Source organism: Musca vetustissima, unplaced genomic scaffold (genome assembly GCF_032173495.1).
Source record: "Musca vetustissima isolate MV318-11 ecotype Yass unplaced genomic scaffold, APGP_CSIRO_Mvet_v1 utg101835, whole genome shotgun sequence".
NCBI classification, from domain to species: Eukaryota; Metazoa; Arthropoda; class Insecta; order Diptera; family Muscidae; genus Musca; species Musca vetustissima.
The window spans coordinates 1-66,482 of NW_026885650.1; the positions used below are offsets into that span (position 1 = coordinate 1).

Here is a 66,482-nt window from a genome sequence, read left to right on the forward strand (position 1 = left end):
AAGTCGTCTTTTGTCTGCAGTCAGGTCAAGTTCGAAGATGGGCTTTATCGGTTCACGTTTAGGCATAGCTCCCATATAAGGTTACCCTCAAATTTTCGGTATTTGCTGCATTGAGTTCTTATTGGATACTAAATGTCTCCACAAAAAATTATAAATATAAATCCACTTTTTCTGGTAGCCTCCTTATAACGGAACCTCCTAATTTTTAGTATTTTGGGAGTTTTGATTGTAATTGTCCGCCGAATTAGCTGTAATTTAGTATTTTGAGTTCTTGATAGGCACCAAATCTCTCCACAAAAAATTATGAATATAGGTCCATATATAGGTATAGGTATATTGGGGTACCCCCAATTTTCGGTATTTTAGGGTTATTGAGCTCGTTTTTCAACCGAATTTGCTGCAATTTTGTATTATGTAGTTGTATAGAGTAACAAATCTCCCTACCAAAAATTAGTAATATTCGCCCCCTTTTTTGGGGTAGTCCCCATATAACCCCCTTTTTTATATTTAAACAGTTATCTGATTTGTTCCGTGTTTTGAGTTTGGTTCTAAGACTCTGTTGTAATCATTTCACCAGCGGAGGATATCGAGATAAAAAATTAGAGCGTAAGATTCGATAATGAATTATAGCCGCATTTAGACCTAGCCCCCGTGTGGAGGTTCCAGAAGGAGTGGACCGATATTCCCCCATCTTCAAAGTTGAACTAAGTTTGAAAGAAATAATAAGATGCGCAAAGTTTGAATGAAATTATAATTTTCTGAAACGGATATGGTCCAAAGAAACATTGGGGCCTAGAACCAATATTTCGATGAGGCACATTTTCACCGTGTTACAGTGTATAGACCCTCATTAGCCATAAGACTGCGGGTATAATTATCCATTAAAAATTTCTGAAATTTGTATTATGGTTTACATAATCCGTATTCTTAGAAATGTCGATATAGGTCCACTTTTTGGTATGTTCCCAATATTTTCATTTCTAGTACCTGTCAGCGTATCTATGGTATCCAAAGCTCGGCCCGGCCGATCTTAACGCTTTTTCACTTGTTAGTCATATAACGGTGTCCCTAAAGGAGAATATACTGGTAGGAGGAAATAGGAGTCTATAGTAGATTTTTATCGCTTCGAATGCATTTATGTATAGGATCTTATAAGGATTATACAAAGAAGACTTTATATGAACCTATAAAGAACTCTTTTTTAATAAAGTTATCAGGGACCCTTTATTGTAGTCTTTTATATAAGTCAAAATCCACCCTAAAGGAATCTGTTTATTGGAATCTATGAAGGAATATTACAAATTATAAATGGTATTAAAATCTAAGATTGGATCCATTATTCCATGGTTTGTATTTCAAGCAAAACTTCTATTAGCTTGTGTTGTTGGTGTTATTGTATTTTTTTGGGGGGTATGATAACAACATGTGTGTAATAATGAATTGCTAAACCTTAAACCCGTCCCGCTCTCACCCTTAAAATCCGAAAAGGAAAAGTTTACTCGCTCTCGCTCATTGAGAGTTGAAACGAGAGACAAAATCACTCTCATTTGTTTGTGTACGTAGCTTTGTTACAAAGCACAGCACAGCACAGCTGAGCTGAAATGAAACGAAACACAGTGACAGAACCCAGGAGCAGCATCCAGCCAGCCAAACAGCTAGACAGCATCCATTATCCTGTGCCAGAAAGAGTAGCAGCAAACATTTAACGAATTTCATAGACGACGGTTGTGTGCAGTGTTGTAAGATAATCGACTTCTTTGGATAACACCAAAAATAATAAAAAAAAACATCTAGAAAAAATTGTATATTCCCCATTTTTGAGTGTGTGTGGAGAAAATAAATCAAATCATTAACAAAAAAAAAAAACAAGGAAACGAATTCAATTTTTAATAAAAATTCAAAACGTGACACGGTAGCAAATTTAAAAAAATCCCATTTCAAGGAAAATCATCATTAAATTTTTGAAGAAATAATTTATTTGAAAAAAGAAAACGAAACGAAAAAAGAAGAAAACTGCTACGAAAACCGAACCGAACGACCGATATCCTAGCAAAAATTCAGCGAGTTGAAAGGTGAAAGGAAAACAATTTTTGTGTTTTTTTCGTCGTCGTCGTCGTCTTTTGTGTGTGCAGTGGAGAAAAAGTGTATCTAGTTTTGTGAAGAAAATTCTGAAAAGAATTCAAGTTTTTAAGTTACCAAAGAAATTGAAATAGCACGAAGATTAAAAGAAATTAAAAATGTTTTGCAATGCCAGTAAAGATTTTCAACAAAAAGAAACAGCTGAAAAGTGAAAAACTTCATTAAAAATTAAGGCGTGGTTTTGTGTTTTTCTTTTCGTCACTTTAAGAAAATTAAAATTAAAAAAAATGAAAGAGGCTCTACACAGAAGAAACAATAAACTGCATGAAAATATATTACAAAAATAACAAAAATATATTTTTTAGAAAATTATTAAAGTCCTTAAATTTGAGGAAAAATAAAACATCCTCAAGTTTGGTATCAAAAAAGAAAACGGGAGAAACATATCTAAAAAGAAAATCCTTAATATATATTTTTCCATGTACATACATACATACATACCCACCATCCATCGGAATACAGACGTACTCACACACAGAGACACACAAATGCTGAAACACACATAAATGCATACAAAGCATCTTCTTTTAACTCGAAAGTTATAAATGTGCCATTGTCGGTGTGTGTGTGTGTGTGTCTGTGTATTTGTTCGTCTGTATTCATAAACATTATTTTATGCACAAGTGTATACATTAGTGTGTCGGTGCGTGTGTGTGTGCCACCATCTCTTGTAAAATTTGAGAGTTTGTGTTAAACAAGCCAACACAAAAATAACAGTTATCATTACGAATTCGTTATGGGGTATTTCTTCTTAGGCAACATTTTTCTTTTGTCACATCTTCAAAGATGGAATACGATGCTCTCATACTCTCGCTCTTTCTCTCTATGTGTTTGTGTACGAGTTTTTTTTTTCATTAACCACCTACACAAAGGTGGTTTATTAAGTCAGCTAAGGCGAATGAAAGTGAGAGAGCGAGCGAGCAGCATATTTTTTGACAGCAAATTGACGCAAATGCCACAAAAAACGGACAGACAGACAAAACACTAGAAATTATGAATGAATTCTTAATCCTTTGATTAATTTCAAAATAAATTTAATTTCTTAAAAAAATGCTTTCTTTTTAAGGATTTTGTTCTTCAATAATAAACTCAATTTCGTAGAATTCTCTCAGATGTCGTTGAAATATTAAACTAAGAGTTCGTAACATTTCTGAGCAACAACAACAATAACAAGGATAACAATAGCGGTAATATTGTCAGTGTTTGCATTGACATGTTATTGGGGGATATTCACACAAATACATAAAGGAATGTACTATTTCACAAAAAAAGTAGTGCATACTTTAAGGCGTTGCACAAGAATTAAGGTAAATTTATTAAGGGAAAGTGATGACGAGTTAAACGAAAGAAAAAAGGAAACTAATAATGAAGTACGTCCAGCACCATAAATCTCATTACTTTAAAAATACCGAAATTTGGTTATAAAACTCGGATAGGTGATCGAAAGGGGTAGGACTTTCATTATTCAAAACATCGAAACAAAAAGCCAAATCAGTTGAAAAATGATTCTTGGACCATAAAAATGTCTAAAACTTTCGCGATTTTACATCAAATTTTGGAATATACATCATTTTTAAATTCTATGAACCTGTTATGCGAAATAACAACCACTTCGGATGGAACATTTGACTGAAATTTTAAGAATTTGTATATGAAATGAATATGGGGCTATACATTATTATTGGGGCTACACCACAATGTGGACCGATATACCACATTTTTAATATTAAATATCGCATCTATCATAAATATTTCTTTTTTAAAACAAAAGCGGATACCTAAAAACATATTAGGGATATAATAAAGCTATATATAATTTGTTAGAACATGTGAAACATGATTATAGACAATTTTCGAAGCCAATATTATAGAAGTTTTCAACGAGATTTTTATAGACCACTTTTAAAGAATCCGACCAAAAGTTAATAAAGTATGTAAGAACATCTTAAAAACCCAAAATAGTCTTAGTACTTTACAATGAGATCCGCTTTCAAGTATCATAACCGATAATGATTTTTTAGGGACATCTATAGCCTTTTTTATTTGAACCAATGAAATAAGTGTTATTATGAGTTCCCGTATATACACCAATGTATGAGTCCATTAAAACACCTAAAATGATAATTTTATAATGCTATAAAGGCTATGAAACAAGAAATACTAGTTTATGGTAGTCTATAATCTCTCACTTGTGGGAATCCATACAGGTTATTCTTTAATAGTCTAGAGACCCCGTCATAAATTATTATTTCTTGGACCCTTTTGTGGAAGTCTGGGAAGACATGTTTATGGTATTTTAAACACAGGATCCAATAAGAGGTTTATTATAGAGGTTCATTGTTGGTAAACATAATAATTTTATTTTAGAAAAAAATATTGAAAGACTCTCTACATCCCACGTTGGAAACCATGGAAACAAATATTTCAGCTCTTAAATATATTTTATAGGAGCTTAAAGGGGATTATTTCAACAGGTTCTATGTATCCTATGATTCTATAACAACATTTTAAAGAGATATTTAAAGACTCCTTTAAAGATGTATTCCAGGTACCTATGTGTAATTTCCTTTTTTAAAAACCATAAAATATCTCCTCTAAAAAAGACTCGCTAATAGGGAACTCTGACAATTTCTATCTGCGGCCATATTGGATTTTGTACAGAAGACTCTACAGGTTACACTAAAACGGCATATAGGATCTGTTCTAAAGCAGCCCATAAGGACTTTTTACCCCTTTATTGAGAATTAAGAAGATTTAAAAGAGACGAAACATTATTTACAAAATGGTTTTGTTGTTTTTTGTGATAAAAGAAATCTTCTAATTTTTTGATGGCGGACATGATGTCTGGTTCTGGTATGAATTATTGACTTCACATAAAAATTAACAAAATGATGGACATTTGACAATATTTTTCTTTTGGAAAATCGCCTATTTTCGACCGCAAACTACGTTAAAAAATAAGGAGGAACTTCGCGGATTTAAATCGGCTACGTCTTCAAGAGTTGTTGAGATTTTTATTCGAAATTTTAAAGTGGCATTCTTGAAAATTATGGGTTCAAATTAAGGGAACCCATTCTCGATTTTAAATTTTCAAGATTTTCAATGGGCTGGTTAAGGTTTGTATCTTTGCATATATATATTTGAAGATTTAAAGGAAAAGAAAAATAATTTAGAAAATGTTTTGTTATTGGTTTGTTGTTGTTTTATGGTATTAAAGAACGGGCATGATAACTCCTCACTGGTACATCGGAATCCAAAAATTCCAACGGTGTTAGAATGGTTGCATGTCTGGCTCTCGTATGAACTAGGATTATTGACTTCGTTCAAAAATTTAAAAAAATGGCGGACCTTTAAAAAATTTTTTGGAAAATCTTCTATTTTTTTACCACAAACAATGTTAAAAAATGAGGAAGATATTGACCGATATAGACTCACCTATACACCTATATCTATACACTCACAGAGAAACGTCCCAAATTTGGAATAGATCGGATTATTAGTTTTTGAGTTATCGTGCCCGCCATTCGCAATAAAGCTGTTTGTAGAAAAATGCGTTTATAGTTTATAGCACAATAAATCGGCCATATCTTCAAGAGTTGTTGAGATTTTCACTTGAAATTTCATAGGGACATTCTTGAATCAGTGTAGATTCGAATTAAATCAAAACAAAAAAATTAATTTTTTGAAACCGAGAATGGGGGTTCCTCTTAAATTAAATTAATATTTTTTTTCAAACCGAGAAAGGGGTATCCCCTTAAATAATGAACCAGGCCTTGTTGGTTCTTTAAAAAAGCATTCAACGATTTGTTGGGTCAAAAAATTATTAATAACAAACTATTCTCAAAAATATCCAATCTTTAAAGAATATTTTAGAGATTTCGCGAAGATTCTCTAATAATATATATCTATATAAAATTATTTATTTAAATGTAAAAATATATTGTAGATAAATTACAAAGATATCTTAAATATGACTTCTAGAGGCTTTCGAATGTTTTGTTAAAAAAATACGTTCCTTTTTAAAACGAAAAAATATATATTAAACCATATCCGACTTGCTATTACACGTTCCTTGAAACTATGTATGTCCTAAGTCGAAGTCGAGATTCCAAATATAGCAAAAATACTCCATATTGATTGATAGACCCCGCTTGTCTTGATGTTGTTCATATTATTCTATTGTATCGTTTAAAATTTGTTTTTGTGGTAATCGTGCCCTCAGCATTCTTGTTAACGGCTTTCGACATAAGATTGTACCTTTTGTACCCTACATATAATACATAGAATAGAGCTTTAGCAACATTGTCAGACCCTAATTGTGTCTGAAACAAATTGGTTCCAGATCAGTCCGATTCAGGATCAGTTTGAGTTTCTGGGAATTTGATTTATATATTAAATTTAGATTAAATTCAAAGTTAAAAAATATTGGGAAAATATTGGTTTCTTGTGGTTGATATCGAATACTCCTACACTAACGGCAACATTTAAACTCTTTTGTACAAACTAGTGCTTCACAAAATAATATTGTAAGACCATAATTATGTCCGAACCATATTCCTTTCATATCAATTCGATCTAGGATCAATCTGAGTTTCTGGGAATTTTATCGAAATACCAAATTTAGATTAAATCAAATGTTAAAAAAATATTGGTCGATTTATTTTGGTCGACAATGTTCCACTACGAACAATATTAGACTACTGCCAAAACCTATACCCAGTCTTTAGAAAAAACTGGAAATATTATATAAATAATAAATTGAACTACGGGCAATACAAATCCATCAGTCTGGCAACCAATTCACTAAAAGTCAACATTTAGAAAAATTCCGTAATAATAGATAAATCGTAGGGAGTGCCAGATTTTGTCAATTATATAGGGTATATTTATGTCCACTCACATGTTCCACCTGTTGGCCATCATACTCAATTGTAAATCTTAAACCAATTAAAGATTTTTATAAACAATTGCCGAAATTCAATTTTCTAAAAATTTTAAAATGTCAGTATTCTCTCACAGATGTTACACCTGGACTTATTTTCAATATTTCGATAAAAGTTTGTTTTTCCTACAATATGCCTTTGTCTAAGATTTGACATTTTAGAGTATTGTTAATATTGGTCAATCTTCAAATAAAACAAGTATACGACACGTAGATTTCTTTATTTTCCAGTGAAACCCAGTTTTCCTTAATTTGGCACAGCGAACGAATTTACAACAACATCTTATTCCAATACCAAATGAAATATAAACACCAAATTTTAACGAAGAGAGAAAATAACACCGCAAATATGGGGGAAGAGAGAGAAAAAGTTCAAAACAACAATAAAAGTTTACACCAGGCATGCTATTTTACTACATACATAAATGTGTATGCGTGTGTGTGTGTAGGGGAGAGAGAGGGCTGGCATGAGTTCGCAAATAACAACGAGTAGTAGGGACTAAACCAGGTAACGAGTAAATTGTAATAACAACAACTACTCGTTGCATAAAATATTACAAGAGAGACAGGAAAAATCTCTCTCATTTTCTGTCACAGCATCTTTGTAACAAAAGATGTTATAATATTGTTGTTTTTCTCATCAGATGGAAAATGAACAAAATGAAATAGAAGAAGAAACCCCTGTAAAGCGAATTAATAAACAGCGAAGAAAATCAACAACAAAAAGTAAAAAGAAACATTGGAATAACAACAAAAAATGCCATAAGCAACTGTCACTTTTACCTTACCTCAAAAGAAAAGGGATCACTCACACACACATACGTGTACTTTCAAAAGCAACACAAATACAATGTTAGTGGTTCACTAATTCGTTGTAATACGATAATTTGAAACACATTTTATGGGCCAAATTTAAAGAAAAAAATTAAATAACAAAGAAAAAACTTTAAAGGAAATTTTTAAAGATAAATTACATTTGTTAACAAAAAGTGAACGAACATTTAATAAAGTCTTTAATATCTGTGATAATTATTTATTAGAATTAGAAACCTGATTATTTTGTAACCCATACCACACCCTGCAATGAAGTTTGTTTTTCATATCCTAAGAATTCGTGAGACCTTTTGTGCATTTTTAATGTGAGAAAATATAACCAGCTTTGTGGTTTCAGACAATTACGATTCAGATCAAAATAACGTTTTCGAGCTGAGAATATTTGGTGTGTCTTTCACCTTGTGTACATTTTTTTGAAGTCGAAGTCTGATTACAACATATACAGAGCTTCGATTCCAATCAACAAATATTATTTCAATGCAACTTACAGTTCAGGGATAAAGGAGATGGGGAAATCCATAATAAATTTTAAATCGAGTTTTAAATCCAGTGAACGGAACATTATAGTCGGACGGGGCCGACCCTACACAACTTTCACGAAAATCTAACTTTGTGTTGTTCTATATTCTGAGCTTCGGCAATATTTCGCGATATTTGAACCCTCTTGTCCGACTAGAGGTCAACAAATATTACTAATATTGAGTACAGCCCTTGTCCAGATTCCCTTCCCTTATCTGATCATAACCAAAGATTATAGGCGTTGCCCTTGACCATACCTGGATCCTCATGGAAAATTTCAAATCAATCAGCGCTATTATTTCACCCTCTAGTATGGTATTAGGTTACTAAATAATATATTAATCTGAGTACATACGACAATGCAATTGGTACCAATTTAAAGTTCAACCACTCCTCTTGGATATACTACCAACTTCTCGGGCCTATGTCCTTTAGGAGTAAATATATACGCCATAGAATACAAATTTTGTAATTTTTCACACAAAATTCAGGCTAAATATTGACCGATCTCTATCAAAACAGGCGATGTTTGGTCCCTAATTGCGACCTCTGGAGCGACCAGAAAATCAGACAAAAATAAAGTTTTTGGTTCATTTCATCCCCTAAATATGAACCAATCTTGACCAAAAACAATATGGGTCTTCATAGTCCAGACCCCATTCTACATGCAAAATTTCGTGAAGATTGGTCCATAACTGTGGCCTCTATCGTTTTTACAAATTATAATGGACAGACTCAGCTAGTCGAGATATGACGATCGGTATATTAAAAGGTGGTTGTAGGACCAATCTCTTGGGGCTGCACAAAGCTATAATACCCTGACAACATAGTTGTGTAGGGTATAATGATTGTCGTGGATGTGCTAATATTTGGTATCGAAAATTTTTCGCAAAGAACCGTATTTCCCTTTGATTGGAAAATGTTGCTAGAACAAGAATTATATGCTTTGCGATCGAATATATTATTAAAAAACATATCAATATATAGACTTAAAAGAATTAGGACTTGAATATCTGCAGAATAATTGTTTTTTCCAATATCTGGTTTTCGGTGACGATATTAAAGTTGGCCCAAATCTGAATATACTAAAAATAGGTTCGTCCGTCCCAAGTCTGAATATACTAAAAATAGGTTCGTCCGTCCGTCTCACAATAGAGATAGACCTTTGAAATTGTGTACATACTCTCCTAAGATGTTTGGTATTGAAAATGGTAAATATCGGTCCACATTTTAGGACAGACCTCATATTTGGGTACCCAACAAAATTCTATTTTTTGAAGCTTTTGGGTACTGATTAGAAAATCTTCCTACTAAAAACGTTCAAAATTTGTCCATTTCTTAGAATAGTCTTCATAAGAGGATACCTTCCAAATTTCGTAATTTAGAAGTGGCTAGAAATACTTCCTACCAAAAATTATTAATATTGAACCATTTTTCGGTGCATAATCTACAGAGCGATTTTGGGAAATGTTCGCATTCTATTGAAGATTTATTTGAAGTCTTCACGAATAAGAAAATTAATTGACATAATTATATTATTGTTGTTTTGTATTTATACCCTTCACCACACCGTCCGTCTGTAGATGTTAATTTGTAAACAAAGTACAGGTCGCATTTATAATCCGATTTGAATGAAGTTTGGCACATCTCATTTTTTGGCCCAAGGCCGAACCCTAGTCCCTATATATTTTTCGATTTGCACGAAATTTGGTATAGCCTACTGAATTAAGTCAAGAACGATGTGTGTTAAGTTTCGAGAAAATCGGTTCAGATTTAGATATAGTTCCCATATATAGTTTTGCCCGATTTTAGGTCAATGGTGTACCAATGTCCCTATATATTTTTTGATTTGGACGAAATTTGTTATAACGTGAATTAAGTCTAGAACGATATGTGTTAAGTTTCGAGAAAATCGGTTCAGATTTAGTATAGCTCCCATATATAGTTTTGCCCGATTTTAGGTAAATGGTGCCCAAAGTCCCTGAAAATCATTCGATTTCCACGAATTTTGGCATAGCGTATTGAATTAAGTCTAGAATGACGTGTGCTAAGTTTTCTGAAAATCGGTTCAGATTTATATATAGCTCCTATATATATTTCGTCCGATTTAAGGTAAATGTTGCACCAAAGTCCCTATATATTTTTCGATTTGCACGAAATTTGGTATAGCCTACTGAATTAAGTCTAGAAAGATGTGTGTTAAGTTTCGTAAAAATCGGTTCAGATTTAGACATAGCTCCCATATATAGTTTTGACCGATTTTAGGAAAATGGTGCACCAAAGTCCCTGAAGATCATTCGATTTTGGTATAGCGTATTGAATTAAATCTAGAATGACGTGTGCAATGTTTCGTGAAAATCGGATCCGATTTAGATATAGCTCCCATATATATTTTCGTCCGATTTTATGTAAATATTGCACTAAAATTCCTATATATCTTTCGATTTGCACGAAATTTGGCACCAAAGTTCACGAATTTTGGTATAGCATATTGAATGTGTGCTAAGTTTCATGAATATCGATTCAGATATACATATATGTCCCATATATATTTTCGTCCGATTTAAGGTAATTGGTGCACCAAATGTCAAACATTTCAATAACAATGTCAGGCAACACTAAGTCCAATGATTTATTATAGCTTTTTTGTTAAGATATGTATGTAGTATTCGTATTAGAGCTTGTAAATCGGACCTACATTTTTTTAAATAAATCGGATAATTCCTCTCACAGCTTTTTTAATTAACACAGATTTCAGTGAAAAATATTTCATTCCGTTCATTCTGCCCCTCGCAAACATACGAGATATGTTCCTCCCGTTTCTAATTCAAATAAATACCAAACTATTAATATAAATTTCTTAAACCTTAACTTAAAAATAATCAAAAAATCAACTTCAATAACAAAAAAATTAAAACTTTATAAATTCTCCCGCAAAACTACGAAAGTGGAACTACTTTTATAAAAACTAAATTTTCTTCTATCCACCAAAAAAATATTAATTTAATTTCATCTTGAAAACACCCAAAAGGTAGATAAAATATTGCATTTCGTATCGTGGCTTAGAAAGAATAACCACTAAACAAAATAAAACAACAACAAGCGAAAAAAAAATCACTGAAAACTAAAACTTCGAAGAAGCGAAAACTAAATCCTACACTCACTCATCACTAATTAAAACGGAAAACCTTACCTTACGCCCCAACAAAAAATACAAAAAAACAAAAAAAAAAAAAAAATACAACAATAACAAATTAAGAAAACTAAACGAACAACAAGAAACCCCGCTAAACTAAATTATCCAAAGTTCTAAAGTGTTTCGTTTTAAATATACCTCAAGTCATCCCAAACAACTGATATTTACTAATATTCACCAACTTGCGATAACAGAGTAACACGAGAAGAATAAGAAGAACAACCACAACAAATAAGTAAAAAAGAAGAAAATAATACAACAACGACAAGAGAAACTTCTTTCCTTCCCCAAAAGAAAGAAACCCGTCACCACCAACAACCCTAAATCGAAACTTTTACTACAAGAAAACCGACAGCAGTAAGCGACACAAGGACAAGAACTACAACAACAACTAAAAAACAACCACAACGCATCATGGGTAACAAAGAAAGTGTCGATGCTGCTGCCAAATTGAATGCTGAAGCCTGGGCTCATGAGGTATGTAATGTGATGAAGAATGGGGAGAGAGGGAAATGTGAGGGTTGTTTCATTATACGAAAGTGCAGTGAAGTAAAAAGGAAATTGATTTAACAAAATTTATAACCTCCCATAAGTCTTCTGTAGATAAGAAATCTCTAAGAATACATGGGAGAGGTATTATAGTGATGGAAGTCTTCTAGGCGGGTTTTTAGATAGAAATCCTCTAAGTAGTTTTCCATGGGCAAAATCTGACTTGTGAGAACTCCGATACACCAATAACCCTCAAAAGGTCTGCTATGGACATAAACCCTGTAGGAGGACCTATTTTGACAGCAATCTTCTAATATGTGTGTAGGACTACTTTTCAATATATCATATGGATGAAGGAAGTCTTCAAGGCGGATTTTTAGTTAGAAGTCCCCTAAGTGATATTTTATGGACAAAAGCGAACCTTTGAGAACTCCGATAGACCAAAAACCCTCAAAAGGTCTGCTAAGGACATAAACCCTCCAAGAGGACTTATATTGACAGCAATCTGCTAATAGATCTTTTGTGCCTAGGAATACTTTTCAATATCTCATATGGATGAAGGAACTCTAGGAGGTTCCTAAGAGTACTTCAAGTAGCATAAATGCCTTTAAGAAATCTTCTATTGACAGAGGATTTATATTGACAGAAATCTCCTAAGAGGTCTTCTGTGCGTAGCACTGCTTTCAAATATCTCCTATGTATGGAAAACCCCTAGGAGGTCTTTGAGAGTACTTCAACTGGTATAAACGCCTTTAAGAAGTCTTCTATTGACAGAAAGAAGTATTTTAATGAAAAAATCCCTCTAAGAGCTCTTTAATTGACAGAAGACCTCTAACAGGTCTTCTATTGACAAATGCTCTCTACGTGGTCATATATGGACAGAAGCTCCTAGGTCTTCAGTGTATAGCAAAGTATTTCTATTAGCGAAAAGGACTCAAAGCGGTAGTATATTGACAGAAGTCATCTAAAAGGTTTTTTTATAAAGAAGAAAAATGGTTCAGAAGTCTTCAAAATCCTCTATTGACAGTAACTCTCTAAATGGTATACTATGGGCTAAATCTCTTCAAGGGGTCTTTATGCCTGTTCATAAGAGGTATCTTACGGACAAAAGCCCTTGAAGTTGTCTTCTATAGATATACGACCTCCAAGAGGTTGATATGACCATAAAACCCATAGAAGAAGTCCTTTATAGATTATCTAATAGGTCCTCTATATGTCGGAATCCTTAAAAATATTTCACATGTATAGAAGATCCCCAATGACAAAAATGCATCGAAGAATGTTATATTGACAGAAATCAGAAGATCTCAACGATGTCTCTTATTGACAGAAGCCTCTAAGAAGTATTCCATTGGTAAAGTACCTTTCAGAGTTCTTCTATGTATAGATATCATTTAGGAGGCTTCTATTGGCAAAAACTCTCTCTATATATAGAGATGTCTATAGATAGAAACCCTCTAAGAAGACTTCCATGGACAAAGGTATTCTTATAGGAGGTTTTCTGTGAACGATGGCCTTCTAGGATGTTTTCTGTGGATAAGACACCTATAAGTATTCCATTGACAAAGTACCTCTCAGTGATCTTCTATGTATAGATGTCATTTAGGAAACTCTATATATATAGAGATGTCTATAGACAGAAACCCTCTAAGAAGACTTCCATGGACAAAGGTATTCTTATTGGAGGTTTTCTGTGAACAATGGCCTTCTAGGAGGTCTTCTGTGGATAAGACACCTATAAGCTGGGCAGAAGCTATATAGTAGTTTTTTTTTCTGTAAATTGGAGTCATCTAGAAGGTCTTTTAAAGCCCTCTTAGTGGTCTTCTGTAAACAGAAAGCCTTGAAAGAAGCCCTCTAAGAGATGTTGAAATCCTTTAGGAGGCCTTCCTTGGAAAGGGGTTTTCTGTGAGTTATTCGGTGGATAGGAATATACCAGGAGGTCTTATGTAGAATGTATATACTGTGGACAAAAGCCTCTCTAAGTGTCATCTGTCTTCTGAAGATTTTTCAAAAGAAGTTCTATATAGGTCATATATTGTAGGAAGCCTTTGGGGGTTTTCTGCGAAATCTGCTGTGGATATGGTAATTCCAAATGGTCTTCTTCGGTGGAGTTCTCTAAGTGTCATCAATCTTCTGAAAATATTTTTCAAAGATGTTATATATAGGCCATATATTGTCGATAGCCTTTTAGGAGATCTTCTGTAAGATATTATTGGAGAACTTCCGTGAATATGATTATTCCAAGAGGTCTTATATGACCACAAGCATTGTAGAGGTGTTAAATAGTCTGAAACCCTTAAGGAGATTTTCAGTGGACAGAAGCCCTGAAGATGTTATCCTGTCTTAGATGATATTTTTCGAGGATGTTCTTCATAGGTCTTATATTGACGGCTCTGTAGAATGTCTTCTGTGAACCTTCTAAAAGGTCTTTTGTGAAAAGATGCATTCTAAGAAGCCTATGAATAGGAATCCTCTAAGAAATCTTCTGTGGATAGAAGTATTCAAAAAGTTATTCTATAAAGACAAGCATATGTTAGTGGTGTTATATAAGATCTGAAGCTCTTAAGGCGATATTCTGTAAATAGTAGCGTTTATGAGTCATTTGTGAATAGGATTTGTCTAAGGGATTATCTGTCTATAGAAGGTATTTTTCAAAGAAATTCTATAAAGGGTTTATGTTAACGCAAGCCCTTTAGAGGACATCCTAAAGAACTGAAGTCTTCTAGGTGTTCTGTGAATATGAGTCCTTTAAGAGAACATCTGTGCATAGGAGTCCTTCAAAAGGTTTTCTATGGTCATAAGCCTCGTCTTGTATTGATTGAATACCTTAGTAGTGGGTCTTCTGTGGACAGGAGTACCTTAAAGTATATTCTGTGGCTTGAAGATTTGTTTCTCATACAAGTTTTATATAGGGATGGAATTGCTTCTGTGGCTTGAAGTCCTCTTAGAAGCTTTTTAGAAGTCTTATATTGTCCAATGCCCTGAATTTCAATTTTTTCATAGAAGTTCTATAAGGGATTCAGTTTTATCTCTCATATTTATATATCCACGAACTATAATCTATATATTACAGCTCTCAATTTCCTTCCCAATCCCAGGTGGTAATTTGTCCATAATAGTCCTCCAAAAGGTTTTCTATGGCCATATGGCCACAGGTTCTATATTGACTGAATCCCTTAAGAAAATATTCTGTGAACAGAAGACTTTTTGGAGATTTTCTGTGGATAGGATAAAGGGTATTCTGTTTAAAAAATATATTATTTCATAGAAATATAATCATAGAAATACCGCAAAAGAGTCCTCTATGAGTTCTTATATAAATACAAGTCTACTAGAGGTCGTATATTTCCCGATGTAATGAAGGACAGAATCTCTGACAGATGATCTATTTTTTGTATCATATAAGTTCTATAAAAAGTTTCCTTTCACTGGAGGACCTATGGAGGATATAGTCTCACATTTCTATATAGACGAACCATAATCCCTCGTTAGCTGTTCTCACATTTCCTTTTCCTATTAATTTTTTGATATCTACCATCCATTTATGCTGGCTAATAACTTAATCAGCTATGTAGTTTGTAAATTATTTATTTGAATTGGCTGCGGTTTTTGTTGTTGCCGCTGCTGTTTTTGTGATATGCTATTCATGTACAAAATTCATCTGTAGAATTTGTATATAAGTATATCTGCCAGTGTTTGTGTGTGTGTGTCTATTTTGTTTGTAATTCTCATAGCGCCTTAAGGCTCTAACCAATGTCCGACTTATTAGCCACTGTCTTTGTAACAACATTCACATATCAACATTAGAGAATGCATATATGTACATGTATGTGTGGATGTGTCTGTGTAAATATATTGCACAAACATACTCACACACACACACACACATGTATGCGGTTGATGACAATCCTTTGTCAGTGATTGCTTGTTACCTCTTTGCATTATTCATTCTCACAAGTAATTAGGTCAATTTAGTGGCCGAGGGCAATAAATGAGAATGGCACACATACACAACAAACACACTCACATAGTCATTCATATGGTGTTGTTTTAGAAAAAAAGAAGAACGTATCACACACACATACACTGAAGAAGCAAAAAAAAAGACTTCACAGAAATTGCACTAGAGTACATACACATGTATGTGTATATGTCTGTATATATGTGGGGAAATTTAATTTCATGCAACTCAATGTTGCAGAGTGTTGCCATATGGCTTTGATTTTTTAAATGAGATATTGTTCGAAATCCAAAGAAATATTGCGGTGGTAATGGAAACATATATGAGGTGTTCTATTAATAAATGCCGACCTTGTTTGGAATGAAAACATGTCAGAGAGATTCTTGCGAAGGAACTGTGAAATATTTTTGGGTATAAATAGAAACCCTTCGATTTTAGTCAAAGAAGAGCTTCTACAAGTCCCCATAGAATGAATACCTTATACCTTAAACGATTCTCTATCTATAGAAGATTTTTAATACTCCTAACTACAGGAGCATTTCCGTAAGAGCTATAAAACTTAATCCATAGAAAAGGTATATCTGTGGAGAACTTACAAAGGTTTTTCTGTCCTGGAGGCATGTAAGGCTTAGTTTATGCAGAAGACCTATAGATGATATTCTATAAAAGGGAATATTCTTGCAAATGGATTCTCTGTCCTGGAGACCTGTAAGGTTCTTTTATGCAGAAGACCTATAGATGACATTCTATAAAAGGGAAATATTCTGGTTGCTGCATTTCTATTGATAGAAAATCCTGTTCGCCTGTTTAAAGACTATATCGTTATTCAGTTTTATATTTATAAACTATCAAGACCTTAAGATCTTTAGTTCATTTATAAAGACTGATGCTGTCTTGACAATATCCATAAGTACTCCTTGGTATTTCAGCCAAAATGGCTCCTCTCTGCCATTAGGATTTCTATAAAGAACTTGAAAGTGTTATTGACACTACAGCTCGTTTATAAATAGTTCCGCTTTCAGTTCGTGTAAAAATACTTCTAGACCGATCATCTTATCTAATATAAATTAAAACCAGTGAGCGGAGCAGTATAGTCGGGCGGGGCTGACCATATGATACCCTACACAACTTCCACGAAAGTCTAACTTTCCGTGATTTTATGTTCTAAGCTTGAGCAATATTTCGCGATATTTGCACCCTTGACGGACTAGCCTTTCTAATTACTTGTCCAGATTCCCTTCCCTCTTTTGTTTTGTGAAGTTCGGTTATCAATTGTGGCCTATAGATCGACTCCAAATTACTCAAAAAATTAAGTTTTCGATCCACGTTATCCCAAAACTATTATTTGATCATCACCGAAAATTATAAGCGTTGTCCTTGACCATAACTGGGACCTCATGAAACATTTCAAAGCGAACAGCGCTACATTTCCGCCATCCAGTGTGGGTTACTAAATATTGTCTGAATATGTAAGCACCTGTAAATATTTATGTGTAACTCCCACATCCGGGTACATACGACCATATAATTGGTGTCGATTCAAAGGTCAACCACTCCTCTGCGATATATTATCAACATTTTGGGTCTATGTCCTTCAGGAGTAAATATATACGGTATAGAATACAAATTTTGTCATTTTCCACACAAATATTGATCGATCTTTATCAAAACAGGCATGCTTATTCTTTGGCCCTATCCCCTTCTCCATGTAAAAATTCACGATGTTTGGGCCATAATTGCGGCCTCTGGAGCGACCAGAAAAACGGACAAAAATTTAGTATTTGGTCCATTTCATCCCCTAAATATTAACCGATCTTTTCCAAAAACAATAGGGGCCTTCATTGGCCAGAACCCATCCTACATGCAAAATTTCCTGAAGATTGGTCCATAACTGTGGCCTGTGTCGTGTTTACAAATTATAATGGACAGACGGACGGACACACATGTCCAGATCGACTCAGCTAGTCGAGATATGACGATTGGTATACTTAAAAGTGGGTCTAGGACCAATATTTCGCGGGTTTACAAACTTTTGGGGCTGCACAAAGCTATAATACCCTGACAACATAGTTGTGTATGGTATACAAATGTTATGCTATCCCCTTAGCCCATCTACAAATATTTATTGTTTCAGATCGTCTATAAAGAGTATAGGTGGACAAACTCGTTTCTCAAGTGGTTCGATCATTTTCGATTTGCTCCTCAAATTGAATTAGGGTATTCATTTTGATTCCATATTTCCTTTTGGTTGAAACTCTCATTGGTGCACGTTCAACTAGGTGAACGAGAGTAAAAAAGAAACGATTAGAGCAAAAGGAACTAGATAAGTGAAAGATCCAGATCTAGTTAGTTGCGGAGCGACCAAACTCTAACAAAGACTGCCTTCAACTCGTCTATTAAAGACTCCCATAGATACTCCCTTCTCCCGCCTATGGAGGCTCATTCAGCTGGTCTAGAGAGACTCCTGTAAGCTCTTCTGTAAAGAAAGCCGTTCAGTTCATCTAGAAAGACTCCCTAAACACGTTGGGCGCCAGTCTCTGGGCACCGACAGCGAACTTTCCGGCATTGGTCCTTGGGGAACGGCAGGTTTATGAAGATTCCGTCATCTGTCTGTGAAAACATCTCATCTATGAAAAAGTCTCTTATGCTCATCTATTAAGACTACCTTCAGCTGATCTACAAAATCTCTATGCAGCTCGTCTATAGAGACTTTCAGCTCGCCAATAAAGACACTTTTCAACTCGTCTATAAAAAACTCCCTTCTATTCATCTATTAAGACTCCCTTCAGCTGGTCTATAAATACTCATCTATAAAGTCTCTCTACAGCTCCTCTATAGCGACTTCTTTTACCTCACCTATAAATACACCTTTCAACTCGTCTACAAAAACTTCCTTCAGCTTGTCGATAGGGTCTCGCGTCAAGTCGCCTAGAGAAGACTCGCTTCAGCTCCATAGACAAGCTCCCTCCAACTCGATTAAAACTTTTTTCAGTTCGTCTATAGAGACTCCTTTCAGCTCATATATAACTACTCTCTTCAGCTCGTCTATGACAACAACCTCAAGGTGGTCAATAGACTCCCTTCAGCTAGTATATAATGATTCCTTTCAGCTATTCTAAAAATAAATCCATCAGGTCGTCAATAAACACCACCTTCAGCTTGTCTGTAAATACTCTTATCAACCCACGTAAAATTCGATTCAACCGCCTAGTAAAACTTATTTTAGCCCGCTTTACAAACACCCTTCAGGACCCCATCAACTTTTCAGATCACTGATAAAAAAAACTCCCTTCTGCTCGTCTATAAAAACTTCCTGCCGTCTAGTGAGGTTCTCTTAACATTTTGGTCATTTTAGTTTGGTATGTTTTAAGTGGCAACCCCAATCTAGTTGTGAATTGCATATTGTGTTCGTTGTTGGCTTGTCTTCATTTTCATTTCACTTGAGCTGTCATACAACAGTACCTATACAACACATAGCACTTATATGCCACACATATGACACTCTGCTAAAATTCACTCACTCATTCTGTCTCTTCGTCCGTCCGTCCGTCTATTTGTCATTCGTTCACTCATATTCAACTACTCATATTCTCCAGTTGTGATCTGATGTTTTGCCGCCAACAGCGTTGTTCACTTGAGTTTTTGAAATGAGATTTTGTTGCTGTTGTGGTTGTTGTTGCATTGTGTATGATGGGGCACCAGGTCGTATTAGCTATTCGTCTAAGTAAATGCTGTTATGTGAGTGTGTGGGGGGCTTTGATGTTTGTGTGGGCGGAAAAAACATGAAATTTGTAAAACATTCACAATTTGTGGCAACATACAATTTGTGAGAGAGAGAGAGAGCAAGAGAAAATGTGAATGATCCCAAACAACTACTTGTGAATGCCGCCAGAGCTTCATCATATTTCGAAAATTGTATTGTGAGATATTACTTCGCATTACTTGATGTGTCCGCACCTTAAAGATGCTGCCGCCGATGATGATGATGATGATCGAAACACAAACACACCTCTCTTGGTGCACATCGGACACCCCATCTCAGCCATGTTGTGTCAGTTCAGTTGATCGTGGCCGCCTGCACAATCGTTGTGTTTGTTAATGCCGGGTATCGTCGGCGGGTAATGAACGAAAAAAAAAACATAAATTTGATGAATTTGTCGAGAAATTGTATTTCATTCAAATCAGTTTTTTTGTTGCCTCTATTTTTTTAAAAATAGTATTTTCTTGCGCACCGTCTGTGTAAACAAAATAAAAAATAGAAATTTGTGTGTACGGTTTGTTTATTCGCTCATCGTTATAAAGTGAACGCGCACAGTGATTTTTTGTTTGTATTCCAAATAATTTTGCCGGTATGAAATTTAATTATCCCAATAATGCTAAAAAATTACGAAGAAAATACAAAATAAAAAATGTCGTGAAAAAAGTGACTATTAACCCTAGTACGAATCATCATTGGATACTAAAAATTTTATAAAAGAAGAGGACTAATGAAAGATGTGGCCTACCAGAGGGCTACTAAATAGGACTGCATTTTTAAAGAGTGAAGTGGTCTTCTATATAGTTGGAAAAGACTTGTTAATATTAGATGTAGACATCGGTTACCTATAAATAACAGAAACCATGTATACATAGAATATGACTTTTGTGGACTGAAGAGCTCTTTAATGGATAGACAATAAAATTTACTGACGATGGCCTTTATTCTATATAAAGGCCCAGTTCCATTCCCAGTTCATCTTAAGACGTATATATTATACCTCAATGTTTACGATTGGTCTCAGTTAGTCTCAGCTAGACTTCTGATCTGACCATGGTATTTTATCTCGTGTATTTGGAGTATTCATATTACCTCCTTTTTACTCTCTACCTTACAATTAATTCCTAATACCGTTAAGACGAAATGTTTCACTAATAATGTCACTAAAGGCTCCCTTCAGCTCGTCTATTTAAACTTACTTCCGTTTGCCTATAAAGTCTGTCTTCAGCGCTTATATATTATCTTCAGCTCCTCCATCTCGTCTAAAAAGACTACCTTCAGCTTGTCCAATAATACTCCCTTCAGCTCGTCAATAAAGACTTCCCTTCAGCTCGTCTATAAAGACTCCCTTCATTTAAACTTAAACTTACTTCCGTTTCCCTACAAAGACTTTATTTAGCCCTCTTATAAAGTCTGTCTTCAGCGCGTATATATATTATCTTCAGCTCCTCCATCTCGTCTATAAAGACTCGCTTCAGCTCGTCTATAGTGACTCCCTTTCAGCTCGTCTATAGTGACTCCCTTTCAGCTCGTCTATAGTGACTCCCTTTCAGCTCGTCTATAGTGACTCCCTTTCAGCTCGTCTATAGTGACTCCCTTTCAGCTCGTCTATAGAGACTCCCTTTCAGCTCGTCTATAAAGACTCCCTTCAGCTCGTCTATAAAGACTCCCTTCAGCTCGTCTATAAAGACTCCCTTCAGCTCGTCTAAAGATATTCCCTTCAGCTCTTCTATAAAGACTCCCTTCAGCTCGTCTAGAAAGACTCCCATTCAGCTCGTCTATAAAGACTCCCATTCAGCTCGTCTATAAAGACTCCCTAATTCAGCTCGTCTATAAAGACTCCCTGATTCAGCTCGTCTATAAAGACTCCCTGATTCAACTCGTCTATAAAGACTCCCTAATTCAGCTCGTCTATGAAGACTCCCTTCAGCTCGTCTATAAAGACTCCCTTCAGCTCGTCTATAAAGACTCCCTTCAGCTCGTCTATAAAGACTCCCTTCAGCTCGTCTATAAAGACTCCCTTCAGCTCGTCTATAAAGACTCCCTTCAGCTCGTCTATAAAGACTCCCTTCAGCTCGTCTATAAAGACTCCGTTCAGCTCGTCTATAAGACTCCGATCAGCTCGTCTATAAAGACTCCCTTTCAGCTCGTCTATAAAGACTCCCTTCAGCTCGTCTATAAAGACTCCCTTCAGCTCGTCTATAAAGACTCCCTTCAGCTCGTCTATAAAGACTCCCTTCAGCTCGTCTATAAAGACTCCCTTCAGCTCGTCTATAAAGACTCCCTTCAGCTCGTCTATAAAGACTCCCTTCAGCTCGTCTATAGAGACTCCCTTCAGCTCGTCTATAGAGACTCCCTTCAGCTCGTCTATAAAGACTCCCTTCAGCTCGTCTATAAAGACTCCCTTCAGCTCGTCTATAAAGACTCCCTTCAGCTCGTCTATAGAGAGTCCCTTCAGCTCGTCTATAGAGAGTCCCTTCAGCTCGTCTATAGAGACTCCCCTTTCAGCTCGTCTATAGAGACTCCCCTTTCAGCTCGTCTATAGATACTCCCTTTCAGCTCGTCTATAGAGACTCCCTTTCATCTCGTCTATAGAGACTCCCTTTCAGCTCGTCTATAGAGACCCCTTTCAGCTCGTCTATAGAGACTCCCTTTCAGCTCGTCTATAGAGACTCCCTTTCAGCTCGTCTATAGAGACTCCCTTTCAGCTCGTCTATAGAGACTCCCTTTCAGCTCGTCTATAGAGACTCCCTTTCAGCTCGTCTATAGAGACTCCCTTTCAGCTCGTCTATAGAGACTCCCTTTCAGCTCGTCTATAGAGACTCCCTTTCAGCTCGTCTATAGAGACTCCCTTTCAGCTCGTCTATAGAGACTCCCTTTCAGCTCGTCTATAGAGACTCCCTTTCAGCTCGTCTATAGAGACTCCCTTTCAGCTCGTCTATAGAGACTCCCTTTCAGCTCGTCTATAGAGACTCCCTTTCAGCTCGTCTATAGAGACTCCCTTTCAGCTCGTCTATAGAGACTCCCTTTCAGCTCGTCTATAGAGACTCCCTTTCAGCTCGTCTATAGAGATTCCCTTTCAGCTCGTCTATAGAGACTCCCTTTCAGCTCGTCTATAGAGACTCCCTTTCAGCTCGTCTATAGAGACTCCCTTTCAGCTCGTCTATAGAGACTACTTTCAGCTCGTCTATAGAGACTCCCTTCAGCTCGTCTAAAAATACTGAAAAAAACCTTCAAACCTTCGCCTTCAACTTCTCTATGTGGATCACTTCATCAAGACTCCCTGTAGCTTCTTTATACCAACAATTTTCTTCGACTTCTTTATAAAGACTCTGTACAGCTCATCTACGAAGACCCCGTTCAATACGTCTTAAAGGACTTTATCTCATCTATAAGGAGTCCCTCAGCTTCTCAATAGAAATTTCCCTGGTTTTTCATATCGTTTATAAAAACAGCCAATTATTTCTTTGTCTAATGTTTGTCTACGAACCACTGTGCCACATCAACATGTGGCCAAAATTGTATTAGGAACAAAAATTAAAAAAAAAACAATTGGTGTCCGTTATTGAAAATCTGGCTAATTTATTGCCAAACAGACTAGAAACTAAACTAAGTCAAAGCGAATGAACTAAAATCGATGACATCAACGAAAAATGTAATCTAAATCTAAAAACAGAATTTTTTGCGGGAAGCTACAATAAAAAGAAAATTTTATGTCCCATATTACTAATCCAAACAAATCGGAAAACCCCTCAAAAATTGACAGCATCTGTTCGTTGAGATCGGTGTGTAGCACGTGCATTGTCTAGCCGTCTATGAAACGATTCATCAGTTTGTGTTAAGGTCCACACGGGAATAGAAGGAATTTTCGCAGTGACTAACTAGGTGGTTGTTGTTTCGTATAATATAAGTCGATTTGTTGTTTTTGTATTTTCTCTGGCTGTTGCATCGTCAAAATCCAACAACAACATCAAATTGTAAGTATTTTTGTTTTGATTTTATTTTCTGTGTCTGGTTCACTTTCTTCAAGTGACTACAGGCCGCCATAAATGTAACACACTTGAAGACACCTGCAAGATATGTTGTTGTGCCCCCAACGTTGAACAGTGGGGGAATTCTCAAACAAGAAATATGTAATTAAAAGAGAGAGGGAGAGAGAAGTAAAAAATATAGAGAAAGTGGGATACTGCCTCTATATGCAATATTAAGGGAGTTTTCATGATTAGAGAACTAAAGGAAATTCTTTTGAACTGAATGGAGTTTTTACAGGCGAGCTGAAGTGAGTCTTTGTAGGTGAGTTGAAGTCTTTGAAGACTAGCTGAAGGGGGTCTTAACAGATTGGATGAAGGGAGTCTTTATAGGCGAGCTGAAAGGGGTTTTTATAAATGATCTGGAGATATCTGAAGAGAGTCGTTATGAACCAGGGGAGTTTTTGTACTCTAGCTAAAGGGTGTCTTTAGTGAACGGTATATTTATATGGAAACTGCATCTAAAGAATTGGGATGGGAACCTTTACATTTCTAAGTTGTTTTTTTAATATTTATTTCTTCCTGAATTATATCTTTGCAAATTCGCAACATTTTCCCCCACTGTAAGTGAATACCATCTTTAACACAAATAAATCAACGAGAAAAAAAAACTTAGGTATGGCTATATGAACGTCGGTGTAAACATCAATTAGCGCTTAACTTAAGTAATTAAACGATCAGACGCTGGCCAAAAAGGCAAAACTACTTTATTTTTTCTATTCCATAGAAATGTAAATAATTTTTATTTTTTTCTTTCTCTCTTTACAGAGGAGCAGCCGCTATCACAACTATCGTCACAATCAACGCTCTCAGTCGCTAAATCGCGGCCAAACTCTATCACAGGCGGACGTTAGCGGGATGTGGTGACATCGGGGTGCAACAGGTATGTGTCCACGGCACTTTGCCTTTGATTTCATGGTGGCATGGTGTTAATTCGTTTATTTTTTTGTTACAAACGTTTTAATTGCAAATTTGTTGTTTTCTTTTTTGCCAATATTTCCAGCAGCTCAATCTAGTGGCTGTGCCAGCTGTGCCATGGGCAACAAGTTGAGCTGTTCATGTGCGCCCCTTATGCGCAAAGGAGGCTATCGTTATGAAGATTCACCATGGCAAAGTACACGACGACGAGATGGTCATCTATTGAGGTAAGTTTTAGGTTTGAATCGGAAAGGGCTATGGGAAGAATAAAGCATAGATAAATAATTGCTTTGGTTTTGGGCGCCAACATTTTTATTTTACAACAAATTTCAAACTTTAAATGAACGGAAAGTTGAAATGTATTTATGGCGAGCGTGGAGATTCAAATATGTAAGCTGAGGAATAAGAGAAATCTACAAGCGGTTATGTTAGTTGAAAGCTTCACGACCTATAGATTACCTAACATTTTTGTGGAAAAGCTTCAGAAGGTCATATACGTATAGTAGAGCTTTAGAAGGTCCCCTTTTTATAAAAGAACTTTTGAATGTATATTTATAAAGGAGCTTTATAGAAGATCTTCATTCTGTATGGAAGATATTCTGCATGGAAGATATTCAAAAGGTATTCTTTGCGTAGAAAAGCTTCAGAAGGTATTCTGCAATCTAATGGAAGTTATTATATGGGCACAGTATCTTCGGAAGCTTGTCTATGGATATAAGACGACCTTCTGAAGCTCTTGTATGAATGGAAGATATTCCAAAAATTGTTCTATACACATATTGCAGCTCTTTAATAGATAATAGACCTCCTAAACCCCTTCTTGAGGTTGGCACACTTCTGAAGCTTTTATATATATTGAACACAATTTAAGCTCTTTACTGTTTTCTATGTATACAAGAGCTTAAGAATGTTCATTATACATACAAGAGCCTTAGGATATAATATTTGTATTGAAGATCTAATATGTGTAGAGAATAGTCTAAGAAGGTCTTATTTTTGTGGAAAAGCTTCAGAAGGTCATATACGTATAGCAAAGCTTTAGAAGGTCCCCTATTTATAAAAGAAGCTTTTCTACGCAAAGAATACCTTTTGAATATCTTCAATGCAGAATATCTTCCATACAGAATGAAGATCTTCTATAAAGCTCTTTTATAAATATACATTCTAAAATATTTATAAAAGAGCTTTATAGAAGATCTTCATTCTGTATGGAAGATATTCTGCATAGAAGATATTCAAAATGTATTCTTTGCGTAGAAAAGCTTCCGAAGGCCTTCTGTATACAAAACAGCTTTTGTGTGTTTTACAATGACTTCGATGTACAGAAGAGCTTTAACAGGGTTTATATGAATAGAAGAATTTCGTTAGATCTTTCTTTTTAAGTTCTTATGTCCATATGTCTAGTTTCAAAAAGTCTTATACTGGATATACTATCTACAAAAAAGATTTGTGCAATTTAATGAAGAGTTTTACATGAAATTCTATACAGAGAACATATTCTAAAGTTCTTCTATTAAAGAGAGCTTATATATATATATATATATATATATATATCAGACTGCATACAAAAATAACTTTTGAGCATTTTCTATTGACAGAAAGCTTTCTAGGCTCTTTTAAGGTTATACAATCTTAAGGAGTTGTTCTTTTGAGCACCTCTTGAAACCTTTCTAAAAGTTTAAGAATTTTTAAAGCTTTAACCGATATTCTATATAGAGATCTATGAAGCTTTTTTTATTAATAAAACTCACTTTTAAGTTATTTGTACTCTCGAAGACTCTCTGAAACTCTAAAGATATAATGTCTAAAGATATAATGGCTCTTCATTTGCCAAGGGAAGCTATTCTATGGATCTAAAGCAATCCAAAGCTTTTCGACATATAAAATATTTATTGAAGTTTTAAAACTACTAAAAGATCGTTAGAATATTTTACAATTACATAAAAGTTATAGAAAAGCTTTGGAGGGTGTCCTGTAAATAATAAATAATGTTCCTGAATGTCTTACATCTCTAAAAGACCCTTTGAGCTTCCTCTATACTTGTGACATCATATAGAGCATTTCCATTTATATAGGCTCAACTATGGTATGCGATCTTCTCAAGACGAGCTTCAGACATGCAGTAGCTTACAAAAATACATGCAGTAGCATACGAAAATCGTCCATCTATAAAAACCAAAATCTCTTACTTGAAAAGCTAGTAAAAGACTTGCATCCATACCTATCAAAAATATATATCTGCAATCTACACAAGGCCTATAGGATATTTTTCGTTGTTGTTGTTGTGTGACATTTAAATTAACCATTTTTTTATTTTTCGCTATTTTTCACTTTACAGTTCATTCCGTTTATGGGCAGAAGTATTTCATGTATCGGCCAGTGGTGCTGGAACAGTTAAATGGCAGCAAGTATCTGAAGATTTGGTTCCTGTTAATATTTCATGCATACAAGATACGCCCGAATGTGTTTTTCACATTACGGCCTACAACAGTCAAGTGGATAAGATATTGGATGTGAGACTCGTGCAACCAGGTGGGTAACACTCTAAAATATGAAAATGTTTGAATATAATCTAAAAACTAAAATTATTTGTAGGTACACGTATTGGTCAGGCATCAGAATGTTTTGTTTATTGGAAAGATCCAATGACCAATGATACGTGGGGTCTGAATTTCACCTCACCCATTGATGCTAAACAATTTCGCGAATGCTGTGTAAGTATTAACCTAAACGGTAAAGCAAAGCCAACTTGGAATCAAACAGACAACAATAAAGCATATCAACAAGAACATCATGAACATCTACAACAACAATGTTGTACAACAAATAATAAATACTATTTCTACAACAACTACTACCAACACCTTTTTTTCTATTGCCTATCACCATCTTTACAATAACAATTTCAAATCCTATTTTTTTAACAACAACAACTACAACACCTCCCAATCAAAACCACAATAATAAATAAATTTTAAATAAACAAATATTTAAACTCCAACGAAAAGCCACCAACCAACCAACAAAAACAAAAAATACCCCACTCAACGCAATGGAATGCCTGTCATATCACCTGCCACCTGTCCAGTCTCCAGGATATTACAGCCCGAGTGTCGCCCAACTGTCTTATCTTTCTCTAAATCCCCATTCTACGCTTTCTTTCCTGCTTCTACTTCCTCCATGTTTGCTTTGCTTTAACCGAGTATTGGCAAGGTTCTGAGTGCAAAATTTAGTCACCTTTAAAAAAATCTAAATTTTAAAAAAATCGAAACAAAATCCTGAAAAAACATTCGATCATGAAAAATCAAATTTGCTAATATATCGGTTAAGATTTTCAATCATGCACACATAGATTTCTAATTCTTTCACCATAAATATCACATTTCAATTTTTATTTTAATGCACTATTTAAAAAAAAATAATTTTAAATTTAATTTATTTTTTTAATTAATTTTTATATATTTTTTAAATTTAGAAAGGTAGAAAAGCTCGAAAAGAATTTTATATATATCAATCCTTCCCAATTGAAGTTTCTACCGCTTATGTCATTCTATTGATAGAAGACCATATCAATAGATACACACAGAAGGTCTATAAAAGCTTTAGAAGTTCTGGAAGTACTGAATGTATATAAGAGCTTTCGATGTTCTAAAGCTTCTTCAAAACTTCGGAGGGTATGTTTTTCTATAAAATTACTTCAGAATTAAGGATTGATTTTCTTCTGACTGAATATCTCCTGTATAGGTAGATGAGTATCGAATGCTCGCCTATACGAAAAAGGTCTTATGTGGATAGAAGACCTTGATAGAATATTTTAAATACAAAGAAGGTTTTCTAAAGCTTTTCCTGTACACGGAAAAACTTCTGAAGCTCTTCTGTTGAGAAAATCACCTAAGCTTATATATTGATAAAAATACATTCTAAAGCTTTTCGCAATATGTAACGTCTTCTAAAGCTTTTAGATATATAGAAGGCCTTCGGAAGATCTAATATATACATAAAAGATCTCTAAAGTTCTTCCATACATAGAAGGTTTTTTGAACCTGATTGAAGACTTGCTGGAGATGGAAGACCTTTTAATGTTATTTTATAGTAGACACCTTCTGAAGATTTTGGATAGAAGCGTATTGAATTTCTTTTGAAGGTCTTCTGATGATCTTCAATATTTTTCTAAAGCTCTTCAGTATACTGAGGACGACATTTTATAGCTATATGAATAGAAGGCATTCTGAAACTCTTCTCCACATAGATGACCTTTTGGTGCTATTACATTAATGGAACATTTTTTGAAGCTCTTCTATATATTGTAGAACTCCTAAAGCTTTTCTAGAGGTAGACAAACTTTGGATATAAGAATATTGAAGTTCTAAACGATTTGCAGTTGATAGAAGACCTTGTAAAGCATTTTATTGATAGATGACCTTCTAGAACATAATATCTATGGAAGCTATTCTATGGATATATACCCTTCTGAAGCTCGGATATGAATTATTTTCCAACTCTTCTAGAGGTAAATAAACTTCTGAAGCTTTTATATATTTTGAACCAATTTTAGCTTTTCTATTGTGGAAGACCTTTTCAAAATCTTCAATATATATTCTCCTGAGGCTCATCTACATATAGGGGTCCTCCTCAAGCTCTTCTATAAATTGAGGGCCTTATAAAATTCGTGTATACACCTTTAGAAGCTATTGTTTAGACAAAAGTTTCTCAAAAGCTTTTTTTGTACATTGAAAGTAGTTTAAAACTTTTATAAATATAACGGAACTTCGAAAGTTCTCACGTAAATAAAATATTTCAAAAGTTCTAAAAGATCACCTGGAGCTTTTTTATAATCAGAAACGCCTTCAAAGCTCTTCTAAACATCTGTAAATAGAAAACCGTTTAAGGCTCTTCTAGACTTAAAACACTTACTAAAGTTTTTCCGTATACAGAAAACTCGAAGTTTAATGGATAGGTGATCTCCTGAAGCTTTAATATAAATAGATATCGCTTAAAGCTCTTTAAGACGAAAAATATATTTGAAAGCTCTTCTATATAGGAGGCGTTACAAAACGTTTCTTTATGCTCTGTTATATGTACTATAGCTTCTAAAATTCTTTGTGTGTGGAAGACCTAAAAGCTCAAAGCTCTTCTACACATATGTAAATAGAAAACCGTTTAAAGCTCTTCTAGACTTAAAACACTTATTAAAGTTGTTTCGTATACCGAAAATTCGATGTTTTATGGATAGGTGATCTCCTGAAGCTTTAATATAAATAGATAGCTCTTTAAGACGAAAATATATTTCAAAGCTCTTCTATATAGAAGGCGTTACAAAACGTTTCCATTATGCTCTGTTATATGGACAATAGCTTCTAAAACTCTTTGTGTGTGGAAGACCTAAATCGGTGAAAATAGAAAAACTTTTAAATATTTTTATTTTTTTTTTAATGAACTTTAACATTTTTTTAAATTATTTTGCACAAATTTCAAAATCTATATGCACAAGCATTTCAACTAAATCCCAAAATTTTAAAATAACCCTCACAGTTATTCTCGGTTTGTGGAAGCGCCAATTCAAACCAAACTAACCCTATCTTGAGTTGAGGTTTTCAGCAAATCAGCTAACTGTGTAACACATCGATATGATTTGAGTAAGGATTTTGTGGTTAAATTCCTTTTCCACAAATAAAAACAAAAAATATGCACCACAAAAAATTCAATTGGTAAATGGTTAAAAAAAAAATCCAAAATCAAAAATACTACCAAAAACCCAAACGAAGTAAATCCAAGAATATTAAAATGAAAACTAAATAAAAATGAAATGAAACGAAAACGGTATACAGTATACAAAAACGCACACACCGAACCTTGTTAATCCCATACAACTAACCTAATGATAGTGCGACGTTTTACAGTCGCCTTCTTTCAAATTTTCACGAAAGGCCTCCTCGAGTTATTCGCTGAAATTGGATCCGCCGGGCAAGAGTAAAGTCAAAGCCAAACGAAAGCCATTGAGTACACCGGCCTCGCCATCTCGTGTCCGTAGTGAGCCGCAATGTACATGCATGACAGCCGAACAGTATGCACGCTTGCGAAATGATCCGAGGGTTAGGGGTAAGTGGCTGCACGCACACATACTATGCCATAACTAAACCTAACGTTCATTTTTATCTATACTTACCACCCATCCAGGTTCATCTACATTGCCACGTAATGTCGGCTCCAAGGTAGCCTCCGAAGCTGATGGCCAAACACATCAAAGGGTGACAAATGCCACAAGTAGCACTTCACTGTATGACAATGTTGCCAGTGGTGGTACTGGCGGTCAAACACTTAGCACAGGTGGTGGTAAGTTGACAAATTGAATAAACAACAATAACAACAAACATTTTGATTTTATTAATTTTTTTTCCAGATACCTTGGGTCGTCAAATTAAGCCTCAAGATCCAGCCACCACAGCCAATGGTAGCGTTTGTGCTGGTACAGCCGCACCCGGAGGTGCCGGTGCTAGTACCGGTGATATTTGTAGTCAAAATCATGTGGGCTCACAGGCCGGCCCCGAAGATGGCATGACCAGTCAAAGTGATGTTGATATGCCGAAGAGTGAAGGTACCCAGGCCGGTGGGCCAATGCATCAATCTGTGGGCACATCCACAAAATCAACTGGTACCAGGACCAAAGAATATAATGAAGATATGGTGAGTAATCCCATTGAGGAATGTAGGAATTTTTTGGTGTATTTGAAATGTGCCTACATTGCGTGTCCTGTATCTGTAGATCTAGTAAGAAGTAGGGTAACTCTCAAATGCAACCTGCAGACAAATGGTCTCTTCCAAGGCATTTAGAAAAAGAGGAACAACTCAGATCCTCTGTAGTAAAAAAATTTCCACATAAATTTCGATGCTTTCATAGATGGAAAATTGGAAAAGCTTCTATATGTATTTAATAGAAAAAGCCCCTATCATAGTCCTCCATAGGTCTCATATGTATGTTCGACTAAATGTAGCCCTTCAATGAATAGAACACCTGATAAAGGTCTCCTGTGAATATACGATTCTTATAAAAAGAAGATTGTGTCCTATAGGTCTTTCATAGCCATACGACTTAATATAGAACACCACAAGTAAGTGTTTTATAGATTGAAGACATCGTCCAGGGTATTCTATATATATTTTCTATGAATAAAATACCTTCTATAGGTATTTTTGGGATAAAATACCTCCTATAGGGTTTCTATGGATGGAAGTCCCCTATTTATACGTAGGCACCTCATATTGGTCTGCATGTCCATGGAAAATATTCTATAAAAATCTACGATTTTTGCTCCGATTATTCACGATTATTATAGCTCGAAATGATTTGAAACCAAGCCAAGCCCATACCTAGCAACAAATCATAAAAAAACTAGTTTTTTTTCAAGGATAGCTCTTAAGCATATATTCTTTAAAAACAGTCCTTTCTTGAATAGTTCTTCATTAAAAATCGATAATAGACTTTGGGAAATAAAATCTGGGATATACCATAAAAAAATTCATTAAAATCTCATAGTTAAAGTTCGGATATCACTTAAAAAATATTCTTGAAAAAAATCCAAACTTATAGCTCGGTAAGGTCTACAAATATTCTTTAAAAAAAATCCAAGCTTATAGTTCGGTAAGGCCTTGAAAAATATTGTTTAATAAAAAATCCAAGCTTATAGCTCGGTAAGGCCTTGAAAAATATTTAAAAAAAAAATCTACCCTTAAAGCTCGGTAAGGCCTTGAAAAATATTTAAAAAAATCTACCCTTAAAGCTCGGTAAGGCCTTGTAAAAAATATTCTTAAAAAAATTCACACTTAAAGCTCGGTAAGGCCTTGAAAAATATTCTTAAAAAATCCACGCTTAAAGTTCGGTAAGGCCTTGAAAAATATTATTTACAAATTCACGCTTAAAATTCGGTAAGACCTAGAAAACATTCTTTAAAAATCCACCCGTAAAGCTCGACAAGGCATTGAAAAATATTCTCTAAAAAAACGCACTTAAAGCTCGACAAGGCATTGAAAAATATTCTCTAAAAAACCACGCTTAAAGCTCGGAAAGGAATTGAAAAATATTCTCTAAAAAACCACGCTTAAAGCTCGGAAAGGAATTGAAAAATATTCTCTAAAAAAACCACGCTTAAAGCTCGACAAGGCATTAAAAAATATTCTCTAAAAAACCACGCTTAAAGCTCGGCAAGGAATTGAAAAATATTCTTTAAAAAAATCACGCTTAAAGCTCGACAAGGCATTGAAAAATATTCTTTAAAAAATCACGCTTAAAGCTCGACAAGGCATTGAAAAATGTTCTTCAAAAAATCCACGCTTAAAGTTCGACAAAACATTGAAAAATATTCTTTAAAAAATCCACGCTTAAAGTTCGGTAATTCCTTGAGAAAAGTTCTTTGTAAAAACACGCTTAAAGCTCGGCAATGCATTAAAAAATATTCCTTAAAAAATCCTCGATTAAAGCTCGCCAAATCATTGAAAAATATTCCTTAAAAAATCCACGCCAAATCATTAAAAAAAAATATTTAAAAATCCACGATTAAAGCTCGGCAAGGCATTGAAAAATATTCTTTGAAAAATCGACGTTTAAATTTAGGCTAGTCATTAAAAAAAATTCTTTAAAAATCCACGCTTAAAGTTCGGTAAGCCCTTGAGAAAAATCCTTTACAAAACGCGTGGGATTAAAGCTCGGAAAGGCATTAACCCTTTCAGTGTTTTTGTCGAATATATTCGACATATAAAATTCGACATTTACCGTTACAATTGATGTTTTTGTTTTTGCTGAAAGATAGACAAAACTGTCCGAGGGTTAAAATAAAAATTGCTTTTTTCTAAACACCGTGGCTTCATATGATTTTAAATACAAAATTTTAGATTTATATTCCGACAAAAAATTTTTTGACACTGAAAGGGTTAAAATAATACTTTACAAAAATCCATGCTAAATGTTTGATAAGGCCTTGAAAAATATTCTTAAAGCTTATTCTTAAAATATTTTTTGAAATTTGGAGAACTTCTGAAAAATATTATTTAAAAAATCCACGCTCGGATTGCCCCCAGACAAATTTTTTAAGGTATCCATGGTTATATCTCAGATTTCTTTAAAATTTCACATAAAAATCTCGGTAGTTATGTAAAAACTATTCCTAAATAATGCCTTGCACTACTAGCCGTTTAATAATCCATAAAAATCTTCGCTTAGAGCACAGACAGGTCTAGATAAAAATTGTGCCATTCCTTGAAAAAAATAAAAAAAATGGCTCCTGTAGACCACAGACCAATAATACTTTGCAAACCTCTTCAATATCAATGCAACATCCAAAAGTTCTTCTATAGACATAAGGTATTCTAAATTAAAAAATACTTCCTGAAAGCCCCGATAGGCCGTGATGTAATATTGCACACCATTTAATTCTCCATTGGTCATTTAACTGTGATTGGTCAGTAAACTCTTAATTGTTGGGCTATAATTGTAACGGTATTTTGCATGCAACAGATTGCTTATGTGGCAAATGTTATCTTGACATTTTCATGTGTATGCAACAGGGGACATTCTTCATACACGACAATTCCTCCAGAATAGAAGCAAAAAAAAAACTCAGTCATAACTATTGCGACACTAATATCACTATGTATGTATGTATTTCTTTTTTGGTATAATTCCTCAGGCACGCGATCCACATGGGCACGATATGCATCAGCACCAGCACCCGCACCAACATCAGCACCAACACCAGCACAACATAATTAACAACAACACCAGACGCAAAACTAAAAGCACCGAGGACATGAATGTCGATACCAGCACTTTGAAACGTATGCTGAAGCCCATGACCAGCACCGAGAGCCCGGTGACCTCGCCAGAGATGGGCCGACGTCGCTACAATTACTACAATGCCAATGCAACGAACACATTTGGACCGCAACACATGCATCAACATGCTGCCGCCATGGCTGCGGGCATGGGTGGACCACCACCCGGTGGTGCTGGTGGCGGTGGCATGGCTGGCATGCATCACCTTATGAACAACAACAACACGTTGGGATTAGTTGGCGGTCGCAATGCGAATCAATCGTCACGATTTTCGGGATCAAGGTAAGGGAATGAAATTCGCTAAGAGAACGATTGGAAAAATAAAAAAATAAAATAAAACGTAAACGCCGTTTGTTTGCATTAGACCGCGTGACACTAGGGGCCAGTAACTATTTACAAGTCAAGCAGTCAACAATACGAGCACAACGGCGTCGGCTAGCATTCGTAAAACGTGTTACTATATTTTTAATTTGTTCTCTTCTTTTCGTTTGATTTGTTGCAATTCGATTGCAACGTGCCACAGATCTTCACATGAAATCGGTCGTGGCTATACACCACGTAATCTGTACTTGGAATTGGAACGGGAACGTAGCTGTATTGAGGGTTCACCGCCGTCGGATAACGTTATGTTCGACAATCAATGCTATGCGACCACACCGAGCTCAAGTAATGGCAACTCCGATCAGGATCAGTCATCGTATGGACAACGTGGTCCAATGGGTGGGCCTGGTGGTGGTCAGCGACATCCACATCGTCATCAGGGTCCTAATGTCACACCGACACCGGGTAGTCCCACATCACGTCTCTTGTTGGAATATGAAATGCATTTGCGCAACACCTTGGCCAAGGGTATGGATGCCGAGTCATATAGCTTGCATACATTTGAGGCATTGCTGTCACAGAGTATGGAGAATTTGGGTAAGTAGAAGGAGGAGTGTTTCGTTGATTTGTATCATATAGAGATTGTATTTTTTTAAACTTTGGTTTAGATATAGAAAGGAATTTGTTATGGTTTACGTTTTGTTTTGTAATCGGGAATTTTGAATTGTTTGATATTACTTATGGAGCGTTCTGCGCAATTAATTTTGTTCTAGTCTAGTTTTGTGTGTTGTTTAACTAACTTTTTTCTAAAAAAACAAATATTTTCTACAACGTTTTTATTATTAGCTAGTTTTTAATTATTTCAAATTTGTGGTAACACAGCCATTGAAGTTGTTCTGTAACTATCCCATTGAGACCGCATAATGTACACACCCATATCTTCCAATTTGGCTAATAAAAATGTCGTTATCATCTCACTGTCCTCAATTCGTAAAGAATACGACCGCTTCAACAGTTTTTTTTTTTGGCTATGAAATTCGTGGTTCAAATACCTCTTTCTAAATGTGAGAGAAGTTATTGGCCAGGACGGTACGGTAGATGACCGAAACATGGGAGCATTTGTTTCGAAGTGATTCTACAATGATCAAGTTTGGAATGTTTTTCAAGGCCTATTATCAGGAAGCGTATACTTTTCTTGATTAATATTTTTTCAAGGCCTATAATCAAGAGGCGTATATTAAAACAAAATCCAGGCCCATCATCAGGAGACGGGGATTTTTTAAATTTTTCCAGGCCAATAATAAATTTAACAAATAAAAATCAATAAGGAAAGTTCAAATTCGGACGGCACCGAATATATAATACCCTTCACCACTACAATATCCTGTAGATAGAACGGTCATAGAATCTTTAAAGGATCATTGAGATGTAGTCGGGCGAAATTAAATGTGCTATCTAGATAGATATTTGAACCAACTGAAAAATCCCATACACATACCATTCTGAAATCAATGTGCAGAATTTTGCTCCAATCGGACAAATATAGGGAGTTTGTTCCATCATTCATATAAAATCGGACGAAACTATATATGGGAGCTATATCTAAATCTGAACCAATTTTAACCAATCTTCGCAGACATCAGTCTGAACCTAATTCAGAACTCTGTGCAAAATTTTGAGTAACCGTTAAAATTTAATACCCTCTGCCAAATTTCGTGTAACCACCATTTACATAAAATCGAACCAAAATATGTATAAGACCTATATCAAAATCTGAACCGATTTCAACAAATCTTATCACGCAAAATTTTTTCTCAATAGCATTCGCTATACAAAATGTTGTCCCAATCGGACAAATATTGGGAGTTTGGTGTATCATTCACAAAAAATCGGACGAAACTATATATAGGAGTTATATCTAAATCTGAACCAATTTTAACCAATCTTCAGACATCAGTCTGAACCTAATTCAGAACTCTGTGCAAAATTTTGAGTAACCGTTAAAATTTAATACCCTCTGCCAAATTTCGTGTAACCACCATTTACATAAAATCGAACCAAAATATGTATAAGACCTATATCAAAATTTTTTCTCAATAGCATTCGCTATACAAAATGTTGTCCCAATCGGACAAATATTGGGAGTTTGGTGTATCATTCACAAAAAATCGGACGAAACTATATATAGGAGTTATATCTAAATTTGAACCGAAATTTGAACAGACATCAGTCTGAACCTAACTCAGAACTCTGTGCAAAATTTTGTGCCAATTGGACATATATTGGGAGTTTGGTGCATCATTCACATAAAATCGGACGACTCTATATATGGGAGCTATATCAAAATCTGAACCAATTCCAACAAGTACAAAATTTTGTCCCAATCGGACAAATATTTGGAGTTTGGTGCATCGTTCACATAAAATCGGACGAAACGAAAATACATGGACGGACAGACGAACATGCGTAAATCGACTCAGAAAGTGATTCCATGCATATTCTCAAAAGGAACCCTGGGTCTATCTCAATTCCTTTTGCCTGTTACAAGCACATGCACAAGGACATAATACCCTGTACCAGAGTGTGGTAAAGGGTATAAAAACCCAACCCATAATCAGGAAACGGGGATTTTGTTAAGTCATTTTATTAAGTCGTGTATTTTTTAGGATTTTTCAAGGCCTTTAATCAGGAGGCGTGGATTGTTTTAAAGACTATTCTTTAATGGACGTAATCGGGAGTCGTGGATTGTTTTAAATACTATTTTTTCAAGGCCCATAATCAGTAGGCGTGAATTGTTTAAAGAATATTTTTTAAAGGCCTCCAAATTGAGAGGCTTGGGTTTTTTAAAGAATATTTTTTTAAAGGCCTCCAAATTGGGAGGCTTGGATTTTTTAAATAATATTTTTTGCAAGGCCCCCAAATTGAGAGGCTTGGATTTTTTATAGAATATTTTTGCAAGGCCCTAAATTGAGAGGCTTGGATTTTTTAAATAATATTTTTTCAAGGTCCATAAATAGTAGGCGTGGATTTTTTAAAGAATATTTTTTTCAAGACCCCCAAATTGAGAGGCTTGGATTTTTTAAAGAATATTTTTTTCAAAGCCCATAATCACGAGGTGTGGATTTTTTTAAAAAACATTTTTCAAGGACCCCAAATTGAGATGCTTGGATTTTTTAAAGAATATTTTGTTCAAGGCCCCCAAATTGAGATGCTTGGATTTTTTGAAGAATATTTTGTTCAAGGCCCCCAAATTGAGATGCTTGGATTTTTTAAAGAATATTTTGTTCAAGGCCCCCAAATCGAGAGGCTTGCAATTTTTCAAAGCAACTAAATCTCGGGGCTTTGATTTTTGCAAAGAAGTCTAGATAAAGACAAGTTAATATTTTTAAAGAATATTCTTTTCAAGACCCCCAAATTGAAAGGCTTGGATTTTTTAAAGAATATTTTTTCAAAGCCCATGATCAGGAGGTGTGGGTTTTAAAAAAATATATATATTTTTCAAAGCCCCCTAAATTGGAATGCTTGGATTTATTAAAGCATATTTTTTTCAAGGCCCCCAAATCGAGAGGCTTGCAATTTTTCAAAGCACCTAAATCTCGAGGCTTTGATTTTTTTTTAAAGATTTTTAAGGCCCCCAAATCGAGAGGCTTGGGTTTTTAAATAATATTTTCCAAGGCTCCCAAATCTGGAGGCTTGATTTTTGTAAGGATATTTTTTCAAGGCCCCCCCAATCTAGAGGCTAGCATTTTTTAAAGGAGGCTAACATTTTAAAGAAAATCCAAGGCTCAATCTGGGGACCTTGATTGAGCCTTGGATTTTTTTAAGAAATTGTTTTCAAGGCCCCCAAACGAGGATATGTGGATTTTTAAGGAAATTTTTTTAAGGCTCGAAGTTCTTACGTTACCAGCGATACGACCCCAATGAGAAGTTCGTTTCGTTGGCGCCTGACTTCGTGGTCAACAAGGCATTTACAGACAATTACAATACATTTTCCACTGCTATGTGTCGTCACTTTGACCACGAAGTCAGGCGCCAACGAAACGAACTTCTCATTGGGGTCGTATCGCTGGTAACGTAAGAACTTCGAATTGTCACAAGAGACATTTGGGTTTGAAAGGTTTTTTGTAATGAAGCTATTAATAGCTTCTGGGGAGAATATCCCAACAAATTACTAACGGAACTGATGAGGATCAGTGGCGAGATCCGAAACTATAGTCTTCCCTGCCTTACCCCTCGGCGGACAATGCCATACATTCCCCACTAATAAATAGTTTTTTTTTATAAAAACAACAAACTGGGATTAAGCCTGACTATTTTGCAAAAACATTATTTTAAATATTAAAAACTTTTTTCCAAGAGTTTTTTTTTTGTAGCCAATTTTATTTAATTTCGAATTTGTATGCTTTGTGTGGTAGCTTTTTCTTGTTTTTTGTTTATTTTCTTTCATTGCTGTTCTAGATTTTTATATAAAATAAATTTGTTAAGAAAAAAATTAAACCATAATCATTAACGTCATACATTGTATTTTCATGTCACACGTCCACCGACAACTACAAATATCACTAAATGACATTCATTTATGAAAACATCGAAATCGTCATTTCAAATACCACACACACAAAAACATACAACCGATCCACTACTGCTTTCATCGCCAATCAAACTCATCATCAATATCAGAATTTGCCGAGAGTTTGCCCGGATCCATGCAACGTAGTCCATTTCCCATGCGCAGGCGTAAGTATAACAATACCTATTTATATTTTACAAAACCAACAACAACAACAACAAAAATATTGAAATCACAAGCAATGCCAATACGACGATACGAAATCTAGTCAGTTCATTTTGCCATTTTGTTGAGTTCATCCGGAATCAAGTTGTGTTTGCACGCGACTTGTTTGAGAGAAAATTTTTGATTTAGTGTTTGTCATAGTTTATTTTGTTTTATTTTTCTGGATTGAATTAAAAATAGTAAACAAAAATGCTGCACTGATTTCGTTTTTCTTATCTTGAATGCACTAAACATAGATACACAAAATTTAAAAACAAAAATCTAACCTAACCTCAAAATAGTTCTGAGAGATTCAATTCAATTGACAATTCCCACATACAACACCGATTTTCTGTTTTGTTCTCCTTTCCTTATTTTCTTTGGTTTTGTTCTTTTGCAAAATGAAACTGTCTCTCTAAAAACCCAACCATAAACTGCTTCCAATGTCTTTCGAATTCTGTAGCCACAAGTGCTAAATCTTCTACTCTACCTTTGCCTCCACATCGTCCTATGTCCACAGTGCGCGAAAAAGAGCGTGATCGTGAACGTGATGGCTACTACAGTGATCGCAATGAATTGGTGCGTGAACGTGAGCGTGAGAGAGAACGTGAAAGGGGCTATTTATCGGATCACAATACAAGGTAAGTACAGAAGAGAGGAAGCAAGAGAGAGCGGGAGAGAGAGAAACGATATCTATTTATTTGTTTCTTTCGTTGCAGCTTTTCCAATTCCCGTTGTGCTTCTTGTATTGGTGAATCGGCACGTGCTCAGTGGTTCCGCCACTCTGATGGCTGGCGTTCGGGCAGCTCAACCATAGGCTCCGGTTCGGGCCAGGGCCTGATGTCACAACAAACCAATAGTTCCGGAACTAAACGTTCTCCCTGGGATTCATTGCCCTCTTTGCGTCAGGATAGCAGTTTAAATGATTCGGGTTATAAGAGTGCCCGTGCTGATTCTTTGGAACAACGGTGAGTTTGAAAAAAACAAAATTTCCAACATTGAATTAAGGGTTAGGATAGTATTAAGATATATGACAAGTTATTGTTACAAAGGATTATTGTAGGGGTGTTTTTTAACATTTTTCCAATTATTATTAAAGGGCTGGATTTTTTTACACCCTTCACCACACTGTGGTACAGGGTATTATGTCTTTGTGCATATGTTTGTAAGAGGCAAAAGGAAACGAGATAGACACATGGTTCCTTTTGAGAATATGCATAGAATCACTTTCTAAGTCGATTTATGCATGTTCGTCCGTCTGTCTATCCATGTTAAATTATAAACAAAGTACAGGTCGCATTTGTGATCCGACTTGGATGAAATTGGGCACAGTTCACTTATTTGGCCCAAGGACGATCCCTATTGAAATTGGAAAATCGGTTCAGATTTAGATATAGCTCCATCTATAATTTATAGCTTCCATATATATTTTCGTCCGATTTAAGGTAAATTGGGCACCAAAGTCCCTATATATCTTTCGATATGCATGAAATTTAGCACAGAGTTATGCATTGAGTCCAGAATGATGTTTGCTAAGTTTCGTGAAAATCGGTTGAGATTTAGATATAGCTCCCTTATATAGTTTCGTCCGATTTAAGGTAAATGGTGCACCAAAGTCCCTATATATCTTTCGATTTGCACGAAATTTAGCATAACGTACTGAACTGAGCCTAGAGTAATGTATGCCAAGTTTCGTGAAAATCGGTCCAGATTTAGCTATAGCTCCCATATATAGTTTCGTCCGATTTAAGGTAAATGGTGCGCCAAAGTCCCTAAATATCTTTCGATTTGCACGAAATTTGGCATAACGTACTGAACTGAGCCTAGAGTAATGTCTGCCAAGTTTCGTGAAAATCGGTTCAGATTCAGATATAGCTCCTATATATATTTTAGTCCGATTTAAGGTAAATGGTGCGCCAAAGTCCCTATATATCTTTCGATTTGCACGAAATTTGGCATAGCGTACTGTAGTGTGGCTGTAATAATGTGTGCGAAGTTTTATGAGAATTGGTTCAGATTTAGATATAGCTCCCATATATAGTTTCGTCCGATTATAAGTAAATGGTGCACCAAAGTCCCAGAAAATCATTCGATTTGCACGAATTTTGGTATAGCGTACTAATTTAAGTCTAGAATGACGTGTGCTTAGTTTCGTGAAGATCGATTCAGATTTAGATATAGCTCCCATATATAGTTTCGCCCGATTTTATGTAAGTGGTGCACTAAAGTCCCTATATATCTTTCGATTTGCACGAAATTTGGCATAACGTACTGAACTGATCCTAGAGTAATGTGTGCCAAGTTTCGTGAAAATCGGTTCAGATTTAGATATAGCTCCCATATATAGTTTCGCCCGATTTTAAGTAAATGGTGTACCAAAGTTCCTATATATCTTTCGATTTGCACGAATTTTGGCATAGCGTACTGAATTATGTCTACAATGACGTGTGCTAAGTTTCGTGAAAATCGGTTCAGATTTAGATATAGCTCCCATATATAGTTTCGCCCGATTTTAGTTAAATGGTGCACCAAACTCTCTAAAAATCATTCGATTTGCACGAATTTTGGCATAGCGTACTAAATTAAGTCTAGAATAATGTGTGCAAAGTTTCGTGAAGATCTTTTCAGATTTATATATAGCTCCCATGTATAGTTTCGCCCGATTTAAGGTAAATGGTGCACCAAAGTCCCAGAAAATCATTCGATTTGCACGAATTTTGGCATAGCGTATTGATTTAAGTCTAGAATGACGTGTGCTTAGTTTCGTGAAGATCGATTCAGATTTAGATATAGCCCCATATATAGTTTCGCCCGATTCTATGTAAGTGGTGCACTAAAGTCCCTATATATCTTTCGATTTGCACGAAATTTGGCATAGCGTACTGTAGTGTGGTTGTAATAATGTGTGCGAAGTTTCAGATTTAGATATAGCTCCCATATATAGTTTAGATATAGCTCCCATATAGTCGGCCCAGTCCGACTTTACTACTTCCCTTACTGCTTTGTCTTAGTTACGTTAATTACGTTAATTTTCAAGTTTTTCAATTTTAATTACAACATTAAATTTTATTCTTTCCCCAAAGCAGAGCCGAGTTTATACGTCAAGATAGCTTGAGATCTGACTATTTGAGTGATCGTGATTCACGTTATGGCATTGTACAGCAAGCATCGATCGAGAGCACCGATTCAAGAATGTGCTATTTAACATCGTCTGAGGTAAGTGAAAAAATAGATATTTATTGTAAAATTGAAACCATCTGATACATCCGAATGCAAACTCAAATATGAATAGAAAGGAAAATAAGACTTAAAAATGGAAAACATATTTAGGCACTACATCAAAAATTCGAAATGGAATTAATATTCATATTTTTTATGATTATTTTATAAAGAAAAATTTGGTTTTAAATAAACTGTATAAGCAGCTGAAAAACTCTTAACAGATTACAAAAGGTAAGTTTAATGTATTCGCTTATTAAAAAATATTTATAACCAAACCTTAACCCTTAAAAATTAAAAAAAAAATCGCCTCCGAAGATTTTAAATTACTGGGTGTTTAATAAAAAAAAATAATTGGTTTAGTGTGAAAATATTACTAAGTATTACTTTCAATTTCTTAAATATTTCGAAAATGTCCTATTATTGCTGTACAAACAAAAAAAAAAAAATAATAATTAAGAAAAGTCTTTCTAAATGTCTTTATACGAAAATTTTCTAAACTATGTTGTTTTCTGATAATCTTGCGAAATGTTACTCACCACTCTCCCCCTCTCTCCTTCTCTCACTTTCTCTTGGGAAAATAAATAGTGAAATCCTTGTAAGATTCATTACAGTTTAAGGCAGTGTTGAACAGAATTAAATTAAGAGTAAGTGCGTGAGAGCGTAACAAAAAGGGATGACGCAAAGAGAGACAAAGAGAAAACGTGTTAAGCAATCACCGTTATCGTACTATTTTGTGCATTAGTGGTTTAAGGCAATAACAGATTTCTTAACTGCAAATCGGAAAATATGCAAATTAATTACTGCCTTCCGCATATCCATACTACGAGGGCTACTGCATATATTTCTGACCTAATAATGAAAATATTAATTTTTATCAACAAATATTGTTTTATTGATGAAACACTTGTCCCACGCCAATTGAGGCACTTTCAAAACGTCTTTGACGATTCAACAGCATCTGCTCGCAATGAACTTGTTGAATAGATGTTTTTTCTTTAAGTGAGAAAATAGAAAGAAGTCGATGTGTGCCGTACAGTGCAAGACTCGTAGATTCCACATTTGGTCCAGTTAAAAGGCGCTGGATGAAGTCGAAGTATGAGAGAACGGATTGCCATGTTGCAGAATTATTCGATTCCTTTGTTGGCCTACCAAGTTGATCAGTCACCCAATCACCAATTCTGCCGAAAAGATATGCGACCATTTACTACGAAGTGTTTCGTCTAGGAAAAATTTTCTATAGATTTGGATTTCGGTCTCATACGCAATATATTATAAACGTCTTGTGGAGCACCGCCATCCGAACTTTTTAAAATATCTTTGCACCAATTGATACAAGCCATTTTTTTGTGTCATTAACAAACCTTTAATATTGAGAGCTCCGTCGTACATTGTGATTTCAATGGACAGATGGGGTTCTTCTTCCGCAGGTCTTCTATATTCCGAAGTTCTCCTTCCGGTTGTCTATTGTCAGCAAACTTGTTGCCGAGTTTCTATATAGAGGTGAAATCTCGTCTAGGTCCCTTCTCAAGGTATTCTAAAGATATATGGGGTCATTTAGTTGTCCTGAAGTTACAGGATATTAACTTGTTATTCAATGGACATCGTCTAGTTGTTCAACAGATATAAAACCTTGTAATGGTCTTTTATAGGTACACAGAAGATAGGTTTCTTCACCCACAGGCCTTCTATACTCCAGTTGCCGATATTCTATATCACGAAGACATCGATGTGGTGTCTTATAGAGATGAAATCTCATCTAGGTCCCTTCTCAAGGTATCGTAAAGGTATATGGTGCCATTTAGCTGTCCTGAAGTCACAAGATATTAACATGTTCTTCAATGGGCATCGTCTAGTTGGTCAACAGATATAAAACCTCGGGTTGGTCTTCTATAGGTACACAGAAGATAGGTTTCTTCACCAGCAGGTCTTCTATACTCTGAAGATCTCCTTCCGGGTGTCTATTGTCAGCAGACCAATAGCCGATTTTCTATATCACGAAGATATCGTTGCGGTGTCTTATAGAGATGAAATCTCGTATAGATCCCTTCTCAAAGTATTCCAAAGATATATGGTGTCATGTAGCTGTTCTGAAGTCACATGATATTAAGATGTTCCTCAATGAACATCGTCTAGTTGTTCAACAGAAATAAAACATTCCATAGCTATTCTGTAGAGAGACTTAGACTTCGTGTTGGTCTGCTATAGATACAATATCTCCTGTGAGTAATTTATGGACGTATGTTTCCAGGTGTAAGGACGCCTTCTATTGTAGAAATCATGTCTTATAACTCTCGTCGAAGACCTTTCTATATATAGAAGACATCCTGAATGTATTATTCGAAAAGATAATATCCCAAATGTCTTTTATATACAGAACATCGCCCTATATTGAAGACCTCATGTAGCTCTTCTGTTGATAGCAGACTTTTTGTATGTCTCCTGTAACATTTCTTTCGGTAGAAGACAGATATTAAATACTTAAGGTATTGTAGATACAGAGGCCTTCTCTATGGATTGAAGACCTCCTGTAGCTCTTATGTTGATGGAAGTCTTCATGTATATCTTCTGTAGGTAAAATACCTCCCGTAGCTCTTTAATAGGTAGAAGGCATGATGCAGCTCTTCTGGAGATACAAAAAACTCCTGTGTGTCACCTATAAGCAGAAAACATCATGTAGGAAACATATTTTATGTAGCTCTCCTACAAATCGATGACGTATATATAGAACATATTATGACCTATATATAGAACATATATATAGAACATATCATTTAGTTCTTATACCAAAATATGGAATCCTGAAGGTCTTTTATGTACAGACCACTTTTTAATGGATAAAATAACTCCTGTCCTGTTGATAGAAGTTTTCCTGTATGAATTTTGTAGATAAAAGATCTCCTGTAGCTCTTTTATATGGAGAAGACCTGACGCCCTTTCGTAGGACGATAACATTCTGAAGATCTTCCTTAGACAAGCAGAAGAAAGACCGTCTGTACTCTTTAATATGTAGAAGATCTCCTGTAAATTTTCCAAAGATGGCATATTTTTTATGAAGACCTCCTATTGCTGACTTCAATATCATGCCTGTAGCTCTTTTCTAGATTTAAGGTTTACTGTAGTTCTCCTCTAGAAAAAAATCCTCTGGAAATTCTTCTATTTTTTCTATAGCCAGACAACTTCTAAAATCTCTTATTTAAATAGAACAGCATATATATTGCTTTTCCATAGAGAAATTTTATGTTCTTTCTTGACCCGTTGAACCACTGTTCGTTCAGCTTGGAAAATCTCTACACAATTTCGTTTCAGACGAAACAAATTTTCCATGCGATTTCATTAAATTGCATCGAGTTAACCCATTTTCATCATTTCATGTGATTGTTTGTTGTTGCTGTTGTTGATATTATTGTTTTTGTTCTTGTTGAATTGTTCTGGCTTAATTCGTAAAAAATCTGCCGCCGATGATAGCAACAGAGAAGTTGAGCAGTCACTGCTTGGCTGAAAGCATTAACTGAAAAAACACAATGTTCGATATCACAAAAAGAACAAATCCTCAGTCGATGCCTTATTTATTTGGGTGGTATGTCGTCTTTCAGTTTTTTTCCTTTTTTTCGCTAGATTTTAAATCAAATCCAATTAATCGGTTTTAACCCTTCTCGTAAGGTGATACGATTACAATAAAATAATAAAAGAAAAAAAAAACAGATATAGAGAGACACGTGAATTTTTTTAGCTGATAATTATACAAACGAAAGTAGACACAGAAAAACGGTTTGGATTGGATGTGGGTATGTGTGTCGAAGTGACATAAGTGCAAGCCAAGCAGTAGCAGCAATAAGTAAACGGTATGAGCTATGCACTTTGACGACACAAAGGCCACAATATATTGGAATCCATCATACAAATGAGTATCAATGTTTGTTGTCTCTATGTTTGTGGTTGACGTGTACGTGTGTGAGGGTGTGCGTGTGTGTCCTGGTATTACTGCTGCATTTCGTATACAATGCAAATTTTATTAAAATGCATTGTATTCCACTGTTACAGTGACATACAAACCAAATGAAACTATCACCGCCACCACCACCATCATCATCGCCATCAGTACAAATAAGATATCGAATGCTGACACACTCACTGAAACACGTACATACATTCATTCTAGGAGAGAAATGGCAACATATTTGCATAGCAATTTTTTTGCTTTGCTTTGTTGTAGTTCGAAAAAGAGCGAGAGGGAGAGTTGGGTAGAGAGACATATATTTTGTATGAGTGAGAGTGTCAGAAAAATAACAATACATCTCCAGGTATTTCCAGTCCATGGCTGCTGGCCATAAAGCTTTAGAAAGGCATTAGAGCTTTTTGAGAGAGTTAACACAATAGGGTTGCCATGTACAAAAACGACCAAATAATAAATGGAAAATAATAATAGATAATTTTTTAAAAAAATTTTCACGAAGAAAAGAAAGAATATCAGGGATGGAAAGGAAGTTAAAATTAACCTTTTTACAAAAAATATGGATACTTTATTGATTCATTTTAATAATGCCACTTTTTGGTATGAGTAACATTGTTTGCAATATCCCCGGGAAATCTTAAAACATTTTCGTGAGAATTCCAAAAGTTCTGAAGTGCAAACTTATATTTTTATTCTGATATATAAAATCATATAAAAACCTGACTATATTTCTTGATTACCAATCACATGGAATGGTACTTTCAAAGCGTTATTCATAGAGAAAACGTTGGGTGCCACTTTACCAATTGCAGTTTACTTTAGAATTTGTCAATTGGAGCATGTTAAGGTGGACTTTGATTCTGTTCTTCAGCTACTAAAATTTTAAAGTTAAAGTTGCAACGTTGTTTGGTTGTGTTCAAAGTAAACGACAAGTGTGTAGGATAAGTGAGTAGGTTTAGAAAAATCATAGAAACGGAATGATATAATTGAAAACAGCTGAACATGAAAATTAAGTAAATTAAATTAAAACAGACCTGGCTCTGTTTAAAGTATAACTGGACACAATGGAACATTTAAATCTATTAAATTCTGTATATATATGTTGGGCGCCATTTTACATGTTGTTTTTATCAGTTTTTGAATGAAATGTTGATAAAAGACCTGGCTCTGTTTAAAGTATAACTAGACACAATGGAACATTAAAATCTATTAAATTCTGTATATATATGTTGGGCGCCATTTTACATGTTTTTTATCAGTTTTTGATTTTTATATATTTGAAGTCAGAAATGAACTACTAAATCGTTTTACATTCCGTTTTATTTTATGCATTTGTTTAACTGCTATATAGCGAGCGATTGAAGAAGATATGATATGGTGGTAAAGGCCTATATTTCCATATAATTCTGTATTGAAGAAGTCCTCACCACCGCTTGCCGATTGGTACCGTTTAACTAAATTGCAAAATGTTTTAGATGCTTGGGATAGGCCAGTGTCATCGCTGGGAATTTTAAAAAAGTTGTACAAAAAGTCGTTTCCTTGAAAAAAGTCGATGAGAAATGTAAATTAGCCAACAAAACTGTTCCGAGAATATGTCAGATACCCTTGGGCGAATCAACATTAGTTTGATTTTGCACATTAAAAGGACAATATAACTTAACAAAAACAGGGAAGAATAGTCCCACAAAGCTTAACAAAGTGGCAAACAGAATCACAGGATGGTTGCAAATTGTGACTTTGGTCGCCTGGGATAGGTTGGGACATGTACTAGACAATTTCTTACTTACTTAGCTGGCTTGTGACAGATAAGCCGAGCTTAGAAAAGATTTCCAGGCGCGTCGGTCTTGTGCGCATCTCCTCCAATTTGAAAGACCACGTTCCAAGATGTTGTTTTCTACATGGTCTTTCCATCTGAATCGTGGCCTTCGCCTTATACGGGAACCATCAGTAGGCTCGATTTAATAGTTGGGGTGTTATCATTTATTCGCACAATATGTCCTAGCCATCGTAGTCGCTGCAGCTCAATACGACTGAATATGTCGATTTCTGCGTAGAAATTGTAATGCTCGTGGTTCATTCGAAGTAGATCGGCCATAGATCTTCCGGAGAATTTCTCTCTCAAACACTCCAAGAGCTGCCTCATCTGCGTGCGCAAGTACCCATGCTTCAGATCCATATAACAGCACGAGTCCTATCAGAGTCTTGTAAAGTGTGAGTTTGGTATTTCGGAAGGTGGCCTTGTTTTTGAGTTGTTTGCTCAGACCATAGTTGGCCATCACAATCCTTCTCCGAATTTCAAAACTGATGTCATTCGTTTTATTTATGGCGTACCAAGGTATATAAAATCTTTAACTACCTCGAAGCTGTAGCTCTCAAATTCCACAGTTGGCCCGAGTCTACTGAACGTCTTGCTCGTTGTTACCATCAGCTTGGCCTTCACGCCGTTTACTGCCAGACCCACTTTGGCAGACTCCTTTTCAATTTGTTCAAAGGTGGTTGTTACCGCTAGCAATGTTCGACCCATTACATCGATGTCATCGGCGACTAACATGTGTTGTTTGGTGTACAGAGTGCCATTTCTATTGAAGGGCTCCTTTAGGTATTTTCCGACTTTAACAGCTGACCTTGTACCACTTAAAGTTTTCCTGCATAGCCGTATTAATTTTGCAAGAATGCCGAACGTAGACATGGCTTTAAACGTCTCTGAACGGATAGGGCTGTGGAATGCGGCTTTATAGTCGAATATTAGGTGGTATGTTTCGATGTGTTTTTCGTGGGTCTTTTCCAGGATTTGGTGGATTTGCCAGGTCTGAAGCCGCATTGGTATGGTCCAATAATGTCATTGACCATTGGCTTCAGTCGTTCACACAACACACTGGATAGCACTTTATATGCGATGGGAAGAAGGCTAATTTCTCTATAGTTGGCACATAGGGTCTTGTTTCCTTTTTTGTGCACGGGACACAGGATGCTGAGGTTCCAATCATTGGGCATGCATTCCTCTAGTCAAATTGTACTAATCAGCTGGAGCATGCTCCTGACCAGCATTTGACCACCAGTCTTGAATAGTTCGGCTGGTAACCCGTCGGCTCCTGCTGCTTTATTGTTCTTGAGCCGATTAATTGCTTTTAAGAACTCATCTTGGCTAGGTGGTATAGACAATTGTATCTCACCGAAATTAGACCATTTTGGTTATTCCGAACCATTATCCATGATATTACATTAAAACATTATCGGACAGGAGGTTTTTATCCTTTATCCTGAATTACCAAATACTGACACTTAATAGGAAAAATGAAGCTATCATATTCGTAATAATTACAACGACCGCGATCTTTGAAAATATTCTACCATGTGGTAGTTTCTAAAATCTCTAATTTATAGTCACATCGGATGGAAAATCATCAACCATCAACTCGCCTAAAACATTAACCTATATTAGAATTTATATGCTATGATGTTCTTTATCCTCCGAAAATCCGCGATAAATTTTAACCACTTCGCTTGTGAAATGTGGTAAAATATGAAATACTGAATATTACCCTTAATATGGATGCCAAATCAAAATTTGGACCGATATATAATATTTTCATTACCAAACATCCTAGAAGTAAGAACAATGTTAGGGACCATATTCCAAAAATATATTTTAGATTTTGTGTGTTCTATACCGAAGAATATTTCAATAATAATGAATGATTCAAAACATGTGATTTTAATATTATAAATATTCGAATTTTATTTCGACCAAATTCCTATTTTGTCACATTTCCTCCTGAGAAAAAAAAACCCCAACTCTACAACATTGTTTTCACAATGAAAAGGGGCGCATGAGTGCGGAGAGTATCTGGGAGAGAGAGAGAAAAAAGAGCTAAGTTTGACTCTTGTTCTTGATGTCATAAATCACTGCATTATTTTGACTTACCACAACAGCAACAAAAACTGTTGGTATAACATGCAAACCTTTTGTTGTTCTTCATGTCTTCATATGGAAAAAACAACAATTGTGAATGAAAAACCCATCAAATTGCAAAAGAATGAGAGCACAGAGAGAGTTATGCTTAAAAAAGCTCGACTGCTGTACTAAACTGCAACTCTGCAATTTTGAGTTTGTGAGTGGTAGGCATGAAAACGAAACCCAAAAAAAGCTGTCATTAACTCTCCGGTTACGCAGTATCGGATGCTGTCCTTAGACAACTGCCTAGTGTTGTGCCAACCAGCACTCATGCGGTCAATTCGCAGCATTTTATTGTCGTCGTCCTCGTTCTTGTCGTCGTCGCCATCGTTGTCCTCTTCGTCGTTTTAGGCGAAAGTTGTTTTTTGTTGTGTTTGCTGCTGCTACTGCTGCATGTTGTTTTTATTGTTATTTGCCTTACACTCGGAGGGACCACAACTCCACAACTAAAGCAGTCAAAGTGAGACCATCGTGTGCCAAAAAAATAAGAAGAAAAAAGAATAAATGATTTAAAGCTTATTTCACTGCACAGGATTCCATCCTTATTGTAATAATGATGGCATGCTGACCCACCTCCCTTCGTGTATGGCAGTGTAAGATAAAATTGTGAAGCTATAAGCAGAAAAGAAAACAAAGAAAGTACCGCTAAAATAGAGGCGGGAGTGGCATAAACAAAAAAAAAAAAAAAAAGAAAATAGAAACCCAAACGAATGAAAATGAAAACCTAAAAGAAAACAAGGCAAATAAAAAAAAAAGAAGAAATGAAAGGATAGTTAAATAAAAAAGAAGAGGTAGCAGCAAAAAGGGCAACGAAAACAGGAACCAATAAATGTGCAACCCATATTAAATGTGAAGAACAAAATCAAACGACCGACTTAACTACCAACAAACCAAGCAACCGACCAACCGACAGACAGACAGACAAATTTACAAGCATTGTTAAATATAGATACAATACAAGTGCTATAGTGAGTGAGTGTGGTGGTAGTAGTGGTAATGCTTGTGCTGCTGTCGCTGTAAAAATGAGATTTTTTTCAATTATTACACAAACACATACACACACACATTTCAGCTGCTGTCATAATAATGATGTGCTTCCATAAAACAAAATGTTTGAAAAATAAATAAAAAAACCAAAAACAGAATAATCAGCAAAAAAAAGATGATTGCAAAAAGTTGCCAATCGATAAACAAACATCGCCAGCAGCTGCAGCGATGATAGCCTTCAATGAATCAATCATCTACTCGAGTACAGTGACTTTTGTGTGAGAGTGTGTGACAAAAGTGAAACTAAACAATAAAAATAGTAGGAAAAGAAGAGTGAGTGAGTGACAAAATACAGTAAATTTGTGAATGCCAACATTGATGAATGAATTGTGGAAAAATATTAATGAAATACCACTAACCTGCCAAAGCTAAAATTGCAAGAAACCAACCAACTGCCATTAAAATTAGAAACAACACCAACAACAATAATTTAGAGTACCTGCCTCAACATTATACAGACAATAATAATAATAACAAGAATAAGAAAAAACACACAAGGAGCAATATAAGAAGCAGAAAAAGAAGAAGAATAATACCAAGAAGTGCAAGACAAACGCCTGGTTCCAGTAAGCATCTCATCAGCCTTGAGTTGAGTATGAGTAGGTGTCCTCCCCAATTATATTCTTAGATTTACTAGCATAAGAAAAACAAATACAAAAAACAACTATGCTAATTTTGTAATAATATTTTTAAAAATATGGGGTTTTTTCCATTTCATTTCAAATCTTCAACATCACCACTCTCAATTTGTTTTTTTTTTTTTGCTTCGTTTGTGTTTGCTCTGCACACACTTCCTTTTCTTCTTTAGTATTTATTATTTGCTTTGGCTTTGTCATTTATTTTAGTTTTATTTTGGGTACTGTGTCAAGGTATTCCTTCATCTTCATCTTTTACTGTGTCACATTTGTTGTTGTTTTTGTGTGTTCTTTGTGCAAACTAAGTGACATGCAGGCATTCAACCCAGGTTATTTGCTTCATGGACTTCATCGCTCAGTGCTAGCAAGGAGATGAAGATTTTCCATTTAATGGCATAACTGCAGCGGCAAGAAGGACTGAAGCTTCCCCAATCTTCTTGTGTTACGTTACCTTGCCTTTGTGCTACTGGGTGACGAAAATGGTGGCGATGGTGATGATGATGACATCAAGTCTCATAAGTGTCACAGTATCTGCATTAGTAGATTTGTTTTGTGTAAACTCCATTGTGACACCCTACACCGAGAGAGGCCGTAACAATATGCAGAAGTATGATTCAGAACTTCACACTAAAGATTTTGGAGTATGGTTTCAAAATTTGGATACAAATTATGAGACCTGGAATGATGAAGGTCAATTTTGATTTTTTTTTCGCAAATACAGGACGCATATAGATAAAAAATAGAGATCATATTCTCATAAAAAATTATTTATAAGCACAGGAGATATTTGAGGGTCTTCTACCTTGTCTTCTATAGAAATAAACATTTTCAGAGGTCCTCTGTACTTCTAGATGTCTTCAATTAAATTAGAATTAGTAAAAACGTCATTAAGTTCGACCCGGCGAAACTAAAATCGAATGAAACTGCATTGTAAGTTGTATGGCAAGATTGATTATATTCTAAAACCAGTATAGTATAGTCGGACGGGGCCGACCTACACAACTCCCACGAAAATCTAACTTTCTGTGATATTTGTACCTTTTATCGCGATATTTGTACCCTCTTGACCGACTTAAAGTTCAACAAATATTACTAATATTCAGTACAGCCCTTCTAATTACTTGTCCAGATTCTCTTCACCGTGGGTTGTGTTTGATGCTCGGCTTTCAATTTTGGTCTATCGATCGACTCGAAAAAAACACAAAAAATTATGTTTTCGGCCCATTTCATCCCAATATTATTATCTGATCATCACCGAAAATTATAGGCATTGTCCTTGTCATTAACTGAGACCTCGCAGATCCTTTAAAAGCGATCAAATATTATGATCTGATCATCACCGAAAATTATAGGCATTGTCCTTGACAATAACTGAGACCTCGCGGAACGTTTCAAAGCGATCAGATCTATATTTCCGCCCTCAATTGTGGTAATGGGTTACTAATATTATACGTAATACGTAAGCACCTGTAAATATTTAAGTGTAACTCCCACATCCGAGTACACACGGCCAAATAAAGATCAACCACTCCTCTTGGATATACCATCAACTTCTCGGGTCTATGTCCTTCATGGGTAAATATATGCGCTATAGAATACACATTTTGTAATTATTCTCACAAAAGTCAGGGTCCATTTGACTGATCTTTATCAAAACAGGCATGCTTATTATTTGGCCCGATCCCCTTCTCTATGTAAAAATTCGTGAAGATTGGACCATAATTGCGGCCTCTGGAGCCGCCAGAAAATCAAACAAAAAAAGTTTTTGGTCCATTTCATCCTCCAAATATTAACCGACCTTTTCCAAAAACAATAGGGGTCTTCATTGGTCAGAACCCATCCTGCATGCAAAATTTCGTGAAGATTGGACCATAACTGTTTCCTGTATCGTGTTTACAAATTATAATGGACAGATTAGATCGACTCGCCTAGTCGAGATTTGACGATCGGTATACTTAAATGTGGGTCTAGGACCAATATTTCGCAGCGTTAAAAACTTTTGTGGCTGCACAAAGCTATAATACCCTGACAACATAGTTGAGTAGGGTATAAAAAGAAATATTAAACTACAAACTGCGGCTGGGGCCTTAAAAATGCTGAAAATGATCAGCTATGTGAAAACTTGGACATTTACATTTTCAGATAATTTCCTGCAAATCTGTTGTAAACCCTTCAAGAGCCAAAAGTCCCATATTGTAGCCATTTCGGTTGTAATACATAAATGAGTCGTGAATTTAAGATGGATCTATATCCAACCATAGTTGTATATGGATAATTTTCTACAAAAACATTTTTCACCTTTCGAAAATCCAAAATTAGAAAATGGGGAAAAATTTCGATATAGAGAAAATGGGTCGCTCAAATCATGTTTAGTAATAATTTTGTGCAAAAATGTATTCTACCACATAAAAACCCCGAGTTATAAATTATAGGGCTCCTGGGAAACTGTACGAAAGCAGGAGGTTTGCCTTCAAAACAAATTGCATTCTCTATATCTATATCATATTTTCGATATGTTGGTTCCGATAAGACGATTTTGGGGTCTTGTAAAAAATGGTTCTAACGCCTTAAATCGCTCATTTGCTTCAAGATCGGCACAATTTCAAAATCGTGATTTTTAATTTAATGATGCAGAATTTTTCGCCAAAGCAGACTTAATGTTGTGTAAAAATTCAGGCGAATATCTATTTCACACACTAATTGTGAGATCTACAGCTCACAATCTCTTCCATGTATGGTGTGAGTCAATTGAACATTTAAAACGAATTTTCCACAAAATTTATTCTTTATTTATGACAGTCTTGGAGCAATTTTTCCATATCGATTGAGAGACCAACAAAAAATTGCTTCTTAAAAGCTTCGACAACATCCTCGGGTCTTGATAACCCTCCTCTTCATGGATCACATTTTTTTCTTGATGTGTTGGAATAAAAAGAAGTGATTGGGATGGACCATTAATTCCAGGCTTTAACGTGGCAAAATAGCGCTGGCTTGAGTCGATATGTTAGAGCTCGTATTGTCAGTGGTGTCCAATGAATTTTCGGCTCTCTTGCTTCGTTTGTTTTCGAATTTTTTGCCAAGACTTTAGACAAGCGATTAATGTAGTAGTAGCTCTCAGAATTAATCATCTTATTGTGCTCAAGCAGAACAGTCGCCACATGACTGGTTTTGCCCAAGAAATATGAGACCATTTGCTTTGTAGTGCTTTCTCCAAATTTCGTTGAATTTTTATGTAGCCTGATAGAAGAAATGTCCAAGGATGCCTTTATCTTACGGTATATCACATGACGATCTTATGTTATTAATTTGCTCACGGCAGCAATGTTTTGTCGCATAATAACCGATTTTGTACCACCTCCATGATAATCGATATTTTTTTAGAGAATACAATGAAAAGTATTTTGAATTTTAAAAGACCATTCGGATGGTTGTGAACAGGTTTCTTAGACATAAGGAGAAGGTCAAGTCCTATATCTTCTATATGAAAACCGGATACTAAAGGATGTCGTACTGACTTCCTGTTGGAGGATCCTCTATCAATACCCATCTGTGTATTTTATTATAATATATTTGTGTTTGTAAATCTTCTAATAGAATTCCAGTTGGAAAATTAGATGGAATTCTATTAGAAGTCCTCATAAATTCACATGAATGAGTTTTTATGACATCTATTAGAAGACCTACTAAAGGACTCTTAGGCCGCTATTGAAAGATGACTTATAGGCTTTCTGTTGAAAGTCCTTCTGCAATTGCCCATCTGTGCCATTTTATTGGAATATCATCTAGAACTGTGTTAGAAGACCTTCTAAAGATTCCTGCTAGAAAATCTCCAGGAATTTTAAAAGAAGGCCCAAACCATCCATCTGGAACATTAATTCATAAGAATGAATTAATTTTTCAGCATATTTTCTGAGCATCTAATAGAAAGCCTACTAAATTTCTATAATTGGATTTTCACCTCTTCGATTATAGGAGAATAATAACTTGTATAAGAAGATTTCCTAAGACTTTTGTTATAATAAATTATTGTATATGGAAATTGTTCAATCTAGTCTTTTTTTAAGATATGGTCCACCCAGAGAAGATATTATTGAAATTCTATAAAAAACCATTATATATCAATGAATATATGAATGTATCGAGCATTAAATCCAATATTCAAATTCTTATCAGAATTAACCCTTGTGTAGAGAGGGAGCTTTATTGCAAAAGTCCTTCTTCTTGCCTTATAATTTACTTACAAGTTATAATAGACAGATGGACGAACAAGCAAAAAGGTCGGTTCAGCCGCTCGATATTAAACCATACTAGGTATCCCAATTCTGCTGTTCGACCAATATTTCATGGTATTAAAAACTCTTAAGTCAAAAATAATTTATTAAGGGAACCCCACCCATTCTCGATTTTAATTTTTCAAGATTTTCAAAGGGCTGGTAAATGAAAACAAATGCTTGTTAAGGTTTGTAACTTTGCACATATATAATTGAAGATTTAAAAGAGAAGAAAAATAATTTACAAAAAAATGTTGTTATTGTTTTGTTGTTGTTTTTTGTAATTAAAGAAAAGTCCTTATTTTTCATGGCGGGCATGATAACTCCTCACTGGAACATCGGAATCCGAAAATTCCAACGGTGTTAGAAAGAGTACATGTCTGGCTCTCGTATGAACTAGGATTTTTGACTTCGCTCCAAAATTAACAAAATGGTGGACCTTTGAAAAAATATTTTTGGAAAATCGCCGATTTTTTACCAAAAACCATGTTAAAAAATAAGGAAAATCTTCACCGATTGGCTTTATCCTAGTTCATACGAGAGCTATGCACTACCAGAGAAACGTTGCAAAATTTGGAACCGATTGGATTATTAGTTTTTGAGTTATCGTGCCCGCCATTCGCAAAAAAAAAATTAGGGAAAAACGCATTTAAAGTTTGAGAAGCCCTTCAGCCGTCACTTGATGCTGACACAATAAATCGGCTATATCTTCAAGAGTTCTTGAGATTTTCACTTGAAATTTTGTAGAGACATTCTTTAATCAGTGTAGATTCGAATTATATCAACAAAATTTTTGACCCCGAGAATGGGGGGGTCCCCTTAAATCATTTTTTGTATGCTTTATCAATATTTGTTTTGCCGCATATGCACAGGGTACTATCAATTCGACCACTGATTGTTTAATTCTTCAGATTAGATTTTCTCTTCATTGGTTTTCATTGTACTCTTTCCAACACGAGATTGTCAGGTCTTTGCTGCTAATGAGCAACTATATAACAAACGAACCCACACATACTACATACCCACATACCATGGCTTATTACCATGATTCTCGTCAGCATCGTCAGGCCAGGATATCCATTCTCATTGCCATCATTAGTTTTTGTTGTTGTTTTGCATATTTTATTTGGTCAGTTTTTTTCGTTTGTTCCTTATTACTTACTGTTTGTCCACTGTAAATAGGAAAAAAAGAAAACAAATGGAGAACACAAAATGATTATGGTCAACAGTCGTTTTTTAACAGATGCATCTGTAATGAAAGCCGAAAAAAAGCAAAAAATAAAATGCTATGTAAAATAATGTTGTTTTTCAGTTTTTCTGCTATGTTCTATTTCTTTTGTAATAAATTTTTAATATGATGTTAATTGATTTTTAGTGTGAAAACGAAGAGAGATGATTATAATTTTTTTTTTTTTTTTTTGAATTTGGAAATGTGAATTTTTCTTAGAAATGAATATGAAATTCTTCGAACTATGAACTATGGAAAATATTATTGGGAATTTCAAAGAAATAAAATTAAAACCAAATTACATATAATAATTGAATTTATTAAATAATATATTTATATACCATTTTCCCTTATTTATATATTTTTATTATTATTGAACGATTTGAACATATTTTTATACATTTTCCAATTGTCTTCATTGTAATATTCATTTTGGCGTGATAGAATATAACATAGTATTATTTGTTATCCATTTATAAATTTGTTGAACTGGTGCCGTATGATTTATATGAAAAAATCAAAGAAAGCATACGCTTAAGCACGTTTGAGACTTACGACTATAAGAAGTCTTTTTTAAAACCAAAATTATTGTATAGCTTCAAAATATTACTTTTTTCACTTAATATTTTTCATGGCCCCAAAAAATATTTTTTGAAGAAGCCCATAACAATATTTTTTAAAAAGGCCATAAAAATATATTAAATAATAAGGTGTCAGTTACTGTGACCGACAGATATATACCCCACTTCAACCTATGCCGTATACACTTATCAGATTTAGATATAGCTCCCATATATATTTTCGTCCGATTACGGTAAATGGCGCACCAAAGTACCTATATATCTTTCGATTTCCACGAAATTTGGCATAATGTACAAAATTAAGTCAAGAGTGATGTGCGTTAAGTTTCCCGAAAATCGTTTCCGATTTCGATATAGCTCCCATACCGATTTTAGGTAAATAATACACCAAAGTCCCTATATATCCTTCGATTTGCACGATATTTGGCATAGCGTAAATTAAGTCTAGAGTTATGTGTGGTAAGTTTAGGAAAATCGGTTCAGATTTCGATATAGCTCCCAAATATACGTATATATTCGTTCGATTTTACCTAAATGGTGCATCAAACTCCTAATATTTGTCCGATTGAGGCTTGATTGACGTTATGCCGTTTTCATGAAATTGGTGCAGATGTTGTCGTATTGGTACAGATGTAGCAATATATATATACCGAATAGAGTGTATCAATTTTGCTACAAATCGTTTTCTACAACATTTGTCCCATGGTATGCGGACGACTCTAAATCTGCCCGAATGCAATTAAATTTATCATAGGTTGCAGAAAGACATGAATATGTTCCTTCAAGGGAACATTGGCATGCAATTGTAAGGATACATATCTACAATATACCCAAAGTGGTGAAGGGTATCATATAGTCGGCCCAGTCCGACTTTACTACTTTCCTTACTAGTTTTTTGTTGGGATATTCTCCCCAGAAGCTGTTTATTGCTCTTTACAAAAAACCTTTGATATCCAAATGTCTCTTTTGACAATTCGAAGTTCTTACGTTACCAGCGATACGACCTCAATGAGAAGTTCGTTCCGTTGGTGCCTGACTTCGTGGTCAACAAGGCATTTGCAGACAACTACAATACATTTCCCACTGCTATGTGTCGTCATTTTGTGACGAATGCACATAACTTTGTTGTTGGTATTGCTAATTAAAGCAATAAACCGCACAGTTTTACCGTACCTGCGTCTACAACTTCAGTAGTGTTGGCGGGTTATTCGTGATACCGTTTGTATTTTCTTGTTTGTTGTTTTTATAGAAAAAACAACTGTTTATTAGTGGGGAATTTATGACATTGCCATAGTCTCTGATTGTCCTGAAAAAAATATTCTTTAATAAACCATCGTCTCTGATTGTCCTGAAATAAATATTCTTTAATAAATCCACGCCTCTGATTGTCCCTGAAAAAATATTCTTTAATAAATCCACGCCTCAGTTGGCCCTTGAAACATATTCTTTAATAAATCCACGCCTCAGTTGGCCCTTGAAAAATATTCTTTAATAAATCCACGCCTCAGTTGCCCTTGCCCTTGAAAAATATTCTTTAATAAATCCTCGCCTCAGTTGGCCCTTGAAAAATATTCTTTAATAAATCCACGCCTCAGTTGGCCCTTTAAAAATATTCTTTAATAAATCCACGCCTCAGTTGGCCCTTGAAAAATATTATTTTATAAATCCACGCCTTGTTGGCCCTTGAAAAATATTCTTTTATAAATCCACGCCTCTAATTGCCCCTAAAAAGTATTATTTTATAAATCCACGCCTCTGATGGTCCCTGAAAAATGTAATCTCTAAAAAATCTATGTTTCTGATTGTCCCAAAATTTTTTTATAAATCCACGCCTCTGATTTCCTTGAAAACTTATTCTCTAATAATAATTTTGTCCCTAAAAAATATTATTTTATAAATCAAGGACTCTTGTCCACAAAAAAAAAATCCCATCCTTTAAAAATATTATTTTCAAAGATTATTTGGCCTCTGCAAAAATATCCTTAAAAAAGGGTCTATATATAAATATATTCTTTAGTAAATTTACGCTTATAATGGACCCATAATATAATGGCCATAAAAATTATAACAATTAATTAATCTACGCATGCGTTGTTTTTTTAAACTATATGTTTTTAATCTTTATCTGTATTTGAGATCTTCACACTTTAATCGTCCGTGATGGTTCCAGATGACTTTCAATGTTTTTTACATCAATGTGTAATAATCCCCAATTCCCTCTTCCTGGCATACGAATGTATTTTTTTGATTGTTTTTTATTTCAAATATCAACTAATTTTCCATCACATCCCCCTTACATCACTAAAATGTGGTTACATTGTGGCGTATGATTAATATTTAATATTTATGATAATCATAACAATCATACGCCCGAATGTGTTTTTTCAACATTGTTGTTGACAATTTATTTTAATGGCTTGTCGTTTCTTGGCAACCATCTTAGCCACAATGGGATGTGTCATGCCACAAACCGCACGTTACTCTTTGATGCCTTTACTCAAAGCAACTATATATGTTAATGTGTGTGTGTGTGCTTTTTCAGAAACCAAAAAATGGTAACCAACAAATTAGTGTCACTTGGCGATGTTTTTTGTTTGTTTGTGGTTTCAAGGCTTATAAGGCCATGGAACTTAAGAAAACTAAAGTTTTATATAAATGTTTAGCGGGTAAAAGAAAACATGTCTTTCTAACCACAATGCCACATAAGCACAATAACAACAATTAGCATAAATATGTTCTATGTAAACAACAGTGGGAGAATTTGAAAGTGCAAAATTATGTATAAGAGTGTGAAATCAATCGAAGAGTAGATTATCTTATTATACTACCACTGCTGAGGGTCTTGTTTCCACAATAAAAAAGACTTCAATCTTTAGAAAACCTCTCCGAAGAGAAGTTCTCTTTAGAAGAGTTGTCCGATTTATAGAGGATTTTTTTCTGTCAGTAGTATAGGCGTGGATTTTTAAAGATTATTTTTAAGGGACCATTCATCTTCCATCTTCAGAAAAGTTCTACGATTTATAGAGGATGTTTCTGTCAGCAGTATAGGCGTGGATTTTTAAGGGACATAGAAGAGTTCCAGGCTTTTCTGAAAAATATTTTTATGTCTGAAGGAATATTTTGACAGGAAGGAATACCTTTTTAGGGACGACTATATTCGTGCATTTTTAAGGAATTTTTTGTCAGGCACCATTTTAGGCGAGGATTTTTAAGGAATATTTTTTCAAGGCCAGTTTATTCGTGGATTTTTTAGGAATACATTTTCAGGGAACATTTTATGATTTGATTTTTAAGGAATAATATTTTTCAGAGACCATTTTAGGCATGGATTTTCTAAAGGAATATTTTCAGAGACCATTTTAGGCGTGGATTTTCTAAAGGAATATTTTTCGGGACCATTTTAGGCATGGATATTCTAAAGGAATATTTTTCAGAGACCATTTTAGGCGTGGATTTTCTAAAGGAATATTTTTCAGAGATCATTTTACGAGTGGATTTTCTAAAGGAATATTTTTCAGAGACCATTTTAGGCGTGGATTTTCTAAGGGAATATTTTTCAGAGACCATTTTAGGCGTGGATTTTCTAAAGGAATATTTTTCAGAGACCATTTTAGGCGTGGATTTTCTAAAGGAATATTTTTCAGAGACCATTTTAGGCGTGGATTTTCTAAAGGAATATTTTCTAAAGGAATATTTATTTTTCAGAGACCATTTTAGGCGTGGATTTTCTAAAGGAATATTTTTCAGAGACCATTTTTGGCGTGGAAATTTTTTACGCACCATTCTATTTGAGGATTGTTTAATTAATATTTTTAAGGAGTCATTTTAGGCATGAATTGTTTCAAGGACTATTAAAAGTATAGATTGCATTCTTCAACGGAGGAGGTTTACAGGAGGGGTTTCTCCTATAGAAGTGGTATCTAGAAGAAGTTCTCTAAGTCTAGGGGTTTCTCTTTATAGACGAGATTTTCTTCTACATGTTACTGTCTATCTCCCGAAAAAATATTATATCTGTAAAATGTGTATACTTCAGAATGACAATTATTTATTAAGAAGGTCAAGTGAAGAGTATTTTTGAGGTAAAGTCTCTCTAATTTTTTTTGTTGTCTATCTATAAAAGTTATGTTTTTTCAGACAAAAAGGCCGTCTCTCTATCAGAATGACTACTTACAGAAAACCTTCTCTACAAAAAGTCATTGTATCTGTATTCTTCTATGGAACAAGTATTTATTCATAAAGAAGGTCTGATGAGGTTTACGGACCTGCATTAGAAAACGTATTGTAGAAATCCCAATTTATTTTCTCTATAAGAGGTCTACTATCTTTAGAAGAAGTCCCCTATCTCTGGAAGTTTTGCTCTAACCTCTTCATAGAAAAAGGTCCTTATCTAGGAGAAGTCTTCTATTTCAAGAAGAAGTCCGTCTAACTTCAAAAGGTGGCTTCTATCTGAAGAGGAGAAAATCTTTCTATAGGAAAAGTATTTTTTAATAAAAAAGTCAATCTCTCCTTCATAAGGATTTCTGCAGAATACCATGATGTCTTCATTTAGAATACAAGAAAATTTTTTATTTCTTGTATTATAAGGTCTTGATATAAAATAACAGCAGATCTTGCTATACAAGTTCAAAAGTTCACTCCATAGATGAGCAAAATCTTTCCACAGAATACCAAGAGTCCTTCATTAAGAAAGCAAAAGAATACCACCAGACCCTTCTTTAGAAGTAGGTCTGTCGATTAAAGACTTAAAGGGTTTCCTATATAAGACCACCAGTTCTTCCTATAGCAAACTATAAGGTCTTTTTGTAGATAACCAGAATTCTTATAGAAGAGATATTCCTCAACATGAGACCCAGAAATTATCAACATGACTCCTTAAGCTGTCTTTTTTACAGAATTCTTAAAGAATGTTAAAAGAAATAATTTTCTAAAATGCTCCCTTCTCTGTTTCAAACATATCCTCCACTGTTCCTTGTCGCCTAGAAAAAAGCGTCATAAGCCGACAAATCCACAAATAAGAACCAAGAAAGAAAACCTGTTAAACAGGCCAAGCATTAAAAGACTGGCAGTTGGTAAACATATTACTTTTTAAACATTTTTTTCACGCTCACTCCCACACAATCTTCTCTCTTCGCATACTCGCATCAACTGTCAAACTAAAACTGTCACACACTGAACAGAAAAAAGAGCATTGAACCACAAAAGCTTTGTTGCGGCATCGCTTGTGGTTGGTGTCTTTGCTAGCATCAACTGTAAACCTCATATCGTAGACCACAATCGTAACACTCGCCAAATCCCAGCATGATGTGGCAAGGTTGCTGTTTTGTTTTCAACTGACTGTCTGCCTGTCATTTGATTTATCTCTCTTACAGGTCACATTACTCAGAGTTCGGTTATGACATGTGAATGAATGAAACTCACCTTTATTGCTATTGTTATTTACACGAGTATGTATGTGTATTTGTGTGTGTTCGAGAGAGATATAATTTTGTCAACCTTCCAATTTTAAGTCAAGCATGCAAAATCATCCTACCATAGATTTGTGTGTTCTCCCCACTCCCTTGTGGTCTGGGGCCATTTTGCTCAAGGACATAAAAATGTATCACAAGGATGTTGCCAAAAAAAAGAAAAAAAACAGAGAAGACAAAGCTAAAAAAATTAAATTGTAAATGGAAATGTAATGGAAAATCATCAACCTGAACTGCAGGAAAATCTTTCACACACCCCAAGCTACCATTCCCAGCAGCAGCCATTGCCTTCAACTTAAATTACAGTCAATTTTCAACTGGGTTGTGTTTAACATGTTGTTGTTGTTTTTTTATTGTTGCCTTTTGCCCTCCACTGATTTACTTTTACTAATTGAAAACACCAAAGCATTTGTGTGTGTGCCAAAGACCTTAACATATTTTCTTTAGGATTTTTGTAAAAGCGCCCTCCTACCTGCCCTCCACATATCGTCTCTTTAGGTTAGCCTAGTTGTTTACCTATGGTTTGGAATATATATATGACGAATAAGAAGTGCAAGACTAAAAAAATGATGAAGAAAAGGCAACTACAACAATAACAATAAAAACAGCAGATTCTTAAAGGAAACTCATCATCGTACATTTAACAAACAAACACTTGTGATTGTGTCCGTCCGCCGCCCTTTTGTCTGTCGCTTTCTCTCCATCTCTCTCTCCACTCCTCTTTCCGTACCTGAGCCTGTATATTTGTATTCCTTGAAGACAGTTTTCTTTGACGAAACTTCTTTATGTGCCCAAGCACACAGACACACACACACTGACACATATAAAAATTCACTTAGTATCCGCTTAACTCCAAGTGTTGTGTAGATCATGGATGTGGGTGTGGGTGTGTGTGCATGTGAGTCCCAAGTACTTAGGATGTGTCGTGAATGGCTGGCTGGATGAATGGATAGATGTGCCAATCCCCAGAGAAATGTTAATTTAAAAGTTAAAACGTTTTATTGTTAAAATGTGAAATGTAAATGTGTTTAACGAACAGATACATGTGTTATGTGGGGTGGCGAACCTGCGAGTGAGTGAGTGTATGATGGGGTACTTTACCTCCATACAAACAAATAAGTTTTCCTTTCAACTTGTTTTTTTATTCTTTATTGAAATTGTTATGACTTCACCTAGTTCCTGTAAGTGAAATTCTAGAGAGAGTTTGAAAGCAGCAAACACCGTGATTTGCATAACTCTTGAATGTGGATTTTTAACCATACGGAATTTTTACGAACATTTTTTGCAGGATAACAATATAAATTTGGATTTTTGATGAACATATTTAAGGACCCCTATACGCCTATATGGCCTTCTGCTATAGAAGAGGTCTAAAAAAGGCTTTAAATCTCTAGTAGAGCTTATCTATATCTAAATATTAATTTACTGATCTCTAATTTACTGTCCCGTGCACAAAAAAGGAGACAAGACGAAGAAATTAGCCTTCTTCCCATCGCATATAAAGCGCTATCCAGTGTGTTGTGTGAACGACTGAAGCCAATGGTCAATGACATTATTGGACCATACCAATGTGGCTTCAGACCTGACAAATGCACCATTGACCAGATTTTCACTCTGCGTAAATCCTGGAAAAAAACTCACGACACACACCTATTCGTCGACACATTCCACCTATTCGTCGACTATTAAGCCGCATTCAACAGCCCTATCCGTTCAGATGTGTATAAAGCCATGTCTGCGTTTGGCATTCCTGCAAAATTAATAAGGCTATGCAGGATAACTTAACAGACACAAGATCAGCAGTTAAAGTCGCAAAAGACCTCTCGGAGTCCTTTAATGTCGAACGAGGATTCAGACAAGGTGATAGTTTGTCGTGAGATCTTTTTAACATCCTGCTGGAAAAGGTCCTACGAGAGACAAAAGTGAACAGAAATGACACTCTGTACACCAAGCAACACATGTTACTCTCCTACGGATCGAACATTGAGAGCGGTAACAGCCACCTTTGAACATATTGAGGAGTCTGCCAAAGTAGGTCTGACAGTAAACGGCGAGAAGACCAAGTTGATGGTATCAACGCGCAAGACGTCCAGTAGACTCGGACCAACTGTGGAACTTGAGAACTACAGCTTCGAGGTAGTCAACGATTGTATATACCTTGGTACCGCCATAAATAAAACGAATGACATCAGTTTTGATGTCGAACATTGAAAGCGGTAACAGCCACCTTTGAAAAAACTGAGAAGGAGTCTGCCAAAGTTGGTCTGGCAGTAAACGGCGAGAAGACCAAACTGATGGTATCAACGCGCATGACGTCCAGTAGACTCAGACCAACTGTGGAACTTGAGAACTACAGCTTCGAGGTAGTCAAAGACTTTACATGCCTTGGTACCGCCATAAATAAAACGAATGGCATAAGTTT

At 35.2% G+C, this 66,482-nt stretch overlaps 2 protein-coding genes across 3 annotated transcripts; both read left to right on the plus strand.

Annotated features, from left to right (window-relative positions):
* Window positions 1-12,016: 12,016 nt before the first annotated feature.
* On the plus strand, window positions 12,017-25,002 carry LOC133332875 (uncharacterized). Of its 2 annotated transcripts, none has more exons than XM_061541242.1 (3): window positions 12,017-12,107; window positions 24,634-24,748; window positions 24,869-24,998. In XM_061541242.1, the coding sequence occupies exons 1-2, from the start codon at window positions 12,045-12,047 to the stop codon at window positions 24,730-24,732; spliced, it is 162 nt and encodes a 53-aa protein (XP_061397226.1). In that variant the 5' UTR covers window positions 12,017-12,044; the 3' UTR covers window positions 24,733-24,748; window positions 24,869-24,998. The 2 variants fall into 2 exon arrangements, with proteins under 2 accessions (XP_061397226.1, XP_061397227.1); XM_061541243.1 differs by having other exon boundaries at window positions 12,034-12,107; window positions 24,872-25,002.
* LOC133332874 (protein still life, isoform SIF type 1-like) lies at window positions 24,751-42,965 on the plus strand. The gene is made up of 13 exons (XM_061541241.1): window positions 24,751-24,793; window positions 24,869-25,010; window positions 27,122-27,315; window positions 27,379-27,497; window positions 30,684-30,882; window positions 30,961-31,116; window positions 31,184-31,467; window positions 34,464-34,891; window positions 35,133-35,527; window positions 39,611-39,667; window positions 40,225-40,345; window positions 40,424-40,672; window positions 42,791-42,965. Exons 1-13 carry the CDS (start codon window positions 24,751-24,753, stop codon window positions 42,963-42,965), a joined length of 2,562 nt encoding a protein of 853 aa, XP_061397225.1.
* Window positions 42,966-66,482: the final 23,517 nt, after the last annotated feature.

What these genes read in the sequence shown, in the direction of transcription:
- LOC133332875 (XM_061541242.1), top strand. Translation starts at nt 12,045, where the DNA reads ATGGGTAACAAAGAAAGTGTCGATGCTGCTGCCAAATTGAATGCTGAA. An exon ending in CTGAAGCCTGGGCTCATGAG is followed by an intron (nt 12,108 to 24,633) that starts GTATGTAATGTG and finishes CTCTCTTTACAG; the next exon opens with AGGAGCAGCCGCTATCACAA.
- LOC133332874 (XM_061541241.1), top strand. Translation starts at nt 24,751, where the DNA reads ATGTGTCCACGGCACTTTGCCTTTGATTTCATGGTGGCATGGT. An exon ending in AACACTTAGCACAGGTGGTG is followed by an intron (nt 31,117 to 31,183) that starts GTAAGTTGACAA and finishes TTTTTTTTCCAG; the next exon opens with ATACCTTGGGTCGTCAAATT. An exon ending in AAGAATATAATGAAGATATG is followed by an intron (nt 31,468 to 34,463) that starts GTGAGTAATCCC and finishes ATAATTCCTCAG; the next exon opens with GCACGCGATCCACATGGGCA.